This window comes from Thermobia domestica, chromosome 9, assembly GCF_964235325.1.
Source record: "Thermobia domestica chromosome 9, izTheDome1.hap1.1, whole genome shotgun sequence".
NCBI lineage: Eukaryota > Metazoa > Arthropoda > Insecta > Zygentoma > Lepismatidae > Thermobia > Thermobia domestica.
The window spans coordinates 156,219-228,307 of record NC_137462.1 but is presented as its reverse complement, the minus strand read 5'-3'; the positions used below and the strand labels follow the sequence as shown (position 1 = coordinate 228,307).

The 72,089-nt window shown below is 35.0% G+C and overlaps 2 protein-coding genes across 7 annotated transcripts; both read right to left on the bottom strand.

Annotated features, from left to right (window-relative positions):
• Window positions 1-12,100: 12,100 nt before the first annotated feature.
• Window positions 12,101-41,416, bottom strand: LOC145694320 (uncharacterized). 4 transcript variants are annotated; one of them, XM_081770414.1, is made up of 3 exons: window positions 41,161-41,291; window positions 32,751-33,302; window positions 12,101-12,643 (listed from the first exon to the last, which is right to left on the bottom strand). In XM_081770414.1, the coding sequence occupies exons 1-3, from the start codon at window positions 41,166-41,168 to the stop codon at window positions 12,250-12,252; spliced, it is 954 nt and encodes a 317-aa protein (XP_081626540.1). In that variant the 5' UTR covers window positions 41,169-41,291; the 3' UTR covers window positions 12,101-12,249. The 4 variants fall into 4 exon arrangements, with proteins under 4 accessions (XP_081626540.1, XP_081626541.1, XP_081626542.1 ...); XM_081770415.1 differs by lacking the exon at window positions 41,161-41,291 and adding an exon at window positions 35,232-35,925; XM_081770416.1 differs by lacking the exon at window positions 41,161-41,291 and adding an exon at window positions 35,789-35,912.
• Window positions 41,417-47,250: 5,834 nt separating this feature from the next.
• LOC145694319 (uncharacterized) lies at window positions 47,251-62,940 on the bottom strand. Of its 3 annotated transcripts, none has more exons than XM_081770412.1 (4): window positions 61,316-62,940; window positions 54,152-55,381; window positions 52,317-52,556; window positions 47,251-48,807 (listed from the first exon to the last, which is right to left on the bottom strand). In XM_081770412.1, exons 2-4 carry the CDS (start codon window positions 54,330-54,332, stop codon window positions 48,578-48,580), a joined length of 651 nt encoding a protein of 216 aa, XP_081626538.1. In that variant the 5' UTR covers window positions 54,333-55,381; window positions 61,316-62,940; the 3' UTR covers window positions 47,251-48,577. The 3 variants fall into 3 exon arrangements, with proteins under 3 accessions (XP_081626538.1, XP_081626539.1, XP_081626537.1); XM_081770413.1 differs by having other exon boundaries at window positions 54,152-54,382; XM_081770411.1 differs by lacking the exon at window positions 61,316-62,940 and having other exon boundaries at window positions 54,152-56,580.
• Between the last annotated feature and the right edge of the window lie 9,149 nt (window positions 62,941-72,089).

Here is a 72,089-nt window from a genome sequence, read left to right as displayed (position 1 = left end):
ATTAATCTGGAAGAATCATGGGACCCACATAGATCAACATGAACGCTGATGTCTATCGATATGTGTGGGGATGGACAAACCCGAAGATGAAGTGTTGCACTGTCTGTAGTGTTAGAATACCACTAATACAACAGAGAAATAGGAAAGAGTGTGAAATTAGACAAGGAGTCAAATATAACGTATGTGAGGATGGTGCAGGTCTCTATTCTCATCCTGCTCGTTTATTTCCCACATATCTGGAGAACTGCTCACACTAATTCTTAGCGGTTGTCACAAAAGGAGATTAAACTAAAATTTACACCAAGAAATATTTTGGAAAAACGAAACTTATTCTAGGTGAAGAATAAAGTCTCTGTTAACATTAATTGAAATTTATTACATCATGATTAAAGCAACTTTCAACTTACATTCAGCTTTATAGTGAATAAGTAAAATCATATTTATTATTTCTATTTCCTTTAGGATAGAAGACGAAATGCAAATAAATGACGACTGCTTATCGTGAGAGTTTTACTGTGGGTATACAAAACATTGTGAAATGTGATATGACATACCTATAAGTGAAATTGGTATTATGATAAATCTCTGTTCATACCTTGACTGGAGTCTTGTATAGCTGTGTAACAAGGTGCTCGTCGATGAACTTCGTAGTGATGTCTGAATCAATGTGCTAACAGAATCAACAACAGAAGGCCCTTTTTAAGTATTCTTGAAGGACACACCCAAATCTTGTGATAATCAGACCATCATTGTGTGAGTGCCCTAAATATGGAAACCTATTGCCACTTTGCCTTCTCATTGGTTCTTAGCAAGTGCTGCTCCGAGGATACGATGCATGATACATATACACGTGTACGGATGATTCAATGTCACGTAAATACTGGAAATAAATTTTCCAAACATCCGTAAATACTGATTAATGTTCCTCATTATTGCGTCGTTGAAGTTATGATTGAGTTTTTACCCATTTAGATTACCACCAATAACGTTCACCGAGTAAACTTCCTACAAAATTGCGCAGTGATGGCAATATCAGTTACCTTCATCGTTTTACTTTATTTCGTTGCTAGCACTAAGCAACCGAAGAGGAGAAAGATGTCTATTAATCCCAAAATTTCAACTTCAATCAAGTAAGGGCAAAGATAACCATATTTCGAGTGCATCGCCACACGTAGGGTAATTGTTCCGTACATAACATATATGATTTTTCTAAACTAGGGTATGGAATAGCGCTAATTAAGAACGTAGAAAAAAGTTTTCCATGAGCATATTTGAAAGTGATTTACTCCTGACATTGACATCCAAAGTATATGGGAAACCTACTCCATTAAATACATATGAACATATTGTTTGAAATTTGATGTAGAGTTAGCACAAAATAAATAACATTACAATAGGTACGTCTCAATGTTTAAAGTATATACTATGATGTGTGCCAAAAATGCACACGTTGTAAATATTAAATTCACCCAGAACCACTCACAGCAAAAAGTGTTCATTTCTCATGCATGGGAATTAGAGGATAATTATAGACATAGGGACCTAAGATAATAAAAAAAATTACTTATTTATTAATAGAGTTTGTAACAGTACTAGGTTCGATACTTACTCGTCTCTGTTCGGGAAAGCCATTTTGTAGCAGTAACGGGTTGTATTCTTATATGTTCCTGTTTGGGAAGACATTTTGTGGCGGTATTTCGTTGATAACACACTGATGCATTCCGCTACTTAATTCTTAAAATATAAGTGGGTGGGCGAGTGATAATACAGTGCTTTTGTTTCAGTGGTTAGGAACATTGCCGTCTTAATAGCCTTGCGCTATTGTTCACCTTGCGCCCCCCCAGCTACACCCCGACTGGATCCACCATGCAATAGTACCGTCTTTATTGCTTACCGGACCCGCGCACAAACATACCTAATGGCACCCACAAAGTTAACCTGTCAGAACCATCACTTCCAACCCACTTTCCCAGAATTCGGAGACTAAAACTTGCTCGTGTAACTCAGTGTAGGGGCACTATTTTAAGCTGTATTTACAACGTTAGCACTAAGTATTTAAATACACTTATGAACAAAACATATAGTTACTAGTTTACTTAAAACACTTCGTTCTCATGCATACAGGTGATCAAAGAAAACGCAAGGTTTCATGCATAATTGGAAATTTATATATATAATTTAACTGAACATTATTATTACTTTTGTAATTGTTAGTGTTCTAATCGTACGATTATATCTTTGCCGTAGGCCTTGTTTTCAAGAGCCGCGATTCGCGATTAAATAAACATTTTTTTAGAGGGAAAACCCTTTATTTTACTTATCTGTACCGTAGACCATCTCCAATATGTTTTTAGGTAATAAATGTTGCACTATTAATGATCTTCATGGTATTCGATGAATTTCACTTTGAATTCATTGTTCGTTATAAATAATATTCTAGAGAACTTCTTTTATCAACGCATTTACGATATTCTACCAACTTCTTCCACCGATGTTGCTCTTCGAATGCCTCCACTGTTGCCAGTCCCTTCTTACCAAGGTGCTCCCACCACCAACACCACAGGGGGTGAGTCAAGATGGCGGCAAGTGTAGTTGGACGACCCGTAGCTCCTGAAGAAAAACAAGGTATTAGCGTGGAACTGTGTAAAAAATGTAAATACAACATTGAATCTACTACATTAAATGTTTGTGAAGCATGCAATATAAAGATTCAAAACAAAAATACAATAGTAACACGATCAAGATCGAAAAACATTCAGACGAATTCATGTGCTTCGCAAACAAACGACGATCGAGTGGAAAATGACACAGTAAAGGGAAAGTGTTTTAGTTGCGTTCGGACAGAACATGAGGTTTCGTCTTTGAAAGAAATGGTACATATTTTGCTTAGTGATGTGAATACATTAAAAAGTACGATTCATGATATCAAGGAACAACAGGAAGGAAGTGTGATTAAAAGTGATGAAGTGCAAGTGCAAGGAGAAAACATGAGTTCAAGTGCGGTAAAAGCGAACCATTGTGACAGCAATGTAGATGTTGATAGCTTGGTACAAATAATAAACGTACTACAGGATGACATAAAGTCCCTAAAATCAGAAAACGAGGCATTGCAGCAAAAAATAAAGTCAGTAGAATCAGATGTTGAAACTCAAAGGAACCCCAACCAGTGGCAGAAAGTAAATTACAGTAGACCTAGAAAATATTCAGATGTGGTTTCAAATAGTTCAGTTGTATGTGTAAACAGATATAGTGTGCTAGAAAACGTCGAAAGTGAAGTGGATATGAGGTCAAATGTAAATCAGGCAGGAAACTCACAAAAGAAGACAAGTGTAAGAATGCCCACAAACAAAGGACATTCGATAAAGCAATCCCAAGTGCGCAAAGCTTCAATCAATAAGATTGGTACAAGAAGAAAGCTCCAGACAGAGTCGCAAGTGTACATATATGGTGATAGTCATGGTCGAGGACTGTCTATGAAAGTGAGCGATAATTCTAAACACAAGTTGGCAGTACAAGGGAACATCAGGCCTGGAGCTAAAAGTGTTGATGTGTTATCTGGCATCAATCCGAACAATGTAAATAAAGAAGGTAATTGTGTAGTAATATTAAGTGGAGCAAATGATGTGGCTAGGAATGAAGGTTGTGAGGCTGTGAGTAGGATTAGAAATAAACTAGCTGTTTTGAATAAATGTAAGTTAATAGTAGTAAACATTCCTTACCGGTACGACCTTATTAAAGAGTCGTGTGTTAATGAAGCTGTACAAGCCACTAACTTAAAACTAAAAGCAGTATGTAATCAATTCACGAATGTTGTTATGGTTGATATCAGTAAGTTAGGTAGGGAAATGTATACTCAACACGGTATGCATCTGAATCAAGCAGAGAAGGATCTATTAAGTATAAAGATCTGTGAAATAATTGATAAGAGCATAGCCACTACATTAGAAAGTAAAAAGGCAATAGCGATGCCTTGGTCTGTACAGGAAAACCCAAATCACCCGACTCCATGAATGAATTGAAAATTTCGTGGGGCCGGGTGGAAACTTCAAACCTAACAAAGTCGCTAAAAAATTAATGATATAAGTAGAAATGTAACTGTTAATAAACGATCAAATGTACAAGGTAATATGAGTCAGGGAGTAGAACCGATTTCAGTCAATGCTGTCCAATTAGCCCAACTATCTAATAAAGCTGATGATACACACTCAGTGACCAGCAATGCTCTTAAACTATGCTTTCTTAATGTCAAGGGTTGAAGGACAAATCATTCCTTATTTCAGATTTTGCCTACGAAAATGATTTACATATTTTCTGTGTGAATGAACATTGGAGTGCGGACAGTGAACTCCAATACAACAATATAGATGGTTTTTCTATGGCAAATAGTTACAGTAGGAGTATATACATACATGGTGGGGTCGCTATCTATGTTAATAGTCAAATAGAATATCGTCAATTAGATATAACTTTTTTTAATACTGAACGTGAATTTGAATCAACTGCAATTTTTCTGGATCAGTACAAGTTAATAATTGTATCTGTTTATACAACTCCTGATAGTAATCCAAATATTTTTTTAGAAAAATTGGAGAAGTTATTGGCATTTCTCGGCAACTGGCATAATTATGAGATAGTAATAGGGGGCGATGTAAATTCACATTTTGATGTGACTACTGACAAACGAACTGTCCATGAGTTACTTAATCTACTCAGACAACATAATCATAATCGTAAACCGACTAGAGGCACAGCGTGCTTAGATAATGCATTTACCAATGTAAAAACGGAATATTTAACCAGTAATGTATGTCAATTTCCTTTCTCAGATCATGATGCCCTGCTAGTCAAACTAAGTACAACAAAAGTAGAATCCTGCAACTTTAGTTTTCCCACCACCGAACTTATAGCAACTAGGCCCATCACAGAAACTAATTTGCAAAGTTTCATTCAACAATTATCGTGTATAAACTGGGAAGTAAACATTAGGTATGATAATTTAAATGCCAGCGATACATTTGATCTTTTTTTAACAAAGTTTCTAAATATTTTTGATATGTGTGTGCCTAAAAGGGTGGTCCGATATAATTCATCAAAGAAAACAAAGTTAGGTAAAAGAACGTGGTATACCCCAGAACTCTCTGCCATGAAAGATAAAGTAATGCAGTATTATAATATATATAAGAATAAAATGATTAGTGAATCCAGTGATATTTATAAGTCTCAAAGGAGTAAATATAAATCTGCAATAAAGGTAGCGAAAGCAACATACAATGAAAATTGCATTGAATTATCATCAAATAAATGCAAAACTGCATGGAAGATAATCAACAAGGTAAGCAATAGTAATAATAATTACAATAATAATGTTACGCTGTCGCCTGATACTCTTAACACGTATTTTGTTACTTCCGTAGAGGAAATCAAGAAAAACAATGCAGATACTAATGTAAATATGTATCAGTATTTAAGTCAACATACTCCATTTAATAGTTCTTTTGTTATTAACCATGTTAGCCCTGATGATGTCATAAAAGTAGTTAAAAAAATGAAAACTTCGGACAGTAAGGATATATTTGACATATCGAGCAACCTTATAAAAGCTATAATTAATCAAATTGCGCAACCCCTTGCAATATGCTTCAACAAATCTTTCTCTCAAGGTATTTTTCCCAAAGCACTTAAAATAGCAAAAGTTATTCCTATACACAAAACGGGAGATCGATCGTGTTCATTTAATTACCGTCCAATATCCCTTATTCCAGTTTTTTCTAAAATTATGGAAACTATTGTTAAAGATCAGCTATATAAATATATGACTGAGCAAAACATAATTCTAGAAGCTCAATTTGGATTCAGATCTGGGAAATCCACAATTGATGCAGTAGAGTCACTAACGAAAAAAATATATGAAGTTTTTGAAAATAAGGGTTTTGCTCTAGCTACATTCTGCGATTTAAGTAAAGCATTTGACTGTGTTGATCATAAAATTCTATGTGATAAGTTAGCGTATTACGGATTCCACAGTAGCAGTTTAAACTTTGTAAAATCCTATTTAAAGGAACGTAAACAGATAGTCAGTGTTAACAACATGTATTCAAACATCTTAGAAGTGAAATATGGGGTACCGCAGGGTTCTGTTCTGGGTCCGGTACTATTTTTAATAATGATAAATGATTTGCCTCTAAATACTAATACCACATCAATTCTATACGCGGATGACACTACGCTACTTAACATAAATACAAGCTTTGAAGAAGTGTATATAGAAGCTCAAGGCGCATTAAGAGAGGCAGCGACCTGGTTTAAAAGAAATGGTTTTGTGCTAAATCAAGATAAAACAAAAAAAGTAACCTTTAATCTCAATCACTGCAATGATAGAGGAAACTATGATGTATCTGAGGTTAAATTTCTTGGTATACATATAGACAGCCAACTAACCTGGGAACAACATGTCAAATATGTATGTACAAAGCTCTCCCGAGTGCTCTTTCTGTAAAGAAAATTGAAAGATACAGTTCCTTATGAGTATCTGAGGAATTCATATTTTGCATTTTTTCACAGCATAATTGGATATGGGATTTTGCTTTGGGGTAACAGTAGCCAAGCACATGATGTTCTAGTTTTGCAAAAGAAAGCCATCAGGATTATTGTTGGAACACATGATAAAGAATACTGCAAACCACTATTTATCAGGCTTAAGATAATGACAGTAGTTAATGTATATATTTATCAAGTGCTACTTTACACTAAGAAAAACCTGGCAAATATGACACTCAGAGATGAAGTACATACATATAATACTAGATTGTGTAAGAAAATTGATATACCCTTCACTAGATTATCGAAGATCAAAAATAGTTATTTAGTTATAGGACCAAAGCTATTTAATAAACTAACATCCTCCATACAACAGCTGCCATTTAAGGTTTTTAAGAAAAAGTTATATGACTGGTTAATAACGAATCCATTTTACTCAATTCAAGAGTTTAGTGAATGAGAAGACATTGTGTCCTAGTTTGCAGTATCACGTTATTTCAAATATTATTAGGTTGTTCATAATAATATTAACCAATAACTGATTGTCTGTATGTAATGATTATTTTATATATATATTTAATATTAACCAATACTGATTGTCTGTATGTAATGATTATTTTATATATATATGTATATATATGTAATATTAACCAATAACTGATTGTATGTAATGATTATTTTATATATATCTGTATCTGTATTTTATATATCTGTATCTATATGTATATTTCATTCGGACGTTGTCTATTGCTTGTAAAGCTCAATGACAATAAAATATTCTATTCTATTCTATTCTACACAATGGATAACGTAATAGTTAAAAATAACCATGAAGCACTGTGGTTTGGAATGCAGAGGGAGTAAATTTTATAACCATATTTATAGAAGCGAAAGGAGTTTCTGCGTCGCAAAGACGCACACATACATATATATACTTTTGTTCGTTTGCGAAGAGAAATTTCTCAGAGTTGCCTTTGTACAAGGTTTACTTAGAAAGTTATATATATATATATATATATATATATATATATATATATAGTAACTAATAACATATGAGTTATCCTTTAATGTTATAAGTTGTTATAAAGAATTCAAAGGAAAACGAATAAAGAAAACATATTTATCACTAGTTATACAGATTATAAGTTACCGAATACTAGTTATAGTATACAGCTACGGAGAACGTAAGTAAATAGGTAAATAACAATTAGCCTTCTTAACAAAGTGTTGTTCTTATCCAGAAACAAAATTAATTTACAACTTGTAGCACTCTCTTCTCACAATTGTTTTTTTGTACAGATCTTCTGTAACGGAATCCAATAAGTCGTATAATATCCTATAGATAAACCGACTCCATTTATTTCAAGCTTGAATTTTTAAGTAATTTTGGAAAAGAAATACAAGAATAGCACTTGAACAATACGGAAGACTAGATAATGGAAAGGAATGTTAGAACTGAATGAATTGACTGGGGCCTTCTCCTCACTACTATAACGATCTTTTTGACATTGTTCTTGTAGGTTATCCACTTTCCATTGCTTGTGAATTACCACTTTAGAAATGCCTCGAGTTCGTTGTGTCAGTAGAATTTCATAGAGAGAAATACGATCTAGTAACTGTTTCTAGGAAGATTATACGGCAAACATCGAACTTCTTTTTCGTAGCTAGTTTTCTTCAAATGGTTACCACTGTTTTGTGATGGATATTTAAGTCGTTGGTAATGTCATGATTCTCTACACGCGTATGGCTCATTTTTTTACAATATGATGTAATATTCTACGATTTTTGCCTGTTGTAAGTAACATTCTAGGCATTGAAATTTTCAAAACGGAAGCTTCAAAAACATAATTTCATTCTCACTTTCTAATAATCTATTTTTTTCTGATAAACAGCACAAATTTCTTCATGATACTTCAATAAAAAGAAATTAAAATCTTGAAAATAGATGATGGCATTTTCACACACAAATTATCACTTAGTGTCCCCCATTGGATCTGTTCTATTAGAAGTTTTTTCTAGTTTTGCAAAAATAAATTAAATTTTGTTGTAGAAACGGACCTACGTTACATTTTAGGGAATTATATCTGTACCTTCATATCAGGAATTCCTTTAAAATAGGGACATTGCTATTCCGGTTCAATTACATATTTTTATACTAAATTCACACTGTTGAAACTGTATTGAAGCATACCAAAATTCAAAGCGTGTCATTGGGAGAAAAGCAAGGAACCTTCAGCTACAGAACTTATAATCTTCAAAACAAGAGCTAAAATTTCCAACAAGCAATGGATGAAATTGAGATAGTTTTTTATATGTTTAATTTTATAAGTTCTTAATGATATTTTTCAACTTTATGCATAGCGTTTAGGTTCCTGTTCAAGATTAGTTTTGTTGCCAGAACAATTGAACGTCAATATATTTTGTATTATGAAACATTCATGAGAAATCGTAATACTCTGGCAACTATTTTGTTGAGTTTCTTATATCCCATTGCGTTGTTTGTGCAAACTGTGTATTCTATTGTTGTTAATAAAAGCCCGCTGTGTGTCATCCATCGTCGAAATGGACATAACTATTCCATGCTTTGAAATTTAAGCAATCAGAATTTTTCTGTGGCGCTCTTACATTAATAGAATGCCGAAACTATTGCTTTTAAAGGCGCTCGCTTCCACAGTTACAACGGAACAAAGATGAATTTATAAAAAAATACTACGCGTAGACGGATTGGAACTTGATTCCTTCAGTTGCTAGGCAAACTATTAATGCTTAGTGACTACGCTATTGCGCCCATAATACTGTATGTTGGAATGGAAACTGAAAATCCGTGAGCCGATAAACTTAAAATTGTAGTTATATGCTAGTGTAGTTAATTGTTAATATAATCAGATTGTTAAAGCGGTGGTCCATTCTCGATTTCATTCCCAGAAATATGATAGCTACATTCTAAATGTATGCTTAATCTAAAAAAGAAATAAAACTGCATATTCATGGCAAGTCCATGAGTAGAGTATCAAACTTCAGTGGCATAACCGAAACCTTTAAATTACCATACGTATATTTTTCAAACAACAAAATAATAAGAACGGAAAATTTTACATGGATTAGTATGTGCTTGCGTTTTTAACCAAGAAACACGTCGTTTACAAGGTATGAAACTCCTTTGAGGAGATAGTACTTCCACATATAAGATATATATATAGTTTCGTATATGCACACACTAATATAATACAATTCTTACTGAAACTTACTTTATTATAAATTACGCCTTGAAAGTCTTGAATTTTGAAGCTAATTCTTTTCCACCATTAAGACGTGAAAATTTTTGTCTATATGTGTAAACATATGGTACCTTTATATTTTGATTCTTTCAAAATATTCTTGTTTTATGTGTGAAAATGGACTAATGCTTAATGAACTTCTAATGTTCTTTCTGAATTTCTTACACGTCAGAGATGTTTTTACTTCCATCCTGCGCTCTCCATACAATTTATGTGTCACTTATATTTCTTAAACTGTATTGCTAAGTTTAGTTCTGAACTTAGAGGTTTTTTACACTCTTCGCGTGTATGAAGGTTTTAGCTTTATACGTTTACACGCCTATATACACTCATATATATACCGTCATACACTGTGTAGGTTGGAGAAATTAGTTTTGAATATACCGTCCGACACGTTACCGATCTGTACTGCTAACTTGAACTAAATGCTCTCGCACACTCTTTCGACGAAAAACAGTTTTCAGTTGTTTCATCTAAATTGACTTTAAACCGAATATTTAACCACATTGTATATTTTGCCACATCTGAACCTCTCTTACACTTAACACTTTTAAGCCCTTTGTTTTTTCTCAACTGTATATGTAAACATCTGACTTGCAAAACTTGAATTTTGGTTAAATTCTTTTTGCATTTTTAACACGAACGAAAGTTTCACCTGAGTGATAAAATATTTAGGTATAGTAAAATATAGATCACACACTTGACAAGTTTGACTTTCTCACCTGCAAACGCAAACACGTGATCCAAATGTGAATTTATATTATTTGTAAAAATATCTTTCCGCACTTTTCGCATGTGTCATCTTTTCCACCTGTGCTAACATCTTTGTCCAAATATGAACTTTGACCAAATCCCTTTTTACAATCTTAGTATGCGTCTACTTTTACAGCAGAATGTAAAAACATGCCCGTTAGTAAATATGATTTTCTACTAAATGCTTTTTCACACTCATGGCATGTGTGAGTTTTTCAGCTATATGTACTAACCTGTGTAAAGCTAAACTTGAACCTTAATCAAATCTCTTGCTACACACTTTACATGTGTAAGGTTTTTGCATGTATGTATAACAATATATATTTATATATTTTTTTTTTCAAAAAAAGCTTCCTGTAAAATTTTTACCATACTCTTGGTATTTGTGAAGTTTTTCAACTGTATGTACCAGCATGCGTGTAGCCAAACGGGAACATTGATTGAACCACTTCTCACATACTTTGCATTTTTGAGCTTTTCCACGTGTATGTAGTAACATGAGTATCCTCAAATATGAACTTCGTTTAAATGTGTTACCACAGATTTGGCACATGAACTTTTACACCTGTATATATTAGCACGTGACTATCTAAACCGAAACGTTGATTGAATCCCTTCCCGTAATCATGTCATGTGTGAAGGTATTCACCTGTATGTACTAACATGTGTACAGCTAAAGTTGAGCTTTGGTTGAATCCCTTGCCGCACACTTTGCATGTGTGAGATCTTTCACTTGTGTGTATTAATATATGTTTAGTCAAATCGCATCGTTGTTTGAATCCCTTTCCACAATCGTTGCAGATAAGAAATTTTTCATCTTCATGTATTAATATGTGTCTTTTCAAATTTGAAATTCGTGCAAATCTTTTACCACAATGTTGGCATGTGTGTGGCTTCTCACCTGTATGAATTAATATGTGTCCAGCTAAAGCTGAACGTTGTTTGAAACTCTTTGCACACACTTTGCATGTGTGAGGTCTTTCACCTGTATGTATTAACATATGTGTAGCCAAATGAGATCGTTGAATGAATCCCTTTCCACAATCATGGCATATGAGAAAAATGCCCCCTATATGTATTAACATATGTCTCTTCAAATATGAATATCGTGTAAATCTTTTACCACACTCTTCGCATGTGTAAGGTTTTTCTCCTGTATGTATTAACATGTGGCTATCCAAACTGGATTTATGATTAAATCCCTTTCCACAATCTTGGCATTTGAGAGGTTTTTCACCTGTATGTATTAACATGTGTGTTTTCAAATATGATCGTGTAAATGTTTTACCGCACTCTACGCATGCGTAAGATATTTGACCTGTGTGAGGTCCTTCACTTGTATGTATTAACATATGTGTGGCCAATTGTGATCGCAGATTGAATCCCTTTCCACAATCATGGCATATTAGAAATTTGTCACCTGTATGTATTAACATGTGTGTCTTCAAATATGAACTTCGTGTGAATCTTTCACCACACTCTTGACATGTGTAAGGTTTTTCTCCTGTATGTATTAAAATGTGCCTATCCAAATGAGATCTATGATTGAATCCCTTTCCACAATCTTGGCATTTGAGAGGTGTTTCACCTGTATGTATCAACATGTGATTTTTCAAATATGATTTTCGTTTAAATCTTTTACCACACTCTTGGCATATGTAAGGTTTTTCACCTGTATGTTTTAACATGTGCCTATCCAAATGGGATCTATGATTGAATCCCTTCCGCAATCCTGGCATGTGTATGTGTTCTCACCAGTATGTATTGACATGTGTGTAGCCAAATTTGAACGTTTGTAGAATCCCTTTCCACAATCATGGCATATGAGAAGTTTTTTACTTGTTTGTATTAACATGTGTCCATCCAAACTTGAACGTCCATTGGATTCCTTCCTGCACTCTCGGAATGAGTGCGCTATTTCACCCGTGTGTTTTAACATATCTGTTCCGAAATGTGATTGAGGAAACCCTGCGTAAGGCTGCTTGCAAATATGAGATTTCTCACCTGAATGACAATTTATTTCCTTGCGTGTAGTAAACACATATGCTTTCTTGCAAACAGTGTTTTTATGTAACCTGCAACAAATTCAATAAAGACGCTAATGGGTATCGAGTAAAATAGGAAACACTAATGATATGCAAACAGTTCCTTATCCAATACTTGCTTACTAATATATTTTTTATTGCATCTTACAGCATGTTCTTGCCATTTGTATCATACCTGATACAAATGACGTGTTCCCTCTATGCTTCGTGTATCATATCTATCATATCTGATACGTAAGGAAAGTTCTTCTTATCGATGTGAGTATACATATATATCTATAACAACTTACTGGCTTTCATGGACCTAGAAAAACATTCTGCTGTAGTAATTCTCGCGTCAGTTGACTACTTTCCTCTCAGTGAGTATGTTTTCGCTAAATGAAATGTGTAAACATTTAGCTAATAAATTCGAACTCTGCAATTTGTAGATTATCATCTTTATTTTTCATACGTATTTTTGGTGTATTGTGGAAACGTTGGTTTGTGTAGATTATATTAAGTTCGAATAGCATTTATTAAAAACATATGTACTAGGTACCATACAAGTGAGCCTAACTGCACAAGCCAATCAAAGAGTATACAAAAAGTAAATTCTCTATGCATTTGTTCGAAGTTAACTCTATATATTTTAATATTGATGATGACATTATACTAAATCTAATGCATATTTGCACTACCCATGTAAATCATCACTTCCTGTCGCATAAAATATGACAGGTCTACACAACGATTAGGCCACTTTAGTACGTGTTGTTGAAACATTCTGGGCACATACATGGATTGCCTACGCACGCATCCCAGATAGCTTTTGTGACCTATTTCCTTTGTCCTAGTGTTGACCCACCTATTATCGGGTACGTTTTGTAGCACCCCGTACACCTTTCTCGAAGTTCCGTTGGGGAACTACGTGCAAGTGTGAAATTAGGTGATGCTTACTATTTTCTTGTTTGCTGGTGCAGTAAGAGCTGATTTACCTTGGATTGATGCGCAACATAAAGATTCCATTATGGGAACGCGAAATTCCTTGATGCTCATGTTCTCTTTCAAGGTATTACTATTATAAAGATACTGAGCAATTACAGGACTTGTACCTCAAATTGCCTAAATCACAATTTTTCCTTACCACTTTGTATATCTTCTCGAAGTCTACTATCTGGTCACAAGAACAAATTCTTTTCGTCGTTTCAATTTGCAATGCACTTAGGTTTTTTAAGTTCTTGGCAACGAAAAGTTTTCAAGACATAGTCGTCTGCTGATTAAGCAGTGGAAATCATTAGGATATCTCTTTGGGCTTTCAATTTCAAAACTGATATCCCTCTTCCTGATTTTTTACAATTAGCCTCTTTTCTTTTCAACTTCGTATATTTCACTTCATTTCGAATTTTTTTTCTCATTTCACAAGATCCCAACGAGATTAGAGTTTTCGCGCAACAAGTAATATTTAGACCAATAATGATAAAATAATTGTCCACGTAAAATGAACGTCATTCACCAAAAAGTCCTGTAATCAATGACACAACCACTCCCTCCGGAACTGACTATCTTCATTTACAGTTCTACCAAATACCATGCATACCCATTATCACTACACAAGTTAAGAGACATTCATTCCGTATTTATGGCTGTTCGATGGTACATGCTGATGGAAGGATACTCGGCCTCGTCATGGGATAATGGATTAATCCATTAACATCTATCCTCCTCGAGGATGTATACATTGATATTTGCTAATCAACACATTTTGAATCTTTTCTACTGAAGAAGTCTATTATCATTAGCACTTTCGTTTTCGGCAAAATGCCACAATCACAACAGAAGTTCAAATCTGTTCTGCGACAGTACCGATCATGGTAGTGTGAGACTACATAATTTACTATTGCTCCAATAGTTCTCCACATTACACTTTGACAAGAACCATAGAACCTACCAAGCTAAAAGTTTTCTTTTTTTCTTCAATGTTGGTCCGAGTGTACCTATGTAATTTGAATGAGGTTCAAAGTCTTCATTTTGCGAGAGAGTGTGAGTAACGAAGAAGTTTGTTTTATTCACCATAATATGTAACAACATTTGGATTGCTAGAGAGGTAAAATATGCTATATAGAATTTTTAGTACAAAAAAGTGAGCAACTGATCTAAGCTTTAAGAGATTGAAGCGGCAAATTGCGTAGTTTCCTTAATATATATAAAAATACTATATTATGTAAAATTAATAATGGATGTCCACTTTATTGGTCACAGTTTTGTTTGCATATAAGAAATTTCAGGTAAACTAGCTTTTTATGAGTATTTCATAAAATGTTGTTCACCTGTGAATCCATGCATCTTAAACACAACATACAGACTTATTTCCATATTTGAACATGAAACAACGTCTTAAACTGTAGAAGCTCTCGTGGAATAAGACGTTAGACATGTTTTCAAACAAACAAAGTATTTCCATCAACTAAATAGCAATATTTTGCCCTTCCTTTATTACGTAGATTATTCTGCTGCTTGGGAAGAATATGTCAACAAAAAATTCCTCCTGCGTAATTCATACTCATATTACGTGCATCATTCCCGAGTTACTATTATGCAATTTTCACTGGACAAGACTTTACTACATATCTATGTACTTTTAAGACTTCATGCAGTATATAACTTTTTAAAAAGACGACTGGGAAAGTAAAATTTACATACTATATACCGAATATTCAGATAAACATTCAATATATGAAGACCATTATAACAACGAAACAAGACAAGCAATTCACATTTAAAATAGTGCTTTAGAAAATAACTTCTTTGCAGCTCTATACCAATGCTTTCTGAAAAGTGTACACATTTTATTTATATTATCTCATCAAAGTCCCTTTACTTCGCGTAAATTCTTGCGGAAACTTGTCGATTTTCATTTCAGTAACAAATAAGATCGAGAAGCTGCAGATTTTGAATCGGGGGACAATATAGGTAACTTATCCCCCATTGTATTTTCTCACAGAACTGTGTAATTCAGAAGTTGAAGTTGTGCGTTAGTTTCCTGCATATTCTGTTACAGAAATCTCACCTGGGTCAATCCATGCAATGTGATAGACAAAAAAGAAAAATTACCGCTCGACATTTTCTAAAAAATTAATTTCTTCAAGAATGTTTATCCTATATCAGGGTACTCCGAAATCACAAATATTTTTTTAAACGTACTATAGCGACGCAGTGGCTGCAGCTATTTTTTTTTTTTCGATTTTAGGCATTAACGTCGTTTTGGATATCTCAGCAAACATTTGTCTTGTAGAACTAAAACATTTGATTTCTTAATATTTTTGCCTAAAACCACTTGAAGAGGGTGAAATCAGGGTCTACACTAGCGACATTTTTGGACATTAAAAACATGACTGTGAAGAGGAAACAAGTGACGGAGAGGTCTGAATTTGGTTCTGCAAGTAGTCCGGGATCATAAGTTAATACGCCAAAATTTACAAAACTGTAGCTGCTCCCAAAGCCCTGAAGAAAATAGCGAAGTTGGGAAATTAGTCCAATTTAGCATCTTTCACTCTCCAATATCTCTAATGGGCCTGAATAAAAAAATCTGATGTTTTTGCAATAGTTTGTCCTTAAGAGGGAGAAGGAGTTCCCTACAGCGACCGGAATATTGGTGTTCAATTTAACATGGGATCTCAACAATTTTTTAGGCAAATCATCGTTTCATTTCGTTCTTTTGCAAAAATGTCTCAGTAGCTCACTAAATATGATGCATCTCATTTTAAAGGTGCAATTTGAACGCTGTGCGTGATATTTTCTTCTTATAAATACAGATAATTATAATCCAAATTCCCATAAGAAAATGATCAAAATTAGAGGGAAAAGTCTTCTGTTTTTTTACAGTAAGGAAAAGAGCTAAAAACTTCGGACTTTTTTGAGAATGGAGTACAATCTTTGTATTTGTGCGCTACTGTACTATTTTTTCGCTGTTTCCAAAGACATCCATTACACAATCGATGAGAAATTATATCCTTCATCATTGAATCTACAGAATTCAGAAATCAGATTTTTTCGTGTTCATGTACTTGGCCATCTAACTGCTAGATGTCACTATGGTCATTCCTCATCCCACTTTCCTTCTCAGCGGGAGCCAGTCCTTTTGAAAACCTACTTTGAGCTTCTTAACAGGGGCGGGAGGAAGGAAATCATTGTGAAGAACGGGAACTTCAAACACGAGGAATGACAAAATTTATGACCTCTTTAGTTGATGGTTTCTGCTTTAGCAGTACAGTGTATTTGTAGATGGTTTCTATGAGAAGTAATTTGTGTTTGTAGCGATAAAGTCAACCTTTCGACAAAGATTTGTGAAGGAGAAGCCGAACCAAAGTCTTCGTTTATGTGTACTAGACACACACACACACACACACACACACACACACACACATATATATATATATATATATATATATATATATATATATATATATATATATAGTGGCGGATCCAGGATATGATCAAGGGAGGAGCTAAACCATAGTTTGCCTCTTTATCCAGAGTAAACAGGATTGAAGCCCATTTTATCCTGTGTATACGTGAGCATCAAGGAAGGGGGGACTATAGCCTCTATAGCCACCCTTGGATCCGTGCCTGTATATATATACTATTTACAGCGCCGGATTTACGTATACGCTAAACAAGCTATAGCTTAGGGCTCCGCTCTCTTGGGGGGCCCCAAAATCTAAAGAAAAACTGGATATACATTTTTAAAATATAAGAAAATTAAAAAAATAAAATAAAATGTATATATTCATAGCAACAGTGCTTCCTGCTATGTAGCCTAGGTTCATGTAATTAATGGAGCTTCTGCTAGTCTGCTTCCTAAATTATCTCTAGTTTCTCCATTTCTGTATGTAGGGTGTCTATGTTGATCCGGACACACATAAAAGGCCCCATTACCTTAAACAGCTTGGGGCCCCACTAAACCTAAATCCGACTCTGACTATCTCTTTATGCATATTTGCTCCCTCTCTTTTCAAAGTAGTGTTTCTTTGATATTGCTTCCAATTTCGGCAGGTTTTACCACGGGGGGAAGATTCCTAAGTGCGTTTGCACACGGCAACGATAATATCGGTGGAAGTGCCGATAATAGCGGTGAAATAGACTTCAAATCGTAGCTTGCACACGCCACCGACATTATCAGCCGAAGCTCCGACACGCAGATGCTGTCGGCCAAGCCCCCGATATTGTCGGCGATATCGCCGACACCGATTTTGTCGGGGGCAATGTTTTCTTATGATTGGATGCACATGCGGCTTATAATGTCGGCCGGCCAGTGGGTTAGATGAAGAGAGTGAGTTACAAGGCGCTGTGTATTCTTGCTTCGTTTCATGTCTTTGGATTTTTTTTGTTTCCATTTTATCTATTACAATTGTATATTAATATTATTATTATCTTGTCCTATAAACAACTTCGGAACAGCTTATTATTTTTTTACAGTCTCTGTTTTGGAGTAGCTAATTCCCTTTATTAAATAAGTATAAAATGTGGGAAGTCTGAAGAATACTGGTTTCCCTCTAAATAGCTATTACCAAATAGAGTATAGGAAATTTAGATAACTAATTTCTTGATTATTTTCCACTCCTTTTTAAATTTTTGTTCTTTCTCGCTCTCTCACACACACACACTCTTTGATGGTATATTTTTTAATCTATTAATACATTCTGGAAATTAATTTAAGCGTAATTTTCAAAGTTTAATACACTGTGAACATAAGCATATGGAAAAAAACTCCTGATTATTATTACTTCCTTTTATTTTCATCAAAATTGTGTGCAGATCACTTTTCCTGGTCCCACTCAATAAGCAATCATTGAATAGAATATTTGTTGACAAGTCAAAGTAGAATTATCATTATTTTGAAACGAAACCAGCACAATCAAACACTCTTTGCAAAGCTCCAAGGACAAGTGACTCATTTGGCATTTTCTTGATTGTGACCTCAACAACAGGGATGTGACTTTATGCTTCACTTGTTGCAGATTTTTTCTCTCACTTCCAAAACTATCCCAAATCCCCCATTTTTAAAAGAATTTGTGGAATGGCAATTGAAAATAAAGACCAAAGCTATGTATCGAAGTTTTCCCTCTCCCCTTTGTACCGGCTTCGACCCCCTGATAGAGTTCCGCAGTTTAGCTACAGTGACTGGATGAAAAGGTTGTGTATTATTGTATTCTTACCTTTCTAGTTTTGCTTAGATTTTTAGAGATGGCAAGAATTTTTCCATTCGATATTTTAACCCTTATTGAACTGGTGGAATGTAGACCTTACATATGGGATAACAGACTCTTTCAAGGATAGAATTGAAAAGCAAAAAGCATGGCAGGAAGTTTATGCAATCCTTGCCCAGGATTTTGAGTTCATGGACAAAAAGAAACGAGAAACGACAGGTATGTATGCAACAGTGTACATCTGTCTTCAACATTGGGGGAAGGGGGGAAGCGTAAGATCGTTCTCATATTATATGTTCAAAATATTTCTGTAGTCGAAAACAATGCTGTGGAGAATTGGGAGCAGAGTTGTCTTCAACATTAGGAGATGGACAGATTTCAGGCTTATTCTGAGTGGACACTAATTTCTTGTATGTATGAGTTTGTATGAGTTTCCTTACCGTTGGGTGATTGTGTCTAACCAAATGGAAAAACTTATGATTTCACCCCTTACATAAGTTATTTATGCGAGAATTATTAAATAGAGTTGCCTCATGAGCATCCCAAACTTCCGGCGGAAATCTTGGTGGCACTCTCTTAATTCTCACGACATCACAATTCTCAGAATTGAAATATTATTAGCAGTTCCAATTTTGGAACATAATGAATAAATCGAAAATTTATGTTGAAATCTTCATTTACCAAGTAAGAAATAAAATAGTTCAAAACCCGAGAGTTCAAATTATACTTTCTGCTTTTATGTCCTCCTGCCATTTCGTCCTCTGCTATTTCGTCCGCCTGCCATTTCGTTCTCTGCCATTTTGTCCTCCTGCCATTATGTCCGTCCCCCATCCCCCATGTATCCCGGTCTGAATTATTTGTCTAAAGCCCATAAAACATTCAAATTCAAATGTAGATGTTGCTCATCAGTGTCGACACCTAAATATTTCTCAATCAACGGTAGGGGTGCTTGGTACCCTCAATCTGTCTCCCTCTTATTAGCGGAGAAACACTCTATATTCGGTAGTAATTCCTTTTTTTTTAAGTGCTGTTTAATGTATGTAGTAACGCATATGAAACTAAATTTTAAGATACCGGTACCCTAGTAGTATAGAAACGCACCAGATGGTACCTTACCAAAATAAACACCCTATGCCAAGGATTCAAACATTAACAATAAAAAAAAGATAATAATAAACATTTTAAAGACAGTCTTTTATTAATCAAGTCGCACTTAAAAGTAAAAAAAAAATGTTTATGCATGACAAAAAAATAAAAAAATGGGATGCGCTCTAATATAGGCTTACAGTTACTTTATAAATTCTTAAAATGACGCGCACTATTCTTTTTATTTAGTCTTGCATAAACAAAATTATTTTTAACTTTTTAGTGCGAATTGATTAACAAAATAATGTCTTTAAAAGGTGTTTTATCATTTTTTATTCATTGGACACATATTACAAATTCTAAAGTGATGCAACCAGGGAAACCAGGGCTGGTTCAAGGCTAATATTTATTTTAGAATAAATAAGTTGAAAATAAAAATATATTAAAATTTGCTTTTAAAATAAAAGGATATATTGCAAAGTATGAAAGTAACAATGGAATATTGTATTGTCACCGGACTTACGTCGCTCTGCAACAGTTCTTACTTCTATGACGTCAAGAAATAAGTTCAATTTATAACTAACTAACTCTATGGCCTATGGAACCCGGAGGTTCAGTGCCGCGTTCACAAAAGCTCTCCACTGACTTCTATCCTTAGCTAATTGCATCCAGTTTCTACTTTGTATTCCTATCTCTGCGAGATCCATCTTAATATTGTCCTCCCATCTGCGCCTAGGTCTTCCTAATGGTCGTTTTCCTATGGGTCTACCAGTCAAGACTTTGAAAGCGTTTCTACTTTCTTCCATTCTAGCTACATGACCTGCCCACCTAAGCCTCCTAGACTTGACGACCCTAACAATGTTGGGTAAACCGTATAAACTATGTAGTTCCTCGTTATGAAGCTTCCGCCATTCCCCATTCTCGTTCCTCTTGGGTCCGAATATTCTTCTCAGGATCCTGTTCTCAAATACTTTCAGTCTATGTTCTTCCCTCAGAGTAAGCGACCATGTTTCACAACCATACAGAACAACAGGCATGATTATCGTTTTATATATTTTAAGCTTCAAATTCCTCGATAGAATTCGCGACGACAAGAGATTTTGAACCGAATAGTAACACGAATTCCCTGCTTTTAGTCGACATTTAATTTCTTCGTGAATATGATTTTCGTCTGTTAATATTGATCCTAAATATTTGAAAGTATCTACTTTATCAAAAGCATTATTTAATATTTTAACGCCTCCACAATTTGCCGTATTACGGTCCCGACGCACTTCCATGTATTTAGTTTTCTCTGCATTTACTTCTAAACCCATGTCCCTGCAAGCGTTTAATAAGATCTCTGCATTTATTTCTACTGTTATCCTATCATCCCCTATTAAATTTACATCATCAGCATATGCCATAACCTGGTGAATGCCGTTCAACTCTAGACCCTGGTTGCTATCTTTGATTTTCCTTATGGCGTATTCCAGCACAAAGTTAAATAATAATGGCGACAACGCATCTCCTTGTTTCAGGCCATTTTCGACGTGGAAGCTCGTGGACAAAAATTTTCCTACCCGGACTTTACTTTGGGATTCACTTAAACATATCTTAATTAATCTAATTAGCTTTCTCGGTATTCCAAGTTCTGTAAGAACGTTGTATAATGTTTCTCTCCTAACCGAGTCGTAAGCCTTTCTAAAATCAATAAATAGTTGATGTACCGGTGTATTGTATTCCCACTTCTTTTCGAGTATTTGGCGAATGGTAAATATTTGGTCGATAGTTGATCGATTTCGTCTAAATCCGCACTGATAATCTCCAATAATTTCATCTGCGTATGGGGTCAATCTTGCTAACAGAATATTTGAAAGGATTTTATAGGATGTTGACAGAAGAGAAATGCCTCGATAATTATTACAGTCAGTTTTGTCGCCTTTCTTGTGAATTGGAACAATGATTGATTCTTTCCACTCTTGTGGCAATTCTTCCTTGTTCCAGATAAGGAGAATGAGTTTGTGTATCTTGTTCCACAATTTTTCGCCTCCAGCTAAAATTAACTCAGCCGGAATTTCATCTACACCCGGAGATTTGTGTTTCTTCAATTTCTTTATAGCGGCTTCCACTTCTATTCGATTGGGTCCTGGAATATACGGTTCTGCGGTGTGTATCTCCTTTCCTCCACGCACATTAGTTTTTGGCTGCGTGTTCAGCAAATCGTCAAAGAAATCTTTCCATCTATTTAAGAGGCTATCCGTATCGGTGAGAACTGTTCCGTCAGATTTCTTTAATATATAAGCACGAGGTTGATAGCCTTTCTTAAATTCGCTGATCCCCTTATACATGTCCCGAATATTTTTATTTTTACTATTATCTTCAAGTTCCTTAATTTTAGCTTTCAAAAAATCCCGTTTCTTTGTTCTAAAAGTTTTGGAAGTTTCCCGCCTGATATCTGCGAAATTTTGTGTAGTTGTTTCATTCGGATTTTGTAGCCACCGTAATTTTGCCTGTTTTCTCTTCTCTGCTAGTTTAATGCATTCTTGGTCGAACCATGGTTTGTTCCTACGTATTTCCGCGTGTCCCAATTTTTCTATTGCTGAATTTTTAATACTATCTCTAATTTCAATCCAAGTATCCTCAACACTAGTGCATTCCGAGTCTTCTAAAACCGCGAATCTATTCGAAACTTCAATCTGGTATTCCTCTCTTACCTGCCTCTCTTCTAATTTCTTTAAATTAAATCTCTCCGTTTTCGGACATTGAATATTACCTTTATTCAACGATAATCTCTCCCGTATTATCGCTACTACCAGGTAGTGATCAGTGTCACAATCAGCCCCTCTAAACGACCGGACGTCAATTATGCTAGATTGTCTTCTTCTAGCATTAAGTTCAATTTAAGTTCAATTTATACGAACACTAATTCAATGTTTGGAAAACACCAGTTATGTACTTGTACACTCATGTCCAAAATGATTGTTGCATATCTATAACTGTCTTCTTGTAAGAATATAATGTAATAATGATTTTGCTGGGTACTTTTAATACTGATACTAATTATGTGTACAATCGGGAAATGTATATGTGGTAAATTTCATAGGAAAATATTTATAAATACGAAAATTAGAATGACTAAACAAATGTTGCTAAATGGACGGGAACGTTTTATTTTCGTTTTATTGCTCTTATTTACTGCTCTTTTGACATGAAATTTGCCACATACATGTCCCTGCCGATTGTATACATACCAACATGATAAGAAATATCGGATGAATTCGTTATCAAATTATATTCCTACAACAACATATTTATAGACATGCAACAATAATTTTGGATATGAGTGTACCTTCCTAAAGAAGATGACACATGTTTTAATTCTATTGTAAATGAAGTGGTCTATTTCCCCAAATAAAAAACAACACCAAGCAGGGCATATGCTCCCTCCTGTCCTTCCAAGCCGGTTCCCAAGGACCCGGGTTCAATTCCCGGCGGGAGCTCATGTGGTTCGGATTCCACGTTAATCAGTAGGTCAACGTCTCATATAGCCTCGATGCTGAACGGGACGTAAAACTCAAAATCAATCAATCAATCAATCAATCCGGTTCCCAAGGCTGCATGTAATATTGCAGCCCTTTCCTGTTGTAATAGGAAAAACTCAGGATGGTCATCCACTGGTATCGAACCCAGGACCATTCGAATGTGAAGAGAGAGGGTAAATCTTGTGGTCATATTTTGAAAAGAAAATAAGGATATAAATCCCACTAGAAAAGAGTCACATTGTCAATACATTTCAGATCTTTGCCTGGGTTTTCTGCCTTTCAATTGAAAGTTTTTTTTAACCACGATGGCCCTAAACAAATTAGAATAGTTTTATTGACTCTCCCGTTTTTTTTTTAATATTGGCATGTTTTTTATTTTATATCAGACTCTTCTCGCACTATTCTGTTATTTACCATAGGTAGAATCCTTTGAGAAAGAGATGTTTGTAACCGTCGTAGATATTTGAGTGGCTCTCTAGACACGGAGCTGACGGCTGATAATCATGTTGGTCCCTCTTATTTATTTTTTTCTTCAGTTCTGATTCTCTTTTAGCCAAAAGAAAGGAATTTCACTCTTCTATCACATTTCCAGCCGTAACCATCCCCTCCTGCGCTGTCCAACTTTGACCACATGCAGGTGAAAACGAAGGAAAAGGAGGGGTGCCATTTGCTTTGACGGCATTTCAGCAACAACCCCATCTGTTGCCAAAATAAGGAAACACTTTGCACTGCAAGGAGAAGCAGGAAGGCTGATAGATCCTAGATTTGTCAAGGTCACTTGACTCCCGCCGACTCTTAATATACCATAACGTAAAAGAAAGCGCGTTTTGTGTTTATGAGCAGAAAGGGAGTCAAAGTATCAAGTAATGACGTCATACTCTAGGAGGTGTTTTGTTCATAAAATCTACTGGAAATTTGTTGTAAAGTAAAATAAAGTAGGATGAATGCTTAGTCCAGTCAAGGCGCTCAAGTTCGTTTCTTTCCTCTAGTTATAAACTTGTCACGACAAGAAAAATCAAACACTATTTTGGTGGTATGGAAAGAGACTGGCGTCATAACAAAAGTGTACAGTAAGTACATGGTAACGTCTTAAGACCATATAATTACAAATATCAATGTGAGTAATACTACTATTACTTTTAATAATAATAATAATAATATAGAGAAGTTTACTAAATTAAAATATTTGCCATAGAGCTAAAAGGAATGAGATTAACGAGAAGAGAGCAACATTAATGGCGAAAAATTCGTGTAGAACTATTTACAAATGTTTTAACATTAGAATAAATATAGAAGAAACTAAACAATTGAAAATTCATAACTCATCACTAATAAATATACAGACCTAGCGTACAGAACAATTGGATAGGGTACAATGCATCAGTACAAGTTAACAATCGTATCTGTTTATAGAACTCCTGATAGTAACCCAAATAGTTTTTCTTAGAGAAAATGGAGAAGTTATTGGCATTTCTGTTATTGGCAGTAACTGGCATAATTATCAGGAAGTAATAGAGAGCGAAGAAAAATGCACATTTTGATGTGACAACTGAGAAACGAAGTGTCCATAAGTTACTTAATCTACTCAGACAACATAATCTCTAAGTGATTAACTTAAACCGACTAGTGGCACAGCGTGCTTCGATAATGCACTTACCAACGTAAAAACGGAATATTTAACCAGTAATGTATGTCAATTTCCTTTCTCAGATTATGATGCCCTGCTAGTCAATCTAACTAAAACAAAAGTAGAAACCTGCAATTTTAGTATTCTCTCCACCAAACTTATAGCAACTAGGCCCATCAGAGCAACTAACTCGGAAAGTTTAATTCAACTATTATCGTGTATAAACTGGGATGTAAAAATTAAGTACGATAATTTAAATGCCAGCGATACATTTGATCTTTTCTTAACTAAGTTTCTAAATATTTTTAAATGTGTGTGCCTAAAATGGTGGTCCGATATAATTCACCAAAGAAAAGCAAGTTAGGTAATAGAACGTGGTATACCCCAGAACTCTCTACTAAGAAAGATAATGTTGTATTTTAATATATATAAGAACAAAATGACTAGTGAATACAGTGATATTTATAAGTCTTAAAAGAGTAAATATAAATCTGCAATAAAGATAGCGAAAGCAATATATAATGAAAATTGCATCGAACTATCATCACATAAATGCAGAACTGCATGGAAGATAATCAACAAGGTAAGCACATGTAATAGTAATAATAACAATAATGTTACGCTGTCGCCTGATACTCTTAACACGTATTTTGTTACTTTCGTAGAGGAAAAAGAAAAAAAACAAAGCAGATACTAATGTAAGTATGTATCAGTATTTAGTCATTCTGTTATTAATCATCTTAGTCCTTATGACGTCGTAATAGTAGTAAAAAAATGAAATCTTCTGACAGTAAGGATATATTTGACATAACGCGCAACCTAATAAAAGCTCTCATTAATCACATTACGAAATCCCTTACAATATGCTTCAATAAATATCTCTGTCAAGGTATTTTTCCTAAAGCGCTTAAAATAGCAAAAGTTATTCTTATATATTAAACGGGAGATCGATCGTGTTCGTCTAATTACCGTACAATATTTCTTATTCCAGTTTTCTCTAAAATTATGGAAACTATTGTTAAAGATCAGCTATACAAATATATGACTGAGCAAAATTTAATTCTGGAAGCACAATTTGGATTCAGGCGTGAGAAATCACAACTGATGCAGTAGAGTCACTAGCGAAAAAATAAATGAAATTTTTGGAAGGAAGGGCTTGCTCCATTCTGTGATTTAAGTGAAGATTTGATTATGTAGATTATAAAATCCTATGTGATAAATTAGCGTATTACTGATTCCATAGTAGCTGTTTAAACTTTGTAAAATCCTATTTAAATGAACGTAAACAGATAGTGTTAGCAACATGTATTCAAACATGCTAGAAGTGAAATATGGGGTACCGCAGGGTTCTGTTCTGGGCCTGGAACTATTTTTAAAATTATGAATGATTTGTCTCTAAATACTAATACCACATCGATTTTGTACGCGGATGACACTACCCTACTTACCATAAAAACAAGTTTTGAAGCAGTGTATATACACGCTCAAGCTGCATTAAGAGAGACGGCGACCTGGTTCAAAGGAAATGGCTTTGTGCTAAATCAAGGTAACCTTTAGTCTCAAAAAAGCAACATTTAGTCTCAATCACTGCAATGATGAATGAAACTATGACGGATCTCAGGTTAAATTTATTGATATTTGTATAGACACCCAACTAAGCGGGAAACAACATTTCACATATGTATGTACAAAGCTCTCCCGAGTGTTCTTTATGTTAAGAAAACTATAAGATACAGTTCCCTATGAGTATCTGAGGAATTAATTTTTTCATTTTCTCACAACATAATTGGATATGGGATTTTGCTTTGGGGTAACAGTAGCCAATCACATGATAGTCTAGTTTTGCAAAACAAATCAATCAGGATTTTTGTTGCAACACATGATAAAGTACACTGTAAACCACTATTTATCAGGCTTAAGATAATGACAGTCGGTAATGTATATATATTTATCAAGTGCTACTTTACACTAAGTAGAACTTAGCAAATATGACACTCAGGGATGAAGTACATACACATATAATACTAGATTGTGTAAGAAAATTGATATATCCCTCACTACATTATCGAAGATCAAAAATAGTTATTTAGTTATAGGACCGAAGCTGTTTAAGATTTATAAGAACAATTGTACGATTGGTTAATAATGAATCCATTTTACTCGGTTCAAAAGTTTAGTGAATGTCAAGACATTGTGTCCTAATTTTCAGTGTCACTTTGTTTCAATTATTATTAGGTTGTTCATTATAATATTAACCAATAACTAATTGTCTGTATGTTATGGTTACTTTTCTATATCTCTGCATCTATATGTATATCTCATTCCGACGTTGCCTATTGCTTGTAAAGCTCAATGGCAATAAACTATTCTAATTTATTGCATCGGTGTTACACTAACAACTTCCCACCACGATCTACTATAACCTTCAATGAACTACTATGACATATCACTATTCACAACCAGCGTGATATACCGTTGATGTCCTAGCAGTACCTAATTGAAAAGAGCGTATAAATGTTAGCATTTCTTATGTATGTTTAACTAGTTAAATCATTGAGTATCATTGAATTGAATTTCACGTGGTGAAATTAAGAAAATAGAAACATCACTGACATTTCCTTGCTAATCAGATTTGTGAGTCACAGTTGTATTTACTTAAACTTCTTCTTGTACAGTAACTATAGATCATATGAATACGATACAAGCACCGTTGAGTAGTGGTTATAGCTAGCCTAAACGAAGAGAGACAAAACTGCCTGAAGCGAAGTTCTAGTGTTGCTAAAAGGAGGAAATTGTTTCCTACGTGAGTCAGCACTGTAGTTGAAAGTATTTGATATTTCCATTCTTTTCCGTTCTCTTTTCTTATCTTCTACCTTCTTTCAAAAGACCTCTGTTTCCCATACTAGGCATATATCTAAGGTACTCCTCTCAGTTGTAAGGTTTGGCACAAAAAATATCCGTACATAATCCACATACATCTTTTATGATTTTGAGCAACACATAACTGACATGTTTCTGTGTACAATAGAATACAGACGAACATTAAGGTATCAAAAAAAAAAAAAAAAAAAAAAAAAAGAAACAAAAACTCCACAATTCCCTCGTGTGAACAGCATTTAGCGTTCTTACAGTTTCTTTAGCATTTAGCATTTAGCAATGTTACAGTTTCTTAACTGATAAATAAAATGGATACAAAAGTATGAGCATTTGTGTCATGAAAATATTTTCAATGAGAGGGGAAACTTGTAGATAAGTGTGTGAGGTACTGTTCTCTATAATATGAAACTTATTAAAGAATATTGACATTATTTACAAGGAAAGGACATTAACGTGATAACGGGACTTCCTAATCAAACCTAATGCTTTCGATAAACATAACAAACGTATGTTCATGCACAAAAAATTAGGTGCCATGGACAACGGAGTAACTCCTGGAGCCCATTGACCCTGTTAGTATAAAGAAAATCGCAGACTCGCAGTGAAAGAGCTATTGCATCAACACTGTTCATTGGAAGGTCATGTTTTATAGTTCATTCCTACAGCATGAAACAGGCTTTCCAAAGGTGCTATGTTCTGGGGCCCCTACCGTACTTGAACAGGGAACACTAGGAGAATGTCGGGAAAATTACTTCCAGAAATTCCTCCCATTAAAATTTGGACGCCTCTGGAGTAACTCCAGATAAAAGCACACAATCCAAATGTATCTCAAAAAATACCATAAGGGACAAAAATATGTGCACCCCAGGTAGTATTGATTAACGGAATAGATATAAGAGAAAAGCTTGTATAACAATACAGGATTTCCCCTCATACCTAGTCTCTCTAGCAATACAAAACTTAGTACACACATTTACTATTTCTTATGGTACTTTCTGAGATATATTTCGATTCTGTCTTTTTACCCGGGGTTACTCCAGATGAGTCCAAAGTTTGTGGGAAGAATATTCCCCACATTCTCCCAATCTCCCAATTCATGTAAATTATTAGTCCAAAGACATAGCACCTCTGGCAAGCTTATTTCATGCTGAAGAGTATGAACTATGAACCATGAATTTCCAGTGTTCATGCAATAGTTACTTTACTGCGAGTGTACGATTTTCTTTATACTAACAGGGTCAATAGGGTTTACTCCGTTATCCACATTACCTAATTTTTGTGCATGAACCTATCTTTGTTATGATGATTTGTTGGGGTCTAGTATTAATCCAATGTTCTCGTGATTGCTGTCAGAGTGAATATTGACTAAGCTCTCGTTACCCTGTAACGTCTTCGGAGTTGTGGGTTGGAGTATGCAATTGGTATGGATTGGAGTGTGCTGAAGTTTGTATTTTCCTGTCCCAGAACTGTTTGCTTTTCTTTAGAACTTTAATTTGGTTCTACATAGTAGTATAATCTTATTGTATGCGGTGTTCGGTTATTGCAGATTTTTCAGGTTGTTTCAGTCTGGTGTTCTTTCATTACCTTCAATATTCCTTTTCGTTTCGCTTGTGTATGTAACGTTATATTCACATGTGAACCTATGGATGCCATGTGTCTTTAATCACAATGGGTCTTTTGGGGTTGGTTAGAAAACTCTTGATCTTCGGTGGGGGCAATGTTAAGTCTTGATGTTGAATATCTTCAGTAGCATTGCCAGTTGATTAGAGGTTTTTCCCACGTATGGAATAATTGCAATATTTTCCTTGTCTCCCGTATTTTCTTCTTTTGTGGCGCAATTTCTGTTACTGTATTTTCTCATGGCTGTCTTGATCTGCTCCGACGAATATCTGTTGAATTTAAATATGTTTTCCAGGTGAGAGAGTGCTATGTTTATATTATCTGCATCAGCTATTTGGTGTGCTCTGTGTATTAGGTTATCTAACATACCCATCTTGCGTGCAGACTGATGAAAACTGGTATCATCGAGGTAGAGATCAGTGTGCGTGGGTCTCCTATAGATTGGGTGGCCTAGACTTCCATCTGGTTTCTTGTATACGAGTACGTGCAGGAACGGGAGTCTTCCTTCTGTTTCTATTTCCATTGTGAACTGAATGTTGCGGTGTATAAAATTCAGAATGGATGTGCTCGTATTCAAGAAACCAGAAAGATGTCTAGGCCAGCCAATATACAGGAAACCACGCACACTGATCTCCACGTTGTGATACCAGTTTTCATCATCTTACACAGAAGATGGGGGTGCTAGATACTCTAACACACAAAGAAAACCAAATAGTAGATGCAGATAAGCTTAGAATTCTGTCAGATCAAAACGGTATTAAATTTTAACGCACAGTCAGTGAAACAGATGAAGACAGCCATCAGAAAATATAGTAAAAGAAATTACGCCACAAAAGAAGACAATACGGCAGGCAGGGAAAATATTGCAGTTATTCCACACGTGGAAAAAACCTCTAATCAACTAGCAAGACTACTGAAGAAATCCAACATCAAGACGGTACATTGCCCCAATCTAAGATCAAGTTTTCTACCACAACCCCAAAAGACCCATTGGGACTAAACACACTGGGTATCCATAGGATCACATGTTAATGTAGCGCCACCTACATAGGCGAAACGGGAGGGAATATTAAAGACAGAATGAAAGAACACCAGCGAAACACCAGACTGAAAAAAACTGAAAAATCTGCAATAGCCGATCACGGGTATGTGGGACCAAATTGAAGTTCTAAAGAAAAGCAAACAGCTCTGCGACAGGAAAATACACGAAGCTCTATTCGTTGGTAAACACAATGCCTCCACCAACAGAGACGAAGGTTATTATCCACTTGATGTCTGGCTTCAGCCTCTCAGTACGAAAGAACCATCAGTCAGTCAGAGAACAGTTTCCACCAGCAAACATCAGAGCACGCTATTGGCCAATAACAAAAACCAATAGAAATACAGCAACTCCTTAAGATTCTGACAGTGTGTGGTTCGATTACCGTGTATTCCCGTTTGGGATAAGCCATTCTATGACTGTATCGAGGTTCATATTCCGATGAGGGAACATTACACTATCAGGGTTTCCAGGTTTGGGTGCTATCGGATTAATAAAGAGAGACTTTGTCGCGTACCCACGGTTGCTGACAAGGGATAGAACTTCTTTTAACAATTTTATAATAAATATATTTATAGTTCAAAGCTTCTCCTATAGCGTCTGGAAGGAAACTCATGAGATGTACAAAAAGCAAAATAAGCACCAGATGGTTGCAGAGGACAAATGTAACCTTGCACTGCGCTACATTAAATATATCGATGGGTATCTGAGCAAAGGTGATATGTTCAATTTTTTTAGGAAATGAGGTTATGACTGATACGGATAATGTCCGAAGTCCTTTTTGTTAATTTGTGAGCAATGGATCTAAATGGAAATACGTAATAACGACGTTATTGGCAAAAAACAAAGGTGATATGTTTTGGAATCATGATATGCTGTCAGCAAAAGTGATAAGTCCATTTATATGTACATATCACTTACGTTTTTTGTTATAACAGAGGTGATAAGTCCATTTATGTGGGCACATCACCTCTGTTTTTCTGAAAACGCTTCGTAGTTCTTTTGGTATCTTTACATTTCTTCTATTTCTTTTACTTGCTGATAATTCCAACATTCTACTTTGTGTATTCACTTGTTATTAATTTTTAAAACTTTACTGAAGGTATCTATTAACACATTTTCCACTTGTGGTTTCAATACTCTGAAAATATGGGCCATTTTGTGAGAGGATTGAGGTTACATGTTTACCGATCCTTTTCCAGTATCAAAGTCTTGCGTGCCTTTTTACACGTTACGCCTTGTACTCGCTCTGAAGGCGTAGAGATACACTGGCAGAATAAAAAATAGTTCCTGCACAAGACTTAGGATTTAAGCACTTTCTTCGCTTATACAAGTTGATCAATTAAATATTATCTTATTGGGAATACATTAATCATATTTAAACAGATAATAATATATGTAATAACTCACTGCTGTAAAAAATGCACATTTTGACGTATAGTCCACCTCTGCCTTTTAGCTTTGAGTAGGAGGGAGGAGAATGTTAGACTGAATAGAATTTTTTGTCTGTATTTGGTAGAAGAAGGAAGTAGGTGGGTGGATGCACACACACACACAGAAATGTATGACCAAAGGAGTTCGCATAATCTCGGTTTCTAAGAATTTTTCTTCTGGTGCGTAGCAATTCAAAGAAATTCTCTTTGCATACGAAGCTTGATTGAGAATTATATAACGATAACGTTATAAGATTACAACATAAATTGCACTAGCAGCACACTCCAAGCCATAGCTCTGAAGGTGTTACCGTTGCATCGTACCCAAAGCTCAGCACAAAATTCACTCTGGCAGCAATATCGAGAACACTGGATTAATATCTTTGTTATGTTTATCGAATTGACTGAGTTTGATTAGGAAGTCTAATTAACAGGTTCATGTTCTGTTCTTGTCAGAAACGTGTCAGTATTCAATCCTAACACCCAACCCTTATAGCAATACGAGGTTTACAGCAAATTGTAATCACTTTTGCATACTTATTTTACTGTACAAAATTTACAAAATTTCTTCCCTCTTACGAACTTAAGCATTATGTTGCATTCTGTAGGTGTCCAAACGTTTGCGATTCAATTAACTCAGTTTAAAGTAAACGAAGAACAGAATAGTTAACGACGTATTTCAAATGTTGAAAATATATATTTGTACGCACCATACCCATGATGAAACAAAAGGAATTTAAACGTACCTGAGGGCATTAGCATCGTTACCTGCTTCTCGATTATCATTTTCTTGAACATCCTTTTCCTGATCGTCCTTCTCTCCAATAGCGGCAGACATGTGACTGCTTGACTCTTCCGTGTTGTGTGTAAAATCCCGGGACCTCGGCTCAATGTTACTCTGAAAATGTTTGGCATTTACGGCTACTTCATCTGTTGCTAAACGCTTGACTAAACATATTGCTTCCGAAGTTAGTTTCCAATCGGATATTGTTTCATCCTTATTACTTTCTGAAGCGATATTCTCTCTTTCGGTTGCACTTTCTCGTTTCTTACCTTCCAAACGTATTTTAAGAGGATCCTTGTGATCACTAGTGTCACTAGTACTTAGTACATAATTACATTCTTCAAATGACTCGTTTTCTGTTTTCATTTCAACATTAATATTATCGTTTTGTGTTTTCATTTCAATTTTATTACGACCAAAGTAGAAACAATGAAAAGGAATTTCGCTTTCACAAAAACTGTCCACGTTAGAGACTGAAACCTTCAGCACATAGTGATGAGCAAAGCAAACAAATCTGAAAACAATAAGAAAGAAATTATCAAAAATTATGAGCGGGACAGAGGAAGGCAATGGTAAAAGTCGCTTCAGCTCAAATTCAGTTGGTGAGTGAAATCGTTTAGGATCAGACTACGGGCGTGAAAGTTACTGAAATCACTATTTTAAAATATCTGAAATTTTCCTACTACCGATACTAAACTATCGATATACCATAATACCGAAAATAAAGATCTGTACCAAAATACTGATATTTATATTGTTTCTTCTACTTTATATGAAAAAAAAAATGAAATGAAATCTTTAAGTTTTACGTCCCACGGTTATGCCGGTTAGGCTAAAGGAGACGGTGATAATGAGAGATGAGTGAAATGGTGGAATGAAGAAAGTGCGAGGAAACGCGAGAACCCCGAGAAAACCCACGAGCACGGTGTTTGTCCACCACAAAGTTCACTTGGCGGGGGCTGGGATCGAACCCGGGACCCCAAGCACCAGAGGTGAACGCTCTACCACTGAGCCACCGCGCCCCCCTTCTACTTTATATGAGTTTATTATAGACACTATTATATACCTGTCTTCTATAGTGTTGTTTTTTAATACATAAGTTCATTTTATCGAGGTATTATTTTTGCTTTTTGATTTTAGGTAGTTACGAATTCTCAACATCCAGTGTTGCACGAGGACAAAAAAAATATATTTTTTAAATAAAATATGGAAAGCAATGTTAAACAAATTTTAAAATTAAAAATAGATAACATTTTCCAACTTACTGTAATATTTTAAAAACAGATTTGCTGTTCTCTGAGGTACTTTGTCTTTACTCAAATATAATGGCGCTAGCAATTTTAGTTAAAATCATTTTGCTTTCATTGTCCTATGTTTTAATTTTATGAACTTACCCTTTTTTTCGGTATTTTTGGTTTACAGTATTCGTCAAATTTTTAAAAAATAAGTTATGGTATTCCTTGTTATATTCGCGTTAAGGATCACTTTGGTAAAAAAATATTCAGTATGTAGGGCCTACTGATTTATGCTGGATCCTATCAACATTACATCTTATCAGAAATAAATCAGTATCTAGCGCAGAAGGTGCACAAGCTAACCGCAGAACATCTAGAGACTTCTTGTATGGGATGTAATAAGGTATATACTCATTCTATCTTTTTATAGTTCATCACACCTACCTTAAACTAACGAAAGAACAAACGTATTAAGTGCATGAACATACGGTATATTTTATTTAACTAAAACAGTTCAATAAATATATACACATGGTATTATGGTTATACAATGTTTTTCGGTAATCAGACAATCAAAATCAATACCAACAAAGCTTAACACCAAACAGCGCACATGCTGGCGAGAAATTTCATTATTCTAAGAATGGAAGTAAAATAAAGAGGTGAGAATAGTAATAATGTTGCCTTTCTTTTTAGCCTAACATTAAATATAAAATTTATTTTACCCAAATAAATTGCTGTTTATATTAGTAGGTAGTTCACGATTTAAATGGTTATCTTTCTTATTTGGACGCAGAAAACTGTCATTTTCTCGCAGGTCGTGTAGTTTTGGCGCATCACAGTTGGGAAGATTTACAGGTGAAATGAGATACTTTGCACCAAAGAACAAAATTAAAAAAAAAAAAATTCTCAAGAGACAGAATTTAATAAAAAGTAATTCAGCTGTACTTTAAGTTTGCAAGTGCAGGTCTACTCGCGTAAAATCATTACAAGTGCATTGCATCGAATAAAAAATAAGTGAGTGCATAAGAAAGAGGACTATATTAGATGATTCTATTTCTTTCGGTGTATTTTTTTTAGTGTAGAGAAGCGGTATTTTATGTTAACAAATAGTGTTGCTAGTTGGAAATGATGGCAAATGCTATTAAAATTTATAACATTTCCAAAACACGTTTATTTTTAGTAACCTCACATACGCAGATACCTACCATCGCTGACGCGCCCGCTACTCAAATCATTCCGGCTGGCCAAGACACTTGGCCCTGCCCTGCCGCGGTTAGATAGTATTTGTTTTTACAAGCCATTTAGCATGGGTTGGTTTGTTATAAGGACTACATGCGTAAGGTGTATTTACAAGCAAATCATAAAACAATTGTAGTTTTTCAACGTTTACTTCTACTGGTTGCTTTTATCTATACGAAGGGAGATATTTTCGTGTCCCTCAGCGCAAATCTTCTATGAGACAATAATAAGAAAATTAGTGAACGAATTATAGTTTTTCAACAATTATTTGAGTGGTTTACCAAAAGCAAACCTTTACGATTTTCTATACTTAACAAACAATAGTATATTATTTTCCTCTCCTTTCAGCAATATCCCGGGAGAATTCACCCAACAGGATTCAACTGGGGTTACCGTTCTTTCGTAGTATTTATTTCCATCTCAGGGAGAAATGTTTTGTACTCATCACTGCTACAGTTAATTATTCGAATAACAAATTATATGAGTGCTTAACAATTACATAATACGAAGTGGATGAACATACTGAGAACACTCTCATACAAATACGTGTTTGAAATCAATTTCCATCTTTTCTTTCATATTTGTACGAAGTTAGCTAACTTGAATTATAACCTAAATTTCATAGATTGTAATTCAGTCTGTAAATGATGTGCAGATGATTCTTACTGTCGTGTTGCTGTTCTTATCCAATTGCAATCTGCATCTTGTTTTATGGTAAAAAATGACGAGGAAATATGTCTGACGACGCGTGACAAACAGTGTTGCCAACAACCTCGAAAGAAAATAGAAGCAGCGTTGCCAGACTCACAGCTCCGAATTATTCCAAAACCTGATCGAAATTATGCTAAATTCGGTCAAGGTATTCATTATTCTATAATAGAGCTTAACATTTTAATTCATACGCCAATAAAATTTCTCATTTACGTGCAAATAGCTCCATTACCGATAATATAATTATTTCAATTAAGCTACAAATCCATGTAATATTTAAACACAAATGTTTTTATAGCATTATTAATGAAACTATTTGGTTGCTTTCCCAATACTATTTTAAAGTCGATTGCATATATACCTACATCAAATACGTACATACGGGTACTTGTAATTGTATTGTATTGTATTTATTTTCATCATTGTAAATTTTTAGGGTTAAAATTAAACTCTAAGTTAACATGGGATGCTCACGTGAATTATTTGTTGAGAAAACTAAGCGCGAAAATATATCTTATACGTAAAGTTAGTAAGATTCTAACTACAGAAACATTGAAAACAATTTATTTCGGATTGAGCCAGTCAATTCTATCGTATGAAATCATTTTCTGGGGTAATACCTGTTATGCGAAGAAAGTATTTGCAATGCAGAAGAAAATGTTACGAATAATGTTATCAGTTCTGTTTCATACACCAAGCAGACCACTGTTTCAGAATCTTAAAATATTACCATTGACGTGTATATACATTCTCGAAACAACATCATTCATACATATGAATAAAAGTAACTTTCAACTCAATTCGGACCTACACCAATACAACACAAGAACAACCAATCATATTCATATACAAAATTTCCGCCTAACAAGAACTCAAAATTCGTTACACCACATAGGAATAAAACTTTATAATAAATTACCAGATTGTGTCAAACGAATGCCAAACTTGCAGTTTAAAAGGCACCTCGAGTTACTGTTACTTTTCGGTCAATATTTTTCGGGTATATACCTTGGGTAAATACCCAAGTATTTACCCAAATTGGGTAAATATACGGGTATTTTTCATTTTCAATACTATATGTAGAACAGACGTTTTTTCGCAGTACGTGAAAATAACGAAAAAAAAGATTAGATCCAGTAGAAACTAGAACAAGTATTAAGAGAGAGTAAATTTATTATTTTCATTAATATAAATTATTTATGTTGCAGTTTCTGTTTTGATAATAGTAACATGAAACAAGTGTGTTTCTCCAGAAATCATATTTTGAAAGCTGATGACTAAAAAGACAGTATTTATTTTTCTACAAATAAAGAAACTAAAATAATACATGGAACGTGGGTAAGTACTTTTCTTTCAATGAACATTATACAAGTGACTATGGGGAACAAGTTATTAAAATTGGCATATTGAATATTGATTGGGAATATTTTTCTCTTGCATCATGTATGCTTTATTAACTAGAAATGAAACAGTAGGAATATATATGCGGGGACTTTCACACTTTTTACTACACTTCTAGCTAAACATGAAAATGTAATAAAAACTGAGCTGTCTGAAGCTAAAATAAAGTAACTGTATTTTCATGTTTTGCAAGAAATTAGCATTCCTGGAAACAAGACAGATAAAGGGCCATTGGAAAATGGACTTCAAATGACGGTTACGTAAGTTTCTTTAATTAGTTGCTGTTTCGGTGGCATTAGATACATACGCCTAATTGAAATGATTTTATGCTTTAATTCAGAATCCGGCAAAATGCAGTTAGTTCACTCTGATCACAGACATCTCAATTGGTAACATCATCCACGTAATTTCTATTATGAACTTAATAAAAGAACAAATGAACTACAGAACATTCAAGATTTAGCAACATTCTCCAAATATTCTATACACATAAGAAAAAAGCGTTATCTCGTTATGGGATAGCATTTCTACCAAGATTACTCATCAGATTCATCGGATGCATGGAATGAATATATGGAATTATCGCTGCTGATGTCTTCATGTTACACACAGAAGAAATGTCACTGTCCTTTTCAAGGGTTTTCCTTTTTCTTGGTACTATAGTGCATTTCAAATGTGATGAACTTGTATCGTGCGATAACATAATTTCTAAGTCTTTTCGCTGCTCTGATTCAACAATCTTCTCTGTCTCTTTACGGTGTGTTGATAACTTCGGCTTCTGTTTCCAGTGAAGCAGTTTCCAGTTATAACCAATACACGTAATTTTTCCGGCTCTGGAGATAGTCAGTCTATTCCTTGACTTAGTATGAATTTTTGAGAATGCACTAAAGGATCTTTCTGTGGCGGCTGATGATACCGGCGCTCTTAATATCCGCTGCGCAACTTCAGATAAGTCGGTACTTCCACACAAACCTTGCCACCGAACTACTGGGTTCATTTCACCAGAACTTGTACAAATGAACTTCTTGCCCCACAAACCTTCATTTGTTTTGTAGTGCAATATCCTTCATCACATTTATAAGATTTGCTTTCATGTTTTCTGCAACCTTGTGTATGAACTCCAATCCATCAACATGTTGTTCTGGAGTCAAGCCAAACCCATGTGATGAAGGATCTAGCAATGCTGCGGCATAGTGAAACGCTTGTAGTGCTTTAACTTTTCTGCTTTCGAACTTATGAAGAATATTTGTTTCTTCTGCTTTGGACAATGGGAATTCGGGAACATATCTTCTTAATTGCTCTTCGATTTCTTTGAGAGCAGGAAAACCTCGGTGTATGTAACATTCATCAGATTCTAATATATTTATTCAGGACACTATTGGTTTCGGAACGTATATTAGCTTTTCAACTGTCACCCAGAAACCTTTATCGTCAGGTAGCCTTGCTTTGTGATTTTTGATAAATGCTGTATATCTTGCAGTGGTTTCATGAACAGCTAAGTTTTGTAGGCTGACTTTTGTAGCTTTCAAACTTTCAAGAGATTTTAAGTAGCTTCTCCAACGGGTTTTACATGGAAGTGTAAGAGAAGTGTGTATTTTTTTCTCATTGTTAATTGCATGAAAAAGTGCATTCAAGACCTGAGTATTTCTAACTGTTTTAATGATGTCTATAAAATTTGCCATAAATGATGAAATTGAAATACACTTCTAAATATCACTGCGGATAAGGTTCAACGTATGTTCTATACATAATAATGGTTGCAAACGGGGATACTTTTCTTGGACAAGAGAAAAAGCCTTCTGCATATTTGCTGCATTATCGCAATTGAGAGCCAAGAACTTACTTGGGTCGTATTTTTCAATGACTTTAAATACTTGATCTCTACTGTACTCAGCAGTGTGACAGTTATAATTCGTGCTTATAAAGTGAACAAATATTGGATGAGGGTTTCTAATAATGAAGTTGATTATTCCGTCATTGCGAACATTACTCCAACCGTCACATTGAAGATTTAGCTACTTCGAATCCTGTAGCTCTACACGCAGCTGTGTTTGTATTTCATTAAACTAGGAATCAAGTTGCCAAATTGACAACCACTTTCTGTCTGGAAGTTTGAATGAAGGTCTTAGACGCTTGAAGAAATCTATCCAGAGAGGATGTTTCACCATGGACAATAGCGCTCCAGTTAGGTAGGCAGCTTTCGCTAGCATTCTGTTAAATAAACCGTCTTAGGTTGAACACAAATCTTAACCTATTCCACTAGTAAATGCATAATTATTTGCACCCATAACAAGAATGCATTCAATTTTCACTGTGGGTACAAATTTATCACTGGAAAATAATCAGCTACAGCTATATCAATTATGTGTTCCCTTTACGGAAATCTCTTAACTTAACCTAGAAATCTAGGAATGGAAAACAGTTTCTGATCTTAGCCAAGTACAATTCAACCATTTGTGTGTACATTGTGCGTTTGGTTGGAATTGGTTTCTGAAAGATAATATTATTAAAAACGAAATAATATTTGAAATTATGCCCTTGTGCTTAACAATTCTATATTTCATAGATTTTCTTTTAAGTGTTAGAAAATGACGTCACATTTGACAATTGTCGTTCACCCCATGCAACCATCATTTTCAAGAAACGTACTAGCAGGAATATGCACTTGTTTCTCCTGAAAACTCTGCTGGCATTTCCGAGCTTCCAATATAAATTGCTGGTAGGCTGGAAAATGACCCAATACACACATACTTGCGGTCTATGAGAAATTTTGCTGAACCAAAGTGAAAGCATGCGTTTTAACGTGAGAAGTTAGTGAATATTGTACATATTTTTGTCAATAACAAAGTTCATTGTACACGTGTAATGAAAGTAAAAAGATCAGTGTTTAAAAGTTTCTGAATAGTTCTGGAATCAGTTCAAACATTAAGAATGCCTCTCCATTTTACTTCTTAACTAAGACCGTAGAAAATGCTATTCTTTTAAGTAATTCATTCGTTTTAATTTCGATGGAAACAATAGTAACAAAATTTCTAATAAAAATTACTTACGTAGTGATTAACGTGAATCATTGGGAATTTGGATGCATGTCTTAAACTACGAGTACCATACATTTCTTAAGTAAAATGTCAGTATTTTCTTGCATAATGTTCTTAAATCTCGACCATTACTTGACTTAACCATTTGGCCATTATTTACAAAATATAAACTGTTTGAGAATATTGGGAATGTGTTTGACCAATCTCTTTTGAGCTGTCGTTTCTTAATTCGTTCCACAAGGTCACATGACAAGTTCTTGAGATATATATGAAACAAAAGCACTTCTACACTTAGTAAAAAACACTTGCGTCATTCATTTTTTTTCAATTCCGTGATTTGTTCTTTCGGTTTCGCACAATTTTATGAAAATGGTAAAAACTTCCCTAATCATAAGCTAACCCGTTTCTACCCGTAATTTACTTATCAGTATGTTGCTCTACTACACTACACCCTTTTAAAGCGATCTTACCTTTCGATGAGCAGCTGGAGAATTGGAATTGAAAGAAGAAATCACTGAATCGAAAAAAAGACTGAAATGGCTAAAGTAAAGGCTTTTCCTTCCATTAGTTATACAAGTAGTTAAGTGTTTTTTGCAATTTTTATCTGAATTTCGAGACACGTTATAGACACTCCTGGCGAGCAAACTACTCCCTTTTGGCTCAACCTAAAATGGAATTTGATACGTGATGACGTGGCTCATTAACCCAGTACCTTACATGTGTTACACTATGCATATATACTTACGTTTTCATCAGCTATCATTGTATCCATAAAAGTGGCAATGCTATTAGAGGAACTTTGTTCATTCATGAAGGAGCTCCTCTTATATGAAACTGGCATCAAAGTTTTATCAGGCACACTCGTCACTAAAGAGTCATCAATGCTTTTATTGGTACTACAACTTGGAGTAGGTAGTTCACTTTCATTGACTTGTTCCGTCCCAGTATTTTGCCAACAATCAGACAAACTTTTTCCTTGCAAACCTTTTAAAATGGTTTTCTTCAAACTTTCAGGACACTTGAAACACTTATTCACATGATCTGGCAATTTATTTACGTTTTCGTGTTTATAGTTTTTACCACAGTACTTGCAGTTTACTGATTTGTCGCTTCGTACATTGTATGCGTTCCAAACATAACTTTTCCTTCTACCCATTTTCAGACTTTTTCTTTCTCTGAGTAAAAAACTTAGGAAACTCAATTAGGGTGAGAGGCACATTTACTCTCAACAAGTCTCAAGCTAATATCAATACTAAACTAAATTAGAAACGGACTTGATTTAAACAGTGTTACCAGATATAAAGATCATCCACCCGTCAAGCAAGTACACAAGAACTCTATGAACAGAAGGACTATCCCCCTCTCAAAACTCCTCCCCCTTCCCGTACGGAATATCTCGTACGGAAACAATGAAATAACTGTGACAAGGCTCCGGTAGAAGACCAAGAAAGTGTAAATATAGATAAAGACTCTCTAAAAATATTCTATCAAAATGCTCGTAGCTTACGTGGTCGAACATGTGATTTCTTTTGTGGTGTATTAACTAACAATTACGATCTAGTTGCAATCACTGAGACGTGGATTAACGAATGTCATTATGATGCTGAGTTATTTGATAACAGATATACTGTGTTGAGGCAAGACAGAAACTCTGTCAAAACCTGTAAAACAAGGGGTGGGGGTGTTCTTATTGCAGCCCTAAGTAAACATTGCATTTTCTTATTGGACAGGTGCGATGATAATTATGACTGCTTGATTGCCAAAATAAACAGTGAGGGGAAAGCAATTATTTTTGCGTTGTGTATTTCTCACCGGGATCTAATATTGAATTGTATAATGATTTATTTACTCGACTTGAAATTAATTGTCCTCAAGGTTGTCCTGTTCTCCTGATTGGTGATTTCTATTTATCGGAAATAAACGGTACGGAATTTAATTTTGAAACAAGCTCTTCTAAATGTAAGAATTTATATGAATTTATGTCCTATTATAATTTGCAATCATTAAATAATGTGACGAATGTAAATAATCGTACATTAGATCTGGTTCTGTCTAATATAACGAATATAGAAGTCAGTAGGGAATATTGTCCACTAATTCCAGAAAATGTACACCATCCATCCTTAGTAATAAACGTGATGCAGCAGGGGACCGCGAAGATTAAAAAGAAAACTAATATATCAGGATATAATTTTAGGAAAGCTAATTTCTTAGAGTTGTATCTTGAATTCTCATCTATTGACTGGAACTGCCTAAAGAAATATGAAAACGCCAATGACCTAGTTGATAATCTCTATTATATTATTTATAGTGTATTTGACAAGTGCGTGCCACTTAAAAACAACTCAAGAACAGCTTATCCGTGCTGGTTTACACATGAAATTATCAAAAAAATCAAAACTAAAGCAAGGTATCAATAAAAATACAAATGTAATAAAGAAGTAAATTATCTCAATAAATTCAATGAATTGCGTAGGGAAATAAAGAAAGAAATTAAGCTGGCGTACAGAGCGTTCATACAAGATTCTGAAAATAACATTAATAACAATGCTAATGAATTGTGGAATTTTATAAAAAATAAGACTAAGCATCTTCTTGGGGGGAAAATAAATTATGAGGGACGCGAACTTTATCATAATGATGAAATAGCCAATGCTTTTGCACAGTATTTCTCGTCAGTATATGTGCCAGATACAGGTTTCACTGACATTCCTACGAATAATTTATTAACTTATGTAAGTAACAAACTAGAGTCACTTACCATTGAGGAAATCACTCAATCTGAAGTAGTAATGGCAATCAAAAAATTAGAGCCCAGAACTGCTGTTGGCCCTGATGGAATACCTCCATATATCATAAATGGTTGTATAAATGCGTTTACATATCCGCTAAGGATTGCATTCAATCTCGCTTTAAAAACATGCGTTTTTCCGGATAAATGGAAATCATCTATAGTTTGCCCAATACCAAAAACCAATGATAAACACGAAATAAATAACTACCGGCCTATATCAATTTTACCTACTTTTGCAAAGATATTTGAACAAATCTTATACCGACGGATAATTGACCACATCCAACCAGTAATCTCACCTTATCAACATGGCTTTATCCCACACAAATCAACAACAAACCTTGCACTTATCACAGACTTTATAGCAAATTCGTTAGATATAGGATGTCAGGTTGATTTAATATATATAAATTTTGAACAAGCATTTGACAGAGTCAATCACAAGGTATTATTACATAAGCTAGGCGAATGTAATTTCTCTTCTCCCTTGATCAAGTTCTTTTTATCATATTTAAATAATCGTAAACAAACTGTTATCTACAAGGAATATAAATCATCTGATTATATTGCATATTCTGGAATTCCCCAGGGCTCTAATCTAGGTCCGTAATTGTTCCTTTTATTCATTAACGATCTCCCTGATCATATATTATTAAGTAACAAATTGCTTTTTGCTCATGACCTCAAAATATAAAGTAGGATAAGACTACTAATAACTCTGGTCTGTTTTATTGCAAAAAAGCAAGGACCAACGTATTAATGAAATCACCAATTTGGAGAATGTGTTCTACTTACAACAAAATATGTATCAAACACAAAGAAATTGACATCTGCAATATGAACTCTATGTTTAAGAAAACTATTGTAAATGTATTATGTAATACACCAACACTATAATTGGGCTTATGCCTGTTGTGTTGATGGCAAATAAATAAATAAATTGAGTTTCTAGTGTTGAAAGTTAGCATCTTTCTTTAACCACATTTGTGTCTGGAAGATTTTATACTGCTATTTTAGAATCCACTATGTCTTCTTATGTAATCTTGCATTTTGTAATAAATACCCATGTTTTGGGTAGGTAAATAAAATTTCGGTATGTACCGGGTATTTACCCAATTTTTATTTACCTACCCAGTAGGTAAATACCCAAGTCCCATTCCTAGGTTTAAATGAATATCTTCAGTGTGATCTTTCTTTGTAATGTAATTATTAAGATTTCTTTGAATTTTGAAATATATAAAACAAGATACAATTTATATTTTCTCTGAAAATACACTTTGTTTTATTGTTACGTATATATTTTGTATTATATATATATATATTTAAATAATTGTATTATTAATTGTAGCGTTTCTCTTGTAATTATTATTATTATTAATTGTAATAGTAACTCTATCTCTTGACGAAGCCATGAACGCTAAGTTCTTACGGCGGAAAATGAAATAAATAAATAAATAAACACAATGGGCGGTGTTCAGAGACAATTCGTTAATCGATTCTTAGTCACCTACTATTTAGTAACATACTAGAAGTCTACTAAGGAAAGTGAACTTTTTGGTATTCAGAGTCTACTTTGAGTATTGCAAAAAAGTTGATTTGGGCACGATTAACTAATATTGCTCGAATACATCAGACGAGAAAAATAAACGTGGCAACTACGTAAAACTGGACGTGCACATGCGTAGCTTGTAAAAATGAAAATATCACCAGTTCTATTCCTGATATACATACATGAAGTGGAAGAAGCATTGATCAAAACAAACAGAGGGTTAGAATTAAGATTGCAAGGAAAAGAAAAAGTAAGAAAAATCCCTGGCACTCTATTTGCAGACGATGTGGCTCTGATGAGTACTAATATAGAAAATATTAAGGAAATGTTAGAAAGAGTAGTTAGGAAAGGAGAAGAAATTGGTCTAAAAATAAATGAAGAAAAAAGCAAGTTCATGGTTTTTAGTGGAGACATAGAGGATAAAAATATACAAGCAGGAAACATAGTAATAAGCAGGACTGAAAAAATAGAATTTTTACGAATCACACTTGAAGAAGGAGAACAATACTTAGTTGAACATGAGAAAAAATTGAAAAATAAACTACAAAAGTATACAGCAATTATAAAAAATAAAGCAATGTGGTCATACAATAGATATGAGGTGTCAAGAATACTATGGAAACAAGTAGCAGTACCGGCCCTAACATATGCAAATGAAGTAATAATATTAACGGAAAAAACCAGGAGTATTTTACAACAAGCACAAAATCAAATAGGAAGGTTTGCCCTAGGAGCAAATAAATTAAGTGCAAATGTAACAATAACAGGAGAGATGGGATGGAGTGATTTTGAAAAAAGAGAAGGTGTGAGTAAAGTAAAATATCTTGGAAGATTAAAATTTATGGAAGAAACAAGATTTGTAAAAGTGGTGCATGAGGCCACTAAACATATGAGAAAAGGGGAGAACACGAAATGGTTTAGGAGAGTTAGGAAATTAGAAAGAAAGTATGATCAAACTACCCGCTGGCATAGAGAAGAAAATTATAAAAATTGGGAAAAAATCACAGAAGAAACATTTAAAGAGAAAGCGCAGGAAAAGTGGTATGAAGAATTTGTTAAGAAGAGCAGTTTAAAAGGAATATACACACATAAAAAGCGTTATGAAAAAATAAATTATATGAACAATGATTTAGGAAGCATTTTACTTTCCAAAGCCAGGTCAGGGAGCCTTGAAACATGGGTAAGATTGAAAAAATTTAAAGAAGTGAACGAAAAATGTCAATTAGGTTTTAAAGAAGATGAAACATTCCCCAGTAGCACAGTTGATGGGCCGATGTCGATCAACATGGGAATTTTTGGTGGGATCGATGTCGCTGTCGATGACGATCGATGCAGAATGGCAAACATTTTTTCGACATTGGCCAATATCGGCAAATCTATGTCGATCGACATCGGCGTCGATGTTGATCTATGTGGGTCCCATGTGGATTCTTCCAGATCAATGTTGGCCCCACATTAATCCATGTAGCCCCATCTAGATCTGCCTTATATCAACATAATCGATCTTGGTCCCTGGTTGAACAATACCGGCCTATGTGGGATCAATGTCGGCCCATCTAGATCTGCCCCATACCCACATCGTCGTTCGAGCTCCCTAGTTGACCTATGTGGGATCTATGTTGAACCACCCAGATCTTCCCTGAACCCATATCTTCGTTCTAGCTCCCATAGTTGATCGATGTGGATCTATGTGGGATCCATGTCGGCCCATCTAGACCTTCTTTATACCCACATCGTCGTTCTAGCTCCCTGGTTGACCGATGTGGAATCTATGTTGAACCACCCAGATCTTCTCCATACCCACATCGTCGTTCTAGCTCCCATGCTTAATCGATGTAGCTCCATATGTTCCTTGTAAAAAGAACGGAGCTATTCAAATGTATTTGAATCGCCCAGTACTTTTCACAAGGAACATAGAATAGGCGACATTTCTGATCTTCCAGCTTCTATACACAATTGCGAAACGTACGAGCTCAGCCTATTTCTTTTCACACTAAATGATTAAATATGAAAGTTTTATTCAAACCTGAGTGCAGATATGTTCTTTTGTATTGCATGTTGTAGATCTGGGTTGGACCCATATAGAGCTACATCGGTTAACCATGGAAGCTAAAATGACAATGTGGGTATGGGGAAGATCTGGGTGGGAGATCCCACCCACATCGGTAAACCAGATGTGACCATATAATTTTTACAGATTTAACACCAGATGGATATGTCAACATATCAGATTTGAATAGGGCCATGTACTGCATCTCTGGCGCACGCTACATGCTTGTCTACCATTTTGGATTCAAGTTATGTTTTTCTAATGAAAATAGAAGAAAATGACATCGGATACATCAGACATTTTTTCAAAATGTCACTGGTGCAAGTAGTTTTGCCGCACTTCTATCTATGGCGGATCCAAGAGGGCGGTCGGACATTTAGCGTGTTTCAGAGATGCAGTATTTAGACTAAACAAAACAGTATATAATAAAAACATTTTCAGATTGAAGTATTCACATTTTTATTTTTTTTAAATAATTAAAATAAAATTTACACAAAACATATTCCCTAACTTTTTTGTTTTTCGTGAACTTCACTCATTGCATAGAGGTATATATTGTACAATTGTTTTGCTGTTTCCAACATAACGAATGGAAATAAATACTTTTAAACACGTAACTTATTATCATTAATATAGAAACAACATAAAAAATGAGTGAATCTTCTCTTGCATCAACTTAATAGTTACCAAACGTTGACACTGTCTCCACCATTTTATTTCATTCCATATGAAGAGTTCGCAGGAAGGACTATGAAGGGCACGTTTTAAAATGCTCAGAAAATTCTTTCTCAGCACCAAAATGTATAATTAAGATGGTGAAAACACGTCGTAATTCGCTCACGTGTACATTCGCGAGTGGACTACGCCCTATTTTCACCAACTATTTTGCATCTTTTGGTGTGGAGAAAATATTTTTTGAGCATATTCAAAATGTGACCTTCACTGTTCTTAACGCGTACTCTCCATATACATCATTGTTTCCTTCCACTGAAGAAGGAATCAGCTCTTGTTCCGCAACGTGTGGAAACTATTTAGTTTATTCAAAAAAGGGTTCACTGATAAGTGGCCATTTTCCTGACCCTTATGTCAATATATCATATGTATAATAAAATTAAACACGTAAAAATCATATACACTCTACGTCAACGAAAGCCACTGTAAATAAATTTATTTCAAACATCGAATTTTTCCGCTACACATCCCGACTAGGGAAACTAATATATAATCAAAGAAACTATGCAGATAATATTTATCTTTCTACTTAACCTGAAATAATTTAGAGAAAATTTAGGAAGTTCTTTTCTTCTGTAAATTATTAGTTTCCCATAAATTTTAACTTCTCAAAAGTTTTTTTTTTTTTTAAATCCCACTGTAAAATATCCGTTAATTCGCACACTGGTCTGTAGTGTGGACTCATCCCTTACACTTACACAGACAGCACGGAAGTTCGGAAAGCTCATTATATTCAGTAAAATATGGATGCCACTATAAAGTTTTAATTTGGATAGGTTCTTTGCAGTAAAATACAACATAAAACTTATAAAAATGTATCACTAGGAAATATTTCTGCAAATTAGCGAACTGAAAGTTACTGTGATAAATTAAAAAAAAAACTATTAATAACGGTTACTTTCATGAAGTTTATAATTCTCTTGTACTTTAACATATTATTGTCTACTATTTTATTTACAATAAGACATTTCGTTCATATAAGTTTGTTTATATCAGACACGCTGCTGAGGGTTGATCACAACTAGCCGCGGGACCGATCACCCCACGGCTTTCCCTTCGGGGTGACTCTGCAAGGTGAATTCAAGTGGTCCTTGGACTCTTGCGGGTTCCCCGCGGAACGACTGTGCATCTTCCCCTAAGTCTTGAGCCTGTTCTCTTCTCCGATTACATCTGTAGCCATCCCAATCTCGCGAACCACTTAAGACTTTCCCAATCCGTCGGACAATGTCGCTAGTTTGTATATCAGGAAATCGGAGTTGTACTGCTCCTGAAGAAGAAAAAATTGTAAAAACTCAATGCAATAATACTGTATCACCAGAAGGGACTACACATTTAAATAGCAAATGTCATCATTGAGAAATAACAGATTAATTTTGAAGTTACATAAATAAAATTCGAACGAAAATATAACTTTCTCCTAAAATACAAAGAAACCTTTTATACATTGCACAAAAAACATCCATTGTACGCATGAGCGCATTATTACGTGCCCGAAAGGCTAATCTAACAGGACATTGTCGTTCGGTGTCAAACAGAGGAAGTAGGGAGTGGAAAACGATATGTGGATGGCTCAGAATATCCACTCGTTTCAAGTCAAAAATTAAAAATTTACTTGCACGGTGCGATTAACAGAAAATTACAACTTCTTTCAGAGGCAAAAACAAGGAAAGCAATGATTTTATTTACCTGCGAATAACAGCGTTACCAATGCCCTAAAATGTCTACAAATGCCAAAAAACTCTAATTTTCTTAGTTTCATTTTTCTAGATTAACACATATTGGTCTCTGAACCCTCGATATATGACAGAAAAAAAATCTCCAAACACGAACTGCAGTAATAGAAACTGATGAATGAATATGACAAGGAACGCGTATAGCATAGCAGATACGGATCCATATGAAAGGAGAGTATCTAACGTATTATTGAATTATGTTTTGTCCTCTAGAATGACCTTTTACTCTGATGGTGATTCAAAATTTTTTTCATATTCCTGTAGTAAAATGATCACAACGAACAATAACACTTCCAGTTCCCTTACTACATATTGTTAAGGAATTCGATTCGATCCGAAGAGGAACTTGTCCTCGTAACTCTGGTATTGTTTGGGAGATATTACCGCAAGCTTTACTTTTACTAGGATAATGCGAGAATGGCACCTAAACAAAGGATTTCACTGGTAGTAATCCCCCTCCAAGATTCCTAAAAATATATACTAAAAAACGCCATACATCCGAAAGATGAAATTAGACTCTAGTATATATATATAACAAAATTCTTTAGGAACTCAGATCCTACACAGGCGAATCAGCGACACCATCGCGAATGGGGCTTTTCCTCAGTCTCATCCGTAAACGGCAGAATGCTAGGACCTAAAATTATTAGGGGCCCCGAACTACATCGTGGCGTGAATCTAGTGCACATATCTTGAAGTGAGGTCACTTTACTACCTGTTTAAACCATTCCATATTCGTCGCACGACAAAAATCGAAGGATAAATGTGTTGTTTCGACTTCATTAGACTTTTGTACGACGCATAGAAATTATATTTACAGTAAAACTTCTAACGGACATCTCAAAATAACGGACAGTTTTCAATTTCCTGGCAGAAATACATTGGGTGCAATGTGAAAATTACTTCTGAATAGCTGACATTCTCAATAACGGACGCGGATACTGAAAACTATTCCCCAGCGTCTATGTAGAACTTCCAACTAACGGACAGCCTGAAATAAAACTTTGTTATTTTCTTGAATTTCAAGCAATAATAGGCAGGATCGTTAATGTACCGCGCATTGTTGGATGTGATAATTGAACGCAAATGTCTCCATTTATTTGTTTTCGACATGCATTTAGTTTAGTATCCATTTTCAGCAAAAGTTTATTTAATCTTTGTCTGTTTGCCTTGCTGCAAGTTGTTAATTTCGAAGAGAAAGAGTATTTTGTCCGAACATAATACCATAGGAAAAAAAAAAAACACTGTATTAGCTCATTATTAAACAGAAAGACATTTTGCCTACGTTATGTTGCTTATACGAGTAGTACGTTAAGTTTATACTGTAGATTTTTTTAAAAATAATTCTTCTGTCAGTGTCGTTCGATCCCTAATCGTAATCAAATGCACAGGAACAGGCTGATTTAAATCATTGTATAACCATGTCGTACGTCGACATGCTGAGATCGAGAATTGCTGAGATCGTATTGCCCGTTTGTCTTACAAGTTCGCTTCCTGCAAAACCGTGACATCATCATAGTCACTGATTCCGCTTACCAAGGTGGAGATGGGTGCTAGAGAACTTCAAAGAAAGTATCCAGGACTTCCCGAATTCCCGAAAAGTGAAGGGACTTCTCAATTATTTGCAAAGCGCAGGCTTGGAGAATCCATGCACCTGTGGAAGTTGCCCTTAAACACTTAATTTTTATGAGAACCCGCGGATGGTTGGAAAGGTTGTAGAAGATGGTACCGGTATTGCCAAACAAGGCATAACTGTAGACATGTCTACGACACGAGGAAACCGTAAACCATCCTACCTTATGATTTTGTTGTTGAAACACGAAGGTGCTATACAGTGAAAGCAAGATTTTCGAACTAGTATTGGATTGCATTATTATTGGTAGTAGTAGTAGTAGTATTTAAGATCCAATATGGACACCTAAATTATAAGTCCTAAGAATTCACAGTCCAAACTGCTAACGCTAGAGAAATAGTTGATTCGATTTTATTTTATTTGAAACTGCATTATTAAGAATACGTCACAATCAGCTTTAGATTAAAAAATAAGTAAAATACATAAAAATAAAAAATACGTCATCTCCAATCCAGTTTGGCTGATGTACACTCATGTCCAAAATTATTGTCGCATGTCTATAAATGTTGTTGTAGGAATATAATTTGATAACGCATTCGCCCGGTATTTCTTATAATGCTAGTATGTGTATAATCGGCAAAGACATGTATGTGGCAAACTTCATGTCAAAAGAGCATTAAATAAGAACAATAAAACGAAAATAAAACTTTCTTGTCCATTTAGCAACATTTTGTTTTACTCATTCTAATTTTCGTATTTGTAATTTGTTTCCTGTGAAATTTACCTCAAATATACGTTTTCCGATTATACACATAGTATTAAAAGTACCCTGCAAAATCATTATCAAATTATATTCTTACAAGAAGACAGTTATAGATATGCGACAATTATTTTGGACATGAGTGTACATGTACGCAGCAATATATTATAGGCTCATGACATATCTCATAAAAGAAGTCATACCTGTTCTATATAAAAATGTATGTTAAAAGAATGTGCATTGCGTGCGAAAGGACTCTTCAAAGGCACCGAAAAGCCGAAGTGTAAGTCATTGTTGGCTTACCATCACCTTGTAAAATTAATTTTGTATGCATTGCTGAATTTTGAAACATGCATTTTTGCAATAGAACACCAACGACTTCCTTTATGAGATATGAAGCTGCACTCTCTACGTTGGTTGGACAGTGTTTGAATTTTAGGCTTCTGAAATTTATTTTCCCACGCTTTCGACGGCCTGCATCTCCCAACCTATTGATCGGTATGCACATGTCACAAAGCATTTTCTTGTTTCCATGTCAGGTACCCACCCCTACATTGTTTGGTACGCATTAATTTAACAACCTGTACATCCGAAAAAGCATCTGGCCACACGAGATCTATTTTTAAAGAATAAAAGTTTTCTTTTTAAACAATACCTGAAGGATATTTACAAATACTTCGTGTCAATACGAACTTAAGAATACCACTCACCAATTTTGAAGCCATCTCTCTGTCTTAAATCTTCTTCTAAATTATGAACCACAGACAAACTGCGTAAAGGGAGCTTGTCAGCTAGCAGGTTTGCATTTTCTATAGATTGCAAAGCTTCTTTACCACTACAGGGAACTTGGTGCAGCTCATATATTTTGGCTTCCATTTTATCAACTTTACATTTGAGATGTTTCATATCTAGCTGGATTCTCTGCAGTAACTGGAATATTTTTTCAACGGCTGAAATATCAAAAGAAAGAAAAAAATACTAAATTAATACAAGACCAAGGAGGCAATGGTACACATTGTTTGAAATATTTTTTATTCTACCTTAAGATCGTGTGTGCCGCAACTACCATTAACAAAAGTCATCTAGGTTCTGACCGGCACATATCTCATATTGACCCTGAAGTCGATACCCACAGCAACATACGGGATGAATTTTAAATCACATATTGATAAAGCTTCATAATTAATGCATAAGCAGTTTTATTTTTATTTTTTATTTTTTTTTAAGTCTATTGCAAGAAAATTACTAATTGCTGTTTGAGGGCTTTCCTAATCATTACACCACATTCGGGTCAATTTTATATGTCTGTAGAGCACTTCAAGTGTCCTAATGGAATAAAATAGCCTGCTCGTGTCAATATCTAGGCATTCTACCGTCTTCTGCTGAGAAAGGTTACTGCAAAAACTCCTGTTGCGAGAGAATGCAGTTACATTTGATATTTCAACTTTCAAATTAATGTAGTATAAGAATGATATGCTCCAATGTTTCTCTGCAGAACCTCCGTATATGGAACAATGTCTAAATATCGATACTAGCAGAGTAACGGTTTCAAATGGGGTGCGAGGAATGCTTAACATTCAAAGAACGTTGATCGCGTCTCTGTGGTGTGACAATTATGACACCTGAACGGAATTTGCCTAATTTGGGTTCGTTTGAATCTCAGCCAGAGCAACAATAAAAACTTAAGTGTGTGTTGGTAAGCAAGCGAAGAAACCAGAAGCGCCACGAGAGGGCATATCGGTGTGTCGACTTGTCTGCTACCTGCCAATTTTGTCTGCTACCTGCGCACAGGCAGTAAGAAAAAACAAATGACTAACAAGACGCTGTTTTGTACAAAAATATAAATTTTTCTGTTTCATGGTACAAACTTTATATCGTCAACCCGTCGGTTTAGCATTCAAAAGGTTGGGAGTTTAATCGCTCCTAACATACGCTTGCCCACAAGCCTCCTCTAATATGGAACAGAATAGTTCCAAAGCAACCATTCCAACAGGATGCGCTGCAAAACAAAATGTGATAAAACTAGAATTACAGATTATATGTTCTGAATTTTAAAGCCAAGAAGTACTTCCATTACGAAAGGAACGCCGGATCTAGAAATACTTTCGGAGATCTTAAACACTAAAGGTTTCACTGTAAAAAGTAAATCTTAGTATGATATATATGTTTTAAAATGTAATTAGTACGAAATTTATATTAGTTACACAAAAATCTATTTTTGAGGAAGAGAAGGGTTCGGACCCCCCCCCCCCTTCCTTCGCACGGCTTGGAACATAACAATTTCAATTTTCAAGCATAAGTTTTACCATAATTTCGTTTTTCATTAACAAAAATTGGTGATAATCTCGGAGACTACTAGGTCAAGGCGGCCACACTAAGTGGTCGGAGAATATCGATGCATTGACTACGTGCTGCCACACTCTCGAGCTAGCAGGGTTCAAAATGTCTCTAAAGAAGCAATATAGTCTTCATTTTGTTTGGTTATTTAATAATGACGACACACGTAAGTAAGCTTAGCAATACAGTTTAATCTTTGGATACTTACTACTGCCAATTCCTAAACGAGCTGATGTGAAGGTACTGTCTGTATCTGCACATGAAGTAGTGGCAACTGACAACGCTGACATTCTGCATGGAGTTTGGATTTGGGAGTGGGATGGTAAAGGTCCATTTGGACTTTTACGATGTGATGCAGACGAGCAACCTCCGTTTGAATTGTGCACCATAGATGATACGTTTACCTCCGCAATTCCTCCTATAGATACTCCAAGCGACTCTGAAAGCAAGTGATGAAATTATACAAACATCCAGTTTTTACTAGACTGTTAGGTACACAATAAGCAGGTGACAACTTATGGTTTTAAAAGCATGTTTAAAATGTTACAATGATTACATCCAGTATTCTATCTGTAGGGGGATGGCTGGAACTTTCTCCTCTCTGTTTCTCGAAATACCTCTCAACCTTGGATATGGTGGAAATAAACCCCACTTTTTTGAGCTATTGATGAATTTATCCCCCTCTCCGGAAATCGCAGAAATCATACACTGATTACATTAACTCACAACATTAAAAGATACTAACGCTGTTTATCTGCTTGTTTGATCTTGTCCTAAATAGACTCCATATCATAATTAAATGAATATTTAATGTGTACGTTATTTTTTCATTTATTTATTTATTGATGTATACTCATAATAGAGCCAATTTAACGACACAGTTTGCATTACGAGCCCGGTTTTTCTGTAGTTAACAATCATGAGAAGATAGCATTTATCCGATAAAAGGCGAAAGTATTAACAACCTCGTTAAAAAAAAGAAGAAAAACAACTAGCAAGCCTTTCATAGAAATAAATTACTTGAGACTAGATCTGAGTCTGAATGATTTGTTACGTAAGACTTGCTTGAATATAGCAAGTAGCCAATTTTGGACGCCAAATTGAAAAACTTGTTTATAAAAATAAACAAACTAGACATCTTATTTTTAGTTGTTAGGGCTTCTCACTCCAAGCTTGTTGTACACAGCGACATACTCGTAATCACCGCACACACACATTAAACCATCATTACCGTCCTGTTTTTCAGTTAAACAATCATCAACGTTGGTTTCATGGATTGAATGCACACACACATTTTCGTCTACTGGAACACGGGTAACAACAGGTGCATTAATTATCCTACGTACTTTTTCCTCTATCACAAGTTCATTTAACAGACGTTTTGTCCTCCTTTTAAGAGTTTTAGATAACGACGATCTGTTACCCGACATAATGGATCCTAAAGACGAAAGATAAAACATTACGTAAGACATAGTCGACCGTAAAGACGAAATTCTTTATACTAATTACTATCATTAGAACATAAATTAATGACATAGGGAAATAAATGCGACGCAAGCCTAAAAAAAAGTTAAAATGTGGTTTAACTGAGCATCTAGTGACGGGTATATAGCTCTTGCTGCAGTGAAATCATAACCGCGTCCAAACTGACCCCCCCCCAAAAAAAAAAAATAGAACTCGAATCCTTGATCACGCACACAAAATGCCATATGCTATTTACTGTACTTACTCAGGAGACTTGAACAAAGAAAACCTACAATTTATGACCAAGGTCGGGTGTTCAGTTGACATGTAGTTAACGTCAAAGTGCAGTTCTCATTAATGTTCACTGTCCTTTAAGACCTTTATTGGCCGAGCGACAGGGTTGGCAAAAACCATGTTTTTTATTGAAAAAAAAGTTTTTTTTGTTTAAACCACGATTTTTTGATTTAAATAATTTGCTCTATATATTCATATCATATATGGACAGAAATATGTTTGTTTCGCCTTGATGTTATTATGCAACAGCCGGGTTATGCTAGAAGGGGTCACATAAGCTTAAAGCGGAATAAAAACTGCTTCTCGAGTTACATCCGAGATAAATTGTCCTCCATTTGAACTCGGAACCAGGACTAATTGGCCACAAATGCGATACGTCTGCCGACTCACTCACGAAGGAACCCTGATAAAAATACGTTGTACTGATCTTTACATGCTTCTTAATATAACTGTCAAGAATCATTTCAGAAGGACAAAAAGATAAACAGTTGCACAAGTGAAACCATTATACAGAATTAAATATGGACAATTTCAAAGTACTACGGAGTACAGAAGATCTAATTTAGTTCCAGTTAGTTAACAACGACTTTTATTGGTCCAAATTAAAGAAATACGACGACTTAATTTGCATATCAGTAAGAAAAGTAAATAAAGATCAGGGTTTGAAAAAACCAGGGATTTTCTGAAAAAGCCCAACCCACCATGGCCCATATGGGTTTTTTCCGGTTTTATTGGTTTTTTTCAGGTTTAATTGGGTTTTATCAAAATATTTCAATGTCTTTGGGGTAAAAGTGTTAAAATATGATTTATATTTCAAGATTATCATTGTCACAACTTGCAACAATTTTCTATTCACTGCTGTTTTGAAAAAAATTGCCGCCATTTTGAAATTTTACGTTGGATCATCGCCAAAATATATACAGCTAATTCAAAGTACCTCGTGCTTCTACTCTAAAAATTTCGACTTAAAAGACCGAAAATTGCGCTTTGTAGCGTGCATACCCGCTATTTTGAAAAAAATAAATTGACTCCATTTTGAAATTTTACGTTGGTATGCCACCAAAATCTACACAGGAAATTTAGAGTGTATCGTGCTTGTACTCTAAAAATTTACACTTAAAAGATCAGAAGTGATTCCCTGCAATATGTGTGGTACAAGCAGACGAACGAACAAATGCAGATTGAATCATCCCAGAAGCCTCAGTAACGTTTGCCAAATATGAACACCAAATATATTAATTTAACAGCGTAAAATAAATGATTTTTATTGTTGAAGTTAACTTTCAATACCTTGTGCGTTCAATTACAGGAATGTCACGAGCACTTGTTGCAAGAAGGATCTTTCCAGAAAATTAATTTAGGACCATTAAGAAAGATATAATCCATATTTTATAAAATAAACTAGCTTTTGGCTAGCTGCATTTCTTTCCCTATTTCAACTATTTAAAAGATAAGATTTTGTATCCCAAGAAAACTCCCATTTAAATAACAAGGGAATTTCTTCATCACCCGTTAGACCCCTAAAAATATTAAAAATATTCACTTTTGGCTATTTTCCTGTCGGTTAGTCCTGGAATGCTATAATCATGCCGGAAGGGCCTAAACATTTTGGGGTGTAGAAGACGTCCCATATAAATAACATGGGAAAGATTTTTCAGTTCCCCATAAAACCACTCTACGGTTGGAAATTTTTATTTCTGATTTTTCACTTAGGTAACGCTTACAAAAACGTACAAGCATACCGAATTTAAAGATTTTATTAGAATTCTAAGTACCGGTACCTAAAAAATGAGATTATGTTTTTTTTTAAAGGCCCATTTAAATAACATTGGGAAATTCTTCATCCACTCTTTAGACCCCCTCAAAATTAAAAAAATATTCACTTTTGGCAATTTTCCTGTGGGTTTGTCCCGAAAAGCTACAATGATGTCAAATTTAACCATTGTAGCCCTACAGGAAGTGCTCAATAATTTGGGGGTGTAAAATGTGTTCCATATAAAAAACATGGGAAGGATATTTCAGTTCCCTATAAAACCACTCTAAAGTTGGATTTTTAAATTTTTACTGATTTACTTAGGTTCTGCTAAGAAAACGTACAAGCATACCGAATTTCAAGTTTTTATTCCAATTCTAAGTACCCAAAACATGAGATTATAGGTCCAAAAAAGGCCCATTTAAATAACATGGGGAAACTTTTCATCCCATCTTTAGAACCCTTAAAAATTAAAAATATTCACTTTTGGCAATTTTTCTGACCGTTAGTCCCAGAAAGCTACCATCATGCCAAATTTAATCATTGTAGCCCTACAGGAAGTGCTCAATAATTTACATCAGCTCATGTAGTTTTATATATAGTTAGGATGTTTCAGAATGTCTTAAAGGAAATTAAATATCTTACACCATAAAATAAATAGTTATATTGTTGAGGTATTCAGTTCCGATGCTTTGTGCGTTCAATTGGAGGAATTTCCCGTGAACTTCTTTCGGGACGTTTTTTTTTTTTCCTCCTCCCTCGAAAATGCAGCTCCCTTTACTGTACATCGAAACTTCCACTAGTACGAAAGTTCGAATTCAGCACTTAAAATAGTAAGGGGTACGTAGTTTTCGGAACTCTGAGCATCGAGTTTCTTAAATTTGACGAATTTTTACGCTTTTGTTGGTGTTGATTCTACAGAATGCTTATTTGAAGAGTACCTACAAATAACTGCACTAAACTGTTGTTGTTGGAAAACTAAATTTTATTGAAGAATACTTGTGTTACCATCAAAGGTAAGAAATAATAATAATAGTTTTACTAATGCACTACATGTTTACTGGTAGTACCGGCATCTATGGCTTTAAACGCGTCAAACGTATAAGGGACAACGTTCCTCGGCGTCGCCGAGTTGGCGAGCACACGATTCACGGAAAGTATTTTCTAAAATATAAAATTGCTTTTTTTTTCTTCCTTCAAATAGGCTATAAGCATAATCCATACATTAATTTGTTACTTAATTATCTCAAGCCAAGGTAAGGGTTTTTTATTCATTCAGTGCATTCAGAACTTGATAAAGGTCTTATGTTGAATGTTGTATACCTTAACGGGAAAGCATTCAATTCGCCCAAGGAAAGTTCAAAATCTGATAAAAATCACTTTCAATGTGATCATCTTGGTTGTATCAGTAATATATTAAGAAAAAGCTCAAAAACCCAGGTGGGTTTTTTCAGGTGGGTCCAACCCGAAAAAACCCGGTGGCTTTTTTCGGGCTGAGCCCACTTGGGCAAACCCTGATAAAGATACAAATTATTTGAGTCCAGTTTGGCTCAGACTCATTTATACATAAATAGATACCAAAGATACTTCTCATTTCACTAAATGCCTCTCGTGGGGTATGTAATCCCCCCCCCACACACACACAAAGTACGGCATTTCGATGTAATTTATCAATAGTAAACATTGAAACGAAACAATATTTAGAATTTTTCTTTGATTGTAATTACATAACAATAATACCAACTACAAAAAAATCACAAAACAAACATTTATAAACTTATGCAAAAAAAAGTTGCTTTTGTAGCATAATCATTTTGAATAATGAATGGGGAATTTAGATCTGAATATAATACGAATAATATACGGGAGTGAAACGTGATAACCCACAAATGTGTGTTCATCAAGATTTTACAAACACTTACACTTTTACGAACATTTTTCGTTTTTTGGTTTAAACTAGTTGGTTTTTTTGAAAAAAAAAAAAAGCTGGTTTAAGCCTTGGTTTAAACCAGCCAACCCTGCCGAGCGAAGTGACGATGCCCAGAAAATGAAAACGGGGGTGCTCTAAAAATGAACAGTGACGAATTCGAATGCAACTTTAATGTATTTTTATTGGCTGAAACGAAAGGTCAATCTGGTCGCGGAAGAAAATCGGACCAGGGGGAAGGGTAAGATGGTTCTGATCGGTGCTCTGCACGAAGCCAGGTCTTTGACTCGAAGGTCTCTGGACAAGGTGAACTCATGGTGCTTGTCTTCAACGGGATGATGATGACGTCCTAAGAATGGGACTTACAGTTTATCGAGGGATCCTCAACTCTTGTGTCCCCAACCGGCAATTGAACCTGAGACTCCTTGATTCCAAGACGACGAGCTTATCCACTCATCCACAGAGGGCACAGAAGGGGGTATAATCCCCCTTCAAAAGGGGTGTATCCCGCGTGAAACTCCAGGTCCCGTCCTTGGAAGCTCAACAACTTGTTCAAAACGTTAACTTAATTCACTCACACTCAATTACTATTCAAACAAGTTTTCCCAGGGCAACGTTCTCACTTATTTGCCAAGATCAAATTCAATGACTTTTCTAAGTTTTACACGTCACTGCTCAGAACTTCCAGTTACCCCAGTACGATAGATATTTGTACTTGTGTGTAGATACATAAAAACATATCTTTATGAACAGAAACATAATACCAAGAAAAAAATAAGGTAGCGAATGTTGCATGGAAATAAAGATAGGTCTACATCAGAATATTTCACTGTACTGTTTCCTTAACTTGTTTCATGGCTGGCACATCAGCCTGTAAGTTATTTCAAAAGAGATCTGACCAACCTAGCTAGCTTTTTTTTTGGGGGGGGGGGCAATTCTAGTTTCTAAGTGACAATCACAGGCTAAGTAACCTACGTGTGAATCTGTATTTTCATGGCCAATTCTAGTTTTCAAATGGCGGTTACAGGCAAACCAACGTAGTGGCAGACAGAAACTAACCTAACATGACCTAACCGGCAAGACCTTATTTTGATTAGTTATTTACTCATGGGAAGGACAAAAAGAAGGGATCGATCCTTCAGGTAAAACTAGGATTTGGACAGGATGTGGCCCTGGCCTTTCAAAGAACGTACTATCCCGGCATTCTCATTGTGGGGCGGAGGAAAGCCTCAGTCAGGCCTGCGCGGGATTCCAACCCACGCTCGAACTGCCAAAGTGCTGCGTGACAGGCGGATGCTCTTCCCCTACACCAACAGCTGGATTCAAGATCTTACGTTGCGCAGAACAGCGAAAGTATGCGCTCACCTAAAGTTTATTAAGTACAAGGAGCAAAATAGTAAATTAACTTACTTAAAATGGAGTTACAAGTTATATTTATCAACACTGTGTCCCTTGTACTTAACACAAATCAGTTGTGATGCGTGTGCATCTACCACTGTTTTATACAAAGTAAAATCTTGCTGATCTTAACCTAACCTGAAACTATCCGAAAATGTGCCAATTCGGTAGTCAATAGCTCGATAGTACCTCCATTTGTCATAATCTGTCAATTTAAAGTACTTTTTAACGCATTTTTTTAAAGTAGTAAATAAACTTGTTCCAATGTTTGGCCGTCTCGGCCTGAGCCTCCTCCTATGCTTGAAGACCATAAATCAAAATTATTCACGACTAAGTATAGTGATATCTACACATGTTTGCACCTGTAACAACAAAACCAGTACCAGATTTCTTGCATCGAGCGCGGACTATAAACTAGCCAAAATTTATTTGGAACAGTTTATGTGGATCTCTTTATCTATAGTCGACATCGTTCATGCAAATCAAAGATAAAATATGCATTCTATTAATGGAAGAAAAATAATTTTAATACTCACCTTCAATAATAGCCTGCAAACAGGTTACTAATAATACAAAGGTAACGTCTAAATGTACAGTTGTAAAAGATGCCTCTAGAGCTTTGAACACATTTCAGTTCTCCAACGTAAGTTTTAGTTTAGCTATGGGGAATGGATTGCTTGAAATGCACAGTGAGGATAGCCAAATGTTGTTTGCAGCAAAAGAGATGCTTCACAATTTGGGGCGTACATCAGTGACACTAGTAAATCTTAATAGTGAAAAGCCAGTACATAACCAAACATGTAACTTTAAAAAAAGGAGTACAGATACATCTACTGAGAGTTCGCAATCCATGGCTTTCTTTGATGGTAACGCAGAAGGCAATGAAAACGTTCCGGAACACAACAAAAGAAACGCAAAAGTTATCCTCCCAATTTCTCAATGCATGACACCACAAAAGAAACATACACATTCAACAATAGGCGCCCCAAGTAGTAGTACGCGTGTGACCAATCGACAAAGGCGATTACCCGAGAAACTCAGGAATAATGATTTTTTATGCGACGAGACAATAATATCACTTATAAAGTAGTTAATGGGGAACATGTATCTAAGTTTGATGAAAATCTAAGCATCAAAGAGATAACAAATGCTCCACTCATCGACACAGATACCTCTTCTAGGTCAGTATGCTATCAATCAAACCAATATAATACAGTTGAACTAAAGGTACTACATCAGAATATACAATCCATTAGAAATAAAATAGATGAACTAGACATACTAATCAGAAACGACACTGAGCTGATGAACCCAGATGTAATTTGTATTACCGAACACTGGTTGAGGGAAGATGAAATAGAGTATACAGTCCTACCAAATTATATATGTGTTGGTGGATTTTGCCGGACATTCAGTAGGTGCGGTGGTGCTTTAATGTTTGTGAGAAAAATATTAAAGTATAAGGTAAAAAACAACAGCATGTATCTGAATGAGGAACAGACATTTGAACATGCAGTAATAGAAATCGAAAAATCAGGACATAGGTTCATTATAATAGTCATGTATAGAACACCTGACAGCTCCTTTCCCCGTTTTATTGAAAAATTAGAACAACTGTTAACTCTAGTTAAGAAAGAAAGTAAACCAATCGTATTATGTGGCGACCTAAACATTGATTTCCTGACACCATCAAATCACCTAACATTATTATCAAACACTTTGCAATCCTTCGGCCTACAACACACTATAAACACTCCAACCCGCATTACAGAAAACTCAGAATCTTGTATAGATCAAATTATAATAGATAATGAAACTACTTCCTTTAAAGCAAATAATCTTAACACATCACTCTCCGACCATAATGCAGTTCAAATAAACATAACACTTCAACCCCAAGATCGGAAAATTGATAGAAAAGAATGTAAGTGGGCAAGAAACTTTCATGAAACGAACGTGGAGTACTTTCAATATCTTCTTAGCAAGGAAGACTGGACGGACACACTACTAGAAAATGACGTAAACAATAAATACAGACAGTTCATTAATACAGTTAGGCACTATTTCGAAATAGCCTTTCCACTTAAAAAGATAAAGGTATATTCTCACAAAACTAGATGCAACTGGATAACACGAGGCATAATTAATTCCTGCATGAGAAAGAAACAACTACATACAATTGTAAAAAGGACGAATAATAGGAAACTAAAAGAATATTTTAATAAATATAGGAGTATTCTTAAAGGTGTAATAAAAGAAGCAAAGAAAATGCACACATCAAATAGGATATCTAAATCTGATAACAAGAACAAAACACTATGGCAAGTAGTAAATGAACAATCAACCGCATCAAAAACGCAAAAAATAGAAATTAAAAAAATAATTCAGCATGGCCGAGAAATAACAAATAAACAACATATTGCAAACCTACTTAATGATTTTTTTGCCAACGTTGCGAAAACATACTCAAATTCTGAGTCTGAAAAGACTAACAACATAAAATTATCTAGTAATTCTTTATCTATATACTTAATACCTACCACAGAGTTAGAAATAAGATCGATTATTAAAAAAATGAAGACGAAAAAATCTTCTGGGCCCGACGATATTCCTTATTACTTGCTTAAAATGTGTGCCGAATATTTTCTTATACCGTTGACTGATATATGCAATTCCTCTCTTGAAACGGGAACATTTCCAGAAGATCTTAAACTCGCAAAAATAAGACCTATACACAAAAAAGGATCAACTACTGACCCAGGAAATTATCGTCCTATCTCTATTCTATCTGTTTTCTCCAAAATTTTAGAAAAAGTTATGTATAACAGATTGGTGCCCTTTTTGGAAAAGAATAATATCTTCACGAAGAGCCAATTCGGGTTTAGGAAGTGCAAATCAATTAACAATGCTGTAGTTGCTTTTCTAAGCGATATATATAAAGCGAGAGAGAGAAGAAATAAAATATATGGAATTTTTCTGGATCTCACAAAAGCCTTTGACCTTGTTAATCACAAAATTTTATTGAATAAATTGCATAGTTATGGTATTAGAGGTCATGCTAATTTATGGTTCCACTCCTATTTGACTAACCGCATGCAATATGTAGAAATAGGTCCAACCAAGTCAGAGGTAAGACACATTAGGCACGGAGTTCCACAAGGATCAATATTAGGTCCTATACTTTTCCTTATCTACATTAACGATCTTCCTAATTATATAGTTCCAAACAAAAGCGTACTTTTTGCGGATGATACAAATATTTTAGTTGAAATTCCAAATAACATTTGCTCCGAGGAAATCATATTTAAGAACACGACAGATAAAATTACAGAATGGATAAAAGCAAACCAACTTAACTTAAATGCAGCGAAAACAACTATAATGAGTTTCAATGAAGGAAAACTGAACTCTCTAAATATACATCAAATACGTATAGACGGGGAACTCATACAGGTATCTGACTCTTGTAAATTTTTAGGGATAAAATTGGACTCTAAGTTAACATGGGACGATCACGTGAATGATTTGTTGAGGAAACTAAGTGCAAAAATATATCTTATACGTAAAGTTAGTAAGATTCTAACTACAGAAACATTGAAAACAATTTATTTCGGATTGATTCAGTCAATTCTATCGTATGGAATCATTTTTTGGGGTAATACCTGTTATGCAAAGAAAGTGTTTACTATGCAGAAGAAAATGTTACGAATAATGTTATCAGTCCCGTTTCATACACCAAGTAGACCACTGTTTCAGAAACTTAAAATATTACCATTGCCGTGTATATATATTCTAGAAACAACATCATTTATACATATGAATAAAAGAAACTTTCAACTCAACTCGGACCTACACGAATACAACACAAGAACAACCAATCATATTCATATCCAAAATTTCCGTCTAACAAGAACTCAAAATTCGTTACACCACATAGGAATAAAACTTTATAATAAATTACCAGATCGTGTCAAACGAATGCCAAACTTGCAGTTTAAAAGACACCTCAAGTTACTGTTACTCAAACATCTTTTCTATGGTTTAGATGAATATCTTCACTGTGATCTTTCTTTATAATGTAAATATCAAAATTTATTTGAATTTTAAAATATATAAAACAAGGTAAATTTATATTTTCTCTAAAAGTACACTTAGTTTGTTTTATTGTTGCGTATATATTTTATATTATTACTTTATATATTGTATTATTATATATTATTTTTTTAATAATTGTAATACTAATTGTAGCGTATCTCTTGCAATTATTATTATTATAACTTGTAATAGTAACTGTATCTCTTGACGAAGCCATGAACGCTAAGTTCTTACGGCGGAAAATGAAATAAATAAATAAATAAATAAATAAATAAATACGATTTCGTCGAATTGATGGTAAAACCAAAACAAACAACAGTCATAAGTATATTTCCTGCTTTTCCCTCGCTTCGCACCGCTTGTGGCGCCATACGGTGTTATGGTTTTAAAACTGTGAACAGTTGACAAACAATCTGCGTACTCCGATCGACATCGATTCGACATAGATCGAGGCCGAATCGAAAAATTACTTTTTCAAATAATTGCCACAGAACCATCAAAATGTTAATTTCATGTGTTTCAAATTTATTCATTGTAAAAAGGAAATGTTTCCATGCTTTTTTCTTTTTGGTGGGCAAGCCTATTTATATCCCACGTGGGACTTATATCGGTAAATCAACATCGGCAAGCCCACCAAGTTCCCACGTGGGACCCATATCAGTAAATCAACCTCGGCAAGCCCACCAAGTTCCCATGTGGGACCCATATGGGAACTTGGTGGGTTATTGTGGGCCAGTTTAGATCCACGACGCCGACATTGGCCGATGTCGCACAAATATGGGTCCCACGTCGGCGTGCTACTGGGGTTAGAACACTTATTGCTAAAATGTGAAGAAACCCAAAAAATCAGGGAAAAATGGAAATGGATCGATGAAATGAATGAGGAAGGAAATTTGGTTAAATTAGGTTGGAGGCTAGGCTTTAATGTAAATGGAAGGGAACTAAGTGAGAAAGAAGTAGAAAAAAACAAAGAACTTCTTGAATTTTGGTGGAAAAAGAAAATGGAAAACGTTAAACGAGAAGAAAAAAAAACAGTACTTTTATTTTTTTTCTTTTGTTCAGGATCCAAACTTCCGAAGAGAAGGAAGGAAAATACCTTGAACCTGAACCTGAACCTGAATATGAAACACGAATTACGAACCGAAATGTAGTGATGGGCTGAATCGAATTCTTTAGCGAATCGAATACGTATTCGAATACTGTACAAACGAATCGAATTCGAATACTACGAATACACCATATTTTATATATATATATATCGGCCATTCCACGTAAATATGAGCCTCAGGACAGAAAATTGTTTTAAATATATTTTGCTCGTTATTTATATAAAAATGACCAGAAAGGTTCAAAATTTACTATGCAGATCGATTTCTTGTTAAAACGTTTTAGTTTTTGTCTTTTTGAGCGATTGAAATTCTATGCTGTACGAAGCCAGTCGAAGGGAGAATTTACCAACAATATTGGACACCCCTAAACAACACATGATAAGCATTTGATTCAGTTGCACTGCGATGTAGACAAGCACGTACACCTTAGGAACTGAAGCTCAGAAGTTTTAAAGCTGTTGGTATATTAAGTAGTCTAATATTTGACTACTTTTGATACCAATGTAATTATGTAACGCCCGTTACAAAAAAGATATATTTTTTTCTATACAACTTGTACTAAAAGTCAGAAGTAGTCTATCTTTTGCAGAAGTAAAAATGAGCACATGGGCAATACAACAAGAAAATGAATATCATTATATTTATAATTTAATAGACAAAAACTGCGTAACGGGTGTTACATTGCCAATGTAACGGGTGTTACACGTTAATTGTTAGCTTGGTTTAAAAGTGATGTTTTGTGCACTTAGGCTAGCTCTAAGGCTCTAAATAGGGAATTTGAAGTTAGTCAAGTTATAGAGGGTCCTCTTCTGAGACATAAATTACGGTAAGGATGAACAGTGGGCGAAATTAAGGGACATTATACCGGAGGTGATGAAATGCACTCCAGAGAATATAATATCTAGGAAATATCGCGATGGGAGACTCCCTCTCATTCCCCCGTTAAGTAGCATATTCAGGGTAGTGATTAAACAGCATAAAAGTGCCGTATTTTAATTGAGTACTCATTACATACCAGAAGTATACTTCTTTATCAGAAGCCCAATACGCTGCTTTGGAAGTCTTCGTTTAGCAAATCATTAGAGGCTGCAGCGCGACAGATTTTCATTAACAAACCAGAAAAACCCTACGCTACAATGATGTATACGCAGACTCCGAATGAAGTTGTGACCAGCCCTTTGCGGAAAGATGTTTGTGTTGGAATGTTGTCTTGCTGGCAATGAAAGATGAAATAAGTAACAAAGATTATCGTCAAGTTGGAATCCGTCAAGGATTTTCGGACGAAAATTGTGATATTAAAGTTATGTTCTTGAAATCTTGTGGCGAAAAGGAATTCAAACTACGCCGAAGTTTAGAAAGTATACTAGTGACGTGCCGTAAGGGGGGTTTAGCGGGGCGACGGCCCCGGGCGCCGAAGTAAGGGGGCAAAAAATTCGGTAGGAAAAGGAAAGAAAAAAGGGAGAAAAAAAATACTTCACATATCAGTACAAATTAGTATGCACTTAAATCCTCTTCCTGTTTTAGGAATTGGTCCTATAATGTTACTCATGTTAGGAAAATGCATGCGCACATATATAAAATGGAAGGAATAAAGTAATAAAAAATCCTCGAAATCAAGAAAAGCAGGGTTTATTTTGGAAAAGTTTCTTATGGTTTGCCCCAACCATAGTGTCGCTTCGCGGCTGGTCTGTCGACCTGACTAATATGTACGGGGGCGTCGTCGTATACTCTCGCCCCGGGCGCTGATTTTCCCAGCGCGGCACAATATAATTCATTTTCATGACGTGATTGGTAAACTGCCAAATCCGATTATGAAACTTAAAAAATAACAAAGTTATGTAGCAGTTTAGTTCCAGAGTTAATGTCACTGAAGCATAAGAAAATAGACTTTTATTGATGATCAGTGTATCAACAGACCTACATATTTAATACTGGAACTTCCTACATTCTTCTGATTTATATGTTTATTATTTTGTGTTTTTATTTCCTACACTGTACTACATGTGTATTTTTTATCTATTAATATTGTAATATTTTGTTCTTTACATAATATGTTCATTAAAAGTGAAGTTGTTTTAAGTTCATTCGCACTGTGTAACACCCGTTACAATTTGTGTAACACCCGTTACGGTATTGAATTTTTTTAAAAATAAAAGCCATTACACTTATGGAATTTCTGATTCTAATATTCACTACATCATACTTTCAGAAAAGTGCACACATAATTGGAAACAAATTCTGATCTGGACATTCGCAGAGTTTGGCTTAACTTTGCATGCATCCGAAAGTGCATGTCCAATTGCTGTAACACCCGTTACGCCACATTTTTCACTCTCACTGAGTTGTGGTATCATGTATATGTAACAAATTAAGTGTTTACTAAAATATACAAACAAACGGTGATGTTTCGAGGCGGTTTGATATATCTTGACCCAGTAAGGACATTTCTATAACAATTTCTATTCGTCCAAATGTAACACCCGTTACGATGGAATGGCCGATATATATATATATATATATATATATATATATATATATATATATATATGTGTGTGTGTGTGTGTGTGTGTGTGTGGGTGACCAATTAATATTGCACATTCATAATCACCTTAAGGGATTTATGGGGTAATGATTGAAGAAATCTCAATAAATTATTAGTATTCAAACGTTTTCATGATAGCTTCTTTACAAATACACACAGTTGTTTATTATTTCTTCATGATTATCAATTTTCACAGCTGATTGGCTAAATAGTTAGAAAGTAGGTGCAACAATATTTATTGAATTTATTAGACAAGATGAGGTTGAAACTACGTTTTCACTCTACAAGCTCTCATCTCACACTGAGAACTCGGATTCGGATAGCTGAACTCTGAAGAACTCGGTGAATTCGAATTCACGGAAAGAGATGGGGATAGACAGAGAGAGTATTTCAGGAGGAGGGTTCTTTCACGCGCGATGTGGATTGGTTGGATATTGAACTGTTGTTTCTTGTACTGCACCAGAGTGAACCTTGCTGCCTTGACAATAAGGGATAATTTTGCAAACAGTAGGAGACGTTGACAAGTAGGTCAAGGCGGATGGGAACACTTGAATAAACCAAGTTTTTACTTCTGCTATTATTGAGGCACAGCGCTTAGTGTATTCGGTGTATTCGATTCAAGAAGCGAATTCTTTACACGAATTCGCAGTGTTGCACAATCGCAACGACAACAGTATTACCAACGATAGATAAATTACAAGAGAGAAAGTATTAAGCCAAGAATAGTTCTTTAATTTAATTTCTCAATAAAAAAAGGACTACATCAATCACTGCGAAAGAATAAAGAATACTTGTAGCTAAACGAGAATGTGAAAAAGGTAAATTAATTAAATAAATATATATATTTTTTTAAATACTTAATTTGTAATACCGTAAGGTGAATCGAATACAAGTGGCAAAACACTATGCTTGAAGTGAATGCTTCGAGATGTACAGTCAGTGACAAAAGTTCTTTCCCTTTAATAAAAATTCCTTCTGCGAATAGCTTTGGAAAGGATTTGAGTACAGTTTTCACTAAATTAGAGATGGCGTGATTTTCTGCAAATTACAAAAAAAAAAAAAAAAAAAAAAACTACTCAAATTAGTAAATTCGTTTGAAACTTATAAACGAAAGAAATTTCACCGAAAGGAAAAAACCTTTGTCGCTGACAGTACATCTGGACGCTAGTGTCACTGATAGGAGAAAAACGTAATAAAAATACGTATATTTCAATTAGATGAAAGAACAGTCATTTACATTATTTTGAAATCATTTATGCCAATTTAAAACTATCCTATACATAAGTTCCATTTAGTTACATTGTTATAAAAATAGGAAAATTAACATCTTTGTTATATTCTCCGCATTAAAAAAAATATATTTCGTTACCAAAGCCTGTAACTTCGGCGTCAGACCGTCACGTTTGATAGATTACGTCCTTCGGCGATTACTCTTCCTGGAATAGGGATGAGAAAGGCAGCAGTACGAGTCTTTGTGAGATAATCACACTGGCGCAAATCCCGGGTGATGTCCTTCGGGGTGTGGTACATGCCTCCCAATAATCAGATTTAAATTGTGTTTTTAGGGGGGGGGGAGAAATGCGATTTGTACCCGACCGCCACAAAGGGGGAACAAACCCCCTCTCAGTTTGACCTTTTTGGCACACATCATACACGAACGCTGGAAAAATGGATAAACTGCTCCACTGACCAAGGAAAATTAAGCTTGGTGAACACTGAGGAACCGGGCTCGATGCTCCACCTGCACACTTGTATATACAGAGATAAAAACAATAATCCTTGTTTTTAAGACTTTATTTCCGAGAAAAATAAACAGAAAAAGCAAATATTTCAATGCATATGTATAGATATTCTAGGGCGGGCACATATATAGTCTAGGGGGCTCAGGCCCCCCTTAAACACGAATGGCTTCAACACTGTAATGCAGTCTTGCGACTTGTCCTTTGGACATTAGTACGAGCTTGACATCAACTTTGTAACCAATTTTATATATTACGAATTACAAATGGAAAAATGCTTTCTACTTGCATATACCTTCCTAGAATATTAGAGGGTATGTTATTAGTAATTAATGCGAATTAATATTATTTTACAACATTTACATGAATTGAATAGTAGCATACTAAAATTTTGCAAATACGAGCAACTTAAATGATTATATCTCTTTGGAAAAAATAAACCGGATTGATTATAAATGCATTACATTTAATGGAAATCAATGAAAATTCCGAGCAATATAAACTTTGCAACTTCTCAGTTATCTCAGAATTAACGTCGCTCCGGGGACAGAAATTACGATCATTGCCTTATTTTAATGTACCACTCAACATTCACCTAGTGTGACTCAGGGAAATCTCTCAGCATGGTCGGGCTAGCATTCTTATACCGGTATTCTCCGATAACGACGAAAGACGCTTTCACGGGACCAGCCAACACCACCTAGATTTCTGAAATCTAGGTTGTGTTGCACCAGCACGTATGTTTTCAATGGTGCACGCAGTTAAGGTTTTGTTTTGGGAGGGGAAGGGGGGATTGTAAATCCGAAGTAGAGTTTTGCAATCTTAGTAAAATATTTCAACAGAAACAGTTTTAAAGTTGAAGTGCCTGCTCGACGTTTTAAATTTGAAAAGAAAGTTGATTTGAAGGAGTGACACCCCACAATTAGGGAGATCTGGCGGAATCCCTGATAATCTTAAATTAAGTAAAAGATCGATTAAGGTGCAGTTGTGAGTAAAAATGAATCATTCGCGCATTTTGAGATAAAGTGGAAACATTTCAAATACAGTTTCCGTATCCATGAAGGCATGTAAATGTACTTTTGCAGGGCAATACAGAACCAGATTGCTTTGATAGTAAGTAAGTATTTTGAAGTGAAGAGAGAATTTGACGCTCTTTTCCTATTTCTCCATAAACATCTTGCGTTATATTTCTTTCCTTTTTTTCTTTTTACGCGAATTAATGCTGAGCAAGTGGTAGCGAGTGAAGTGTGGTTAGTTCAAGACAGGTTACATTCTTTCGTTTGTCATGGTTAATAGATAAAAGAAAATTTTGTGTTGAGAAAAAAAAAAAAAAAGAATTATTCCTTCATTCATTAACAGGCCTTCAGAGAAGAAATGGATGCATGACAATGGTTATTTGGTTTCACAAGTATTGGATTAGTAGGCATGTGAGATAAATAGAAGATATCAACTGTGCAACTAGCACACGCCTAATATATTCTCGACCTACGGTACGAAGTGAGGTCGGATGATCAATCTCACGGTAGACCACCTTTATCTTCCGAAGGTGCCCAGGAATACCAAGACGACGGCGCGACGCTGGCACTCAATTTGATAGAAGGTTGAATGCACCTCAGAGCGCCAGGCATAGGAACAATGCGAGAAAGTCTGTAGTATCCTGGCCGGGATATGAACCTGAGCCTGTTTCGTAAGATGCGCTACCGCCTGAGCCATGGCGACTCATAATGTGAGATAAATGTTTATTCGTTTTTCTACGACACCGCTTCAACCATTACTTCTGATCATATCGCCAACCACAAAATAAATATCACGATTTTTATACCTC

Coding starts and splice junctions, on each gene's coding strand:
- LOC145694320 (XM_081770414.1), bottom strand. Junction 12,644..32,750: donor AACGATGCTAATGCCCTCAG/GTACGTTTAAAT, acceptor AATTTGTTGCAG/GTTACATAAAAACACTGTTT.
- LOC145694319 (XM_081770412.1), bottom strand. CDS start 54,332: ATGGTGCACAATTCAAACGGAGGTTGCTCGTCTGCATCACATCGTAAA. Junction 52,557..54,151: donor TCGTTTAGGAATTGGCAGTA/GTAAGTATCCAA, acceptor TTGATATTTCAG/CCGTTGAAAAAATATTCCAG. Junction 48,808..52,316: donor GAGAGATGGCTTCAAAATTG/GTGAGTGGTATT, acceptor TTTCTTCTTCAG/GAGCAGTACAACTCCGATTT.